At 36.3% G+C, this 72089-nt stretch overlaps 2 protein-coding genes across 2 annotated transcripts; both read left to right on the forward strand.

The window, feature by feature from the left end:
• Positions 1–3014: 3014 nt before the first annotated feature.
• Positions 3015–35528, forward strand: LOC129279299 (elongation factor G, mitochondrial-like). The gene is made up of 20 exons (XM_064111076.1): positions 3015–3392; positions 5183–5233; positions 6114–6224; positions 6885–7017; positions 8227–8392; positions 9502–9657; positions 11142–11215; positions 13771–13847; positions 15033–15181; positions 20904–20979; positions 22053–22190; positions 23294–23395; positions 24168–24224; positions 24920–25009; positions 25913–26043; positions 26797–26866; positions 29246–29338; positions 30395–30539; positions 31327–31487; positions 33232–35528. The coding sequence occupies exons 1-20, from the start codon at positions 3300–3302 to the stop codon at positions 33409–33411; spliced, it is 2253 nt and encodes a 750-aa protein (XP_063967146.1). The 5' UTR covers positions 3015–3299; the 3' UTR covers positions 33412–35528.
• Positions 35529–36092: 564 nt separating this feature from the next.
• Positions 36093–52014, forward strand: LOC129279056 (thialysine N-epsilon-acetyltransferase-like). The gene is made up of 5 exons (XM_064111311.1): positions 36093–36237; positions 40905–41030; positions 44314–44481; positions 46174–46214; positions 49120–52014. The coding sequence occupies exons 2-5, from the start codon at positions 40913–40915 to the stop codon at positions 49333–49335; spliced, it is 543 nt and encodes a 180-aa protein (XP_063967381.1). The 5' UTR covers positions 36093–36237; positions 40905–40912; the 3' UTR covers positions 49336–52014.
• The last annotated feature ends 20075 nt before the right edge of the window (positions 52015–72089 follow it).

The raw sequence follows: 72089 nt of genomic DNA on the forward strand, positions 1-72089 counted from the left end.
ACACTAAATAACGTAATAATCATAAAACCAATAACAATAGGGGGCCTATATACAGTGACAATAGAACAAAATGTAGAACATTCTCGATAAACAATTTGCAATAACAATAACAAATGCACAATCAGATGCCCATCCTGTTCATGATTACCAAAAGTGATTTAGAAAGTCAAAATTTAAGGTCAGAATATCACAAATTTTCATCTCGCTCTTCGCGTTCGCATCAGTTGTTTAGTAAGGTGACGATCGATCCTGTTCATGGATAGATATAAGTGCTTAGAATTTCCAACTTTGGGTCAAAATATCAAAAAATTTCAGCATGCACTTTTGCGCTCGCATAAAATGTTTTGTTAGCTATATATACTCATTCTGTTCATGATTACCAAAAATGTTTACTCGAATGTCCAAATATTATGTCAGAATATCAATTTTTCAGCTCGCGCTCGCGCTTTGCGCTCGCACAATAATAGACACCCATCCTGTTCATGGTTTACAAAATGTGCTTAGAATATCCAGTTTTGGGTCAGAAACTCAGAATATCAAATATTTATATAGATACCCAACCTCTTCGTTGTTACAAAAAGTGCTTAGAATGTCCAGTTTGGGTCGGAAATACAAAAATTGTCAGCTCGCGCATTGCGCTTGCATAAAATTTTGAGATATATACCCAAATGTTCTTGATCACCAAAAGTGCTTACAGACTTTCCAAATTTGAGGTCAGAATTAAAAAAAAAATTTTCATCTCCCGTTTCGCACCAGCATCAATTTATTGTTTATACCCATCACGTTCACGGTTACAAAAAGTGCTTAATATCCGATCGGGGGTCCGTTGAAGAAAGAGTTGCGTTTCAACGCAAGTCAAAAAATCAACCGCAAGTCCAAAATGCGCGCTGTTGATTGGTCGAAAATCAAGTTGCGCATGATTTTTAGAGTTGCGATTGATTGCAACTCTTTCTGCAACGGGCCCCAGGGGAAAACATACAGATGAAAACATTTTTCCACCTACCCCCTCAAGTTAGCGAAAGTTGGATCCGCCCCTTATAAAGAAATGTTAGCTCCCGCTCACATAATTTTAGTAGGGCCTACATTCTGATGAGAAGTTAAAATCCCCAAATGCTTAAAATTCTATGCTTTCAGGGGGCAGTTTCACAAAGCTGATAGTAAGTTAAGAGCGGCTTTAAGAACGACTGGGGATCCTTTCTTTTTAGAGCGTAAGAAGGGTTTACCAGTCACTCTAGACTTACGAATAGCTTTATGAATCCCCACCTGGTCACATTTATTCTTTTAAAAAAGTGATGACTTTTTTTCATGAACACATTAAAAAAGGTGGTCTTCGATTGCCTTTTTTTACACGTGATTGTTACATAAGATAATTTAACATACATTTAAGGCATATGTATATATATACATAAATATACATATATATATATATATATATATATATATATATATATATATATATATATATATATATATATAAATGTGTAAATGTGTATATATATATATATATATATATATATATATATATATATAAATGTGATCAATCTTGGCGATGTACGTGTACGGGTCTCCTTCATAATTATATTTGAGATCAATTGTATGGAGAGGGCCGTAGCAAGGTCAATACCCGTCTTCAATACCCGTCAACAACCCCCCCCCGTATATATACATACATATATATATATATATATATATATATATATATATATATATATATATATATATGTATGTATATATACGGGGGGGGGGGGGTTGTTATAATTTGGCAGCCTGTAAATTTGACTATTTTCGCCATTTGTATACGGAACATCACAATAGGCCAGGAGATGTAGGCTTATCTAATTAATTCTTCTCATTGTAATCACTTTCCCCCTCCTATCCTGTATCTATTTTTTTTTTCTCTCCTTCGTGTAGCTCTCTATCTCTTTTTTCTTTCCTTGTTCGTTCCTTCTTAATTTACCCCTAAAATTTTTTGCCGGATTTTTGTGCCGCCAAATAAAAGGGCCACAGCGGCGCCCAAAGTTTGGATCCGTGCCTCCCTACTTCTTTCTTTCCTCTATATACCTGCGCCCGTACGTATGGATGCGCTCTTTACTTTGTTTGCGAGCGCGGCGCGGCGAGCACGTTATGAAATAGAGATCGGGGCCCGTTTCTCAACACATGGACAAGTTAGTCATATCTTTATCCACCTACCACGGAGTTAGTTCCAATCTTACTAAACCTGTTTCTCGAAAGGCTTCCTAACTAGAATACCTTGATATCGATACTATCGGTAAAAAGTGCAGACGAGACGTAGCCTTAGTCACAAAATAGCATAATTTTCAAAATGTAAAATTATGACAAAATTGCAAATATTGTGATAAATTGGGAAATAAATATTTTCAAAATAATAGCACAGGTGAATTATGCATCATACATACTTAGACCATGAAGACTGGAGCATTCAATTGCAGAGAAAATCAAATTATGAATAATTCATTTCATGACTAAAAAATCACTTGTGGACGTTGAGATGGTTACCCCCGGGATATCCAATTTTAATAGTTTACGAAAGTAAACCATAATGGTTTTCTTTGTAAAATGAGGATAGATATACGGTCTTTTACGATTTCAAACGTCATAAAAATATAGTTTAACAACTTTTTTTTCTTTTTGATACCAAAACATACGATATTTTACAAATTATATGCATAAATTAGAGATAGAATTTATCCAACTGTTAATAGGGGTCTGAAAACAACAAATACGAGTTCAGTTATGGATGGCCTGACGTGGTAGAATCTTTATCGATTAAATCATTTTACTATTTCAAAATTAATGGTTTTATGGCCTTTTACCAACAGTTTTTATAGTTTATTTGTTTTACAATTAACATTGAGTGCATTCTCCCACTTGTTTTGTGATGTAATTTCAACCTCTATGATTGATTACGTAAGATTATAATGTTAAAATTTCTAGGCACTTTTGCATGTCATAGTCTACCCACGTGATGTCACTACGTCATTTAGAAAGAAGTTATGACAGGTTCGGAGGTGTCATAAATATTTAGTGAGGTTGTTGTACCCGATCTTGGTAAAGAGGGCTTCGTGAAACGGTTAGCAGACAAGTAGCTCACTATCTCCTATTTAGTCAAGAAGTTAGACTTACGACGGTGTTGAGAAACGGGCCCCGGAGCTGCGCGAATCTGCGATTGCGTAATTAAAAGTTACCAGAGAACAGAACGTGGATCTGCGGGGTGGGCCACTAACGATAACGTTAAATAAGAAGTGTAATTTACACGTACCAAGGAATCAAAATAAAAGATGGGCTTGATGAGGCTTTTGTTACCAAGACATTCACATTTCGTGAGAAATTTCGCTCAAACTCGTCGGTGCAACGGTTATTATGACGGTTCGGTGAGCTAGATATCTAGTTAATTCTATCTTAAAATTTCATCCCGGTCCCACTTATAGAAAATAGTGTGTTTATGAATTGCATTAATCCACTTCCATTGCATTGCTTGCATTGATTGACGACTGGATGTGCGTCCACGTACATGCCATGGGCATGGGGTTTCGAAGAGCACCCTAAACAAGTTCAAGTATTTGCCATGTTCTGCAAATGCACCCCTTGCTTAAGTATTGGTGTGTGAACAATTATAGGTGTGTGAAACCCTACTGAGTACTCTTTAAGTTTAAGTAGGGGCCTAGGGTGTCTGGAGAGAAAAATTATTTTTCTTATTTCAAGAAAATATCACATTTTCTTTGTGAATTTGAAGAGAAATGACCTTCAGACTGACAGAAATGTAACATTTTTGAAAAAAATCCAACTATTGGCTGCAAAAAAGAAGAATGAAATTAGGTCAATTTTCAGCATTTCTCTGCCATGGCCCATGCCCATAGTCTAGACTGTCACTGTGTAGTTAAGAAATGGACACACACAAATCCAAATTTTTAGCTTCCGAGAGCTGTTATAAATTTATTATTAATGCCAAAAACTTGTCCATAAAGAGTCCAATAGGATTTTTTATGCTCTATCTGATGGTATGATTTTTATAAAGATTTGGAAACCAGATCACAATGAAAAATTGCGACAAAGTGAAAAAAATTGTGCAAAAGAGAAATTTCATTTTCCCATAGAAAATGCATGGAGAAATGGCAATCTCAACACACACAAGACTAAGGGTTTGCAATTTATCTCTAAATCCTTATTTAAAATGATCATATAAACTTGTCCTTACTGTCAAAAGAAGCCCCTGAATTTTCTCTTTCCATACATGCCAAACACAAGTTAATAATCAATTCAGATCACATTTTTCTAGTATCCTGAACTTCCCCGAAAAAATGTGCCATATTTCCCCCTAAATCAGCCTGTTTTATGCTGACACTTTTCAGTGTGGCTTCAGACACCCTACTTTAAGTTTAACTATTGCCTGGTTTATTGCTTATTGGAAACAAAACTGTATATTTATACTTTTTTTAGTGGACTTACATTTGTTACAAACTAAAATTACACAGACACTTGTCATTATTTTCAATCATATCAAACACATTATTTTCATAAAATTCACCAAACTTTCACCATTAATACACAAATACCTATAAACATGATAAAATATGAATATACAAAAACTTTGAAGAAATCATTTTTCTTTACGATTTCAGTTTCCAATCGGACCTCTCTTCGCATGGGAAATATTTTGGTCACTTGAAAAAGGTATCATATTACTGAACATGTGTTTTCTATGGGAAAAATTGAGAAAACAAAAAATTCACTGATGAGCTGTTTTTACCATATTTTATTACTTAAGAATATTAAGACTGAAAATGTGTTTTTGACCATTTTTCGTCATTATTCTATTCAAGTTCCCTCGCCCTTTGGAAGGATGTTGCAAAGTTTTGAGTGTATTAAATTATTTTCTGATACGTATGATGCGAGCGTTTGGTAATACAAGGCTGATTGGTAATACAATCGCTATACCTTTAGTTTGCAGTTAACTATTTGCTTTGATTCCATGAATGAAGATGGGATGAAATATAATTACTTTCAGAGATTTCTTCATGACTAACTTTCATGAATACTTTCAGGTAAAAAATCAAATTGTTTGATAATACATCCTAGTAGTCGACTAGTCATTTCATGATATGCCCCGCTGGTTTCATAGTAGGCCTACTCATCTGTTCTTATAACATATCCTTATCTACAGATCTGTTCACGGAGTGCAAGATATTCTACAGCATCGCTGGTATCTAAAGATGTAAGTCTGTGTCAGTATTCATGATTTCAAAATTTTCCTGACAAAAACATCATTGATGGAGCCATGATTTTATATGTTCATTTTACATTTTAGTCTTGCCAACTAGTTTTATATTATTTGAGTTGTTTGGCCTTAAAAGGGGAACGAGCAATGTGCACTTTAATACACTTTGAAGAGAAGGAAATGAAGAAAGTAAAAAAGGAGAAGAAACAAGGAACAAGATGGGAGAAGAAGAAGAAAAGGGATTGAAGGAGGAGAGGAAAGAAAGAAAGAGAGAGAGAGAAGGAAAGGAAGAAGGAAGGAAGGAAGAAAGAAAGAAAGAAAGAAAGAAAGAAAGAAAGAAAGAAAGAAAGAAAGAAAGAAAGAAAGAAAGAAAGAAAGAAAGAAAGAAAGAAAGAAAGAAAGAAAGAAAGAAAGAAAGAAAGAAAGAAAGAAAGAAAGAAAGAAAGAAAGAAAGAAAGAAAGAAAGAAAGAAAGAAAGAAAGAAAGAAAGAAAGAAAGAAAGAAAGAAAGAAAGAAAGAAAGAAAGAAAGAAAGAAAGAAAGAAAGAAAGAAAGAAAGAAAGAAAGAAAGAAAGAAAGAAAGAAAGAAAGAAAGAAAGAAAGAGAGAAAGAAAGAAAGAAAGAGGAAACATAAGAAAAATACAAAGAAGAGGACAAGGGGGAAGATGAGGAATAAGAAGTGATGGAAGTAGAAGAAAGAGATGGGATGAGGGAGAAATAAAAGGCGGAGGGGAAAGAAAGAAAAAGGGCGACTGAAGGAAAATATTGTGAAACCATGTTGAAGAAACTAAAAATGTTTAAGATGTTGGTCTGTTGCTTCTTAAGGGAAGGATGCATTTTGCTTGACAAATTATTAACTCGTCTCTACTTGGTTTTAGGATGTACGGAATATCAGGAACATTGGTATCTCAGCCCACATTGACTCAGGCAAAACAACTCTCACAGAGCGATTACTCTTCTATACAGGAAGAATAAAAGAAATGCATGAGGTGAGAGAAGATCAGTTTCCATAATTTCAGGAACATAATTGTTCAACATTATAAGTGCCATGAATTCATTTAAAAAAGGTGTAGTAAAATTCTAATCCTGAGATAAATTTGTAAAGATTTAATAGGGATATTAGAACAGTGAACAGTAAATAATTGATTGTAATAATTCATTTCAATATAATTAATTTTAATCGTGAACACTATGGATTTCATGAAGGTAGACAGGATAACATTTTATGAAGACCATGAATGAATCAACATTCATCTGTCTACTTTTATTTATAAAAGAAAAAATCTGATGTGTTATTAGTAAGTTCTTGGAATAAAATCAAAGCTGTCATTACTTAATGATTTTCTTTATATCATCTGCATGCCTATTCAGGGGCCCGTTGCAGAAAGAGTTGTATTTAAACGAAGCCAAAAATCAATCGCAAGTAACAAATGTGCGCTGTTGATCGGTTGAAAATCAAGTTGCGCATGATATTTAGAGTTGCGATTGATTGCAACTCTTTCTGCAACAGGCCCCAGCTGTAACATGCCTAAAAAAAGCAGAGGAATTAAAGCTATTTGAAGTGAGTTATCTCCCATTTTAACATGTCCCACAGCTCAAATTTGATAAATTACTTGCTAGTTAACTAGTGTATATATTTTTGAGCTCAGGTGAAAGGTAAGGACAATGTCGGTGCTACCATGGATTCTATGGAGTTAGAGCGTCAACGAGGGATCACTATCCAGTCTGCTGCCACCTATATCTCATGGCAGGACAACAATATTAACATCATTGATACGCCAGGTGGGTGACTATGCCAGCCATTTTTTTTGGTGTATTTGTTCAATATAAGGCCTAATTTACTGAAAATAAAAAAAACATCATTTTGATATGATAAGATAATTTTGATTGGCGCAAATATTCTTTTTTTAATAAGATCGCCATTGAAAATAATCAACAACAAATCTTTTATGTAATTAATAATTTGTTCCTATTTTTCTCTGCATATTCCCTATGAATAAGGCAATATGTTTTTTGTATATTTTTTTTCCCTGATCATGGAATATTTGTCATATTGCACGATCTGCTTTAGACAGTCGCAACTCGTATGCTCAGTTTAGGGCCCACACGATCCTTTACTGTAACCACACGGTTAAATCGATCCAAAGCCTTTGAAGGTCATAGCCTAGTCTGCTGTGCAAACACTTCACTCGAGTAAAGGGTCTCAATGTGCAGCCTATAATGCCTTGTGTACTGAAGACCCTCTCGTTCACAGCAAGTTTTGTATGTGCTAATCTTTGCGTGGAGACCCACTTGTTGAGAAAACTTTCAATCAGGGTCTGTGCATGCAGACTAGCCATAACCTTGGATGCATTGTTAACTGCCATTGACACCCCTCACATTTACTTTGGTGATTTGTTGTGCCTTTCTTCATATTTCCAATTTGTGCCGTAACAAAGAAATGTGAGGTGTAGAAAATAGGCATTGCCATAAATAAATCAAAATTTAAGGCTGATGTAATGATCTCAGGCTATGAGGTGGTGTATAGTGTACGTGAGTGTGAGATCATCAATTTTTTTTTATTTTTGCATTTCAGTTTTTTTTATACCATATTTTGGTAGAGCATGATGAAATACCTTGACTACCCAAATTTGGTGGGAATCGGTCCATTAGGGTTCCCAAGATATGACCTCATGAATGCACGATAAGCCCCATTGAAATCAATGTCTTATCGGCCTGGTTCAAAATGTTATGAACCCCGCCAATAAATTATTGACTCCAATGGGGCTGATTATGTATTCGGGATCTCATTTCTCGGGGCCCCCATGGACCACTTCCCACCACATTCCGGTTGCGGATGTGTTTCATCATGCCCCTCTGTGACATGGTATAAAAAACTCTGAAATGCAAAACAGAATTTATCACTTGAGTACTCTATAAGAGTACTCTAGAAGTACTTTAGAAGAGGTCTCGTAGATTTTGATGCCAATATTGTTGTTCTTTTTTTTAAAGGCCATGTGGACTTCACGGTGGAAGTTGAGAGAGCCCTGAGGGTGCTAGATGGCGCTGTTCTGGTCCTGTGCAGTGTGGGCGGGGTCCAGAGTCAGACACTAACAGTCAACAGACAGATGAAGAGATACTCAGTTCCCTGCCTAGCATTTATCAACAAACTAGACAGGTAATCGGAAGAAGTGAAATTATTGCCTATATGGGGTATATTTCTGTGCCAATCATGTTGCATATTTTGAATTCTCTGGTTTTGTTGTGGTCAATTATTTACCATATTTTATCTCTGTCAGGTTTCTCCCACCAACTTATAATATAATAATAATATTGACTGACTTTGATATCTGGGAGATAGCATACATGTACATATATATCTCCTTCAGTCATGTCACTAGATCCATATTGCTATTATCAAGACTCTGGGGAATATGAGACTACTTTAGAAAACTTATTTGGGATCTCCCTCAAATCTAGAAAATATTTATTATGATTATACATTGATTTTATGCTGAGCTGAACTTAATCTAAACCATGATGAAAATCAGGGGTTAAACCATGGGTTGTTAAAAGATAAACTACTGGGGAGGGTTAATTGAAGCATCTTGTGTGTGATTTTCAATGACAGTTTCGCTCTGAGCCAATAAGATGCAAGAATATCAGTAGCTTATAACAGTTCTCTGTGAAAATCACTGACAATTTCTCTCATGAAATGCTCCCCAATTCTTGTTATATGAGTGAATTATGGAAGAAATCGATTCAGGCTACAAAAATTTAGGTTCCATTTCACAAGACTAGGCAGAAATATGTGCTAATTATGTTTCATTTTCAGTTGAGTGAGTGCATCCAGAGCGATGCAGATAGCTTGATACCTACATTTATGTCATACATATGTGGAGCATTGTGGCCCAGTGGATTAGTCTTCTGAGTTTGAAATAGAGGTTCGTGGGTTCGAATCCTGCGTAATTTCCTTCAGCAAGAAATTCATCCACATTGTGCTGCACTCAACCCAGGTGAGGTGAATGGGTACCTGGCAGGAATTTATTCCTTGAAATGCCACTGCGCTGTAAAAGGCTGCAGGGCTAAAGCCTAGGTAATGACATAATGTGATATGCGCTATACAAGAACTGCGTTATTATTATTATTACTAGATGCATCTTCATTAAAATTTCAAGTCATCCTTCACCTAGCCTCAAATGAAGTGTCTTCAAAATACAGTTTACAAATTTTAAGTTTTAAATTTTTCTGACTCTCTCAGTATATATAATCCCTGTCTTTATCTAGAATGAAGGCTAATCCACACAAAGTTCTGAGCCAGCTCCAGTCCAAGATGAACCACAATGCAGCATTCCTCCAACTTCCGATCGGTTTAGAAGCAGACACCAAGGGTGTGGTCGATCTCATACACAGGAGGGCGCTGTACAATGAAGGAAATGCTGGGTAAGATATAAACACTACATCAATGTTGCCATGTTCAAGCCGAACAATTTCACCAAAAGACATAGAACATCACCAACTTGACACAAAATCACGAAATTTTTATAAAATTACAATTTTCTTCATAAATCATTCATTTTGGGATACACTTTATTTTGTTTATGATATTTAAACAAAAAGTAATTGGATGATTGCTTGGGAAACCTTTTTTTATATAAAAAAACATAGAAAAGTAAAAAATACAATATGATATTTACTGTAGCCTGTATAAGTCAGCCTTCCGTAAGTAAGCAATTTTTACAGAATTTACAATACATACCAAGTTGGTTGTTTGACATGGATTTTAGTATGATTAAAAAATTACTCTTAATTTCCTGTTGCATGCTGTGTAAGGTGCATTATTGTATTTGGTCAAAACATTTTCAGTAGTTGCAGACTATCCCATATTAAAGAGATTATGCATTCAATATTGTGTGCACGCCTGCATTCAAGCATGACACAATAAGCCTGTTCACGGTTGTAAACTGCGCACGAGCAGAAAAGGTCATTGGAGACAACCATGAAGGTGGCTTTCAAATTCACTGACATAGGCATTTGTGATTTGATGATTATTCATGTATTCCTTTCAAAATATTTATCACATCCAAGCTGAAGAGTAATAAATAGAGCCTTCATAATCACTGGTATTTGACAGTAGCCTAAACAATAGTCAAATGTGCCAAAGGCAGACAATAAAACAGAATTCCAAACTTTATCTCTGATGTACTATTCTAGTCACCTGGTCTATACAATGCCTTTTGTTCTTAGAATTTGAATACTCTACCGGTAAAGCTTACGCAACATCTACATTTGAAAATGATAGTGCTTATCCTAATAAAAAATCACAAAGGTCATTTGAGAAAAGTTGATCATGAGCTAACCGTGAACTGGCTTATTTACTCTGTGTGTAACAACCACAGAGTATGTAAAACTTATTTACATCAAATTCTCCTAAATTAAATTGATTTCTGTGATCATAAGATATTGAATTTCGGTATTGTTCACTTATGAAGTAAAAATATGTTTTGACAATTGGACTTACTTTTCAATTGATTTTGGAGCTTATGATGATAATAATAATGATGAAAATAGCTTTCATTTTGGAGTTGTTAATGATAACAAATATTGAAATTCTTATAAAGCTGTCATTTTAGAGTTGATAATAATAATAATAATAGATAATAATGAAATTTATATACAACAGATTTCAGACCTTTTAGGACATCCAATTGGCTTTACAGTCAGAAAATTCACATATATGGCATTATACATAATAAATTTGAACAGTTTAGTTATCTTAATTCTACACTTAAACAATATTAATTATTTATGATTGTTCTACAAGAAATTATTGAATCAAAAGCTTCATTGAATAGATATGGCTAAAGTTGGGTTTTTAAATTTAACATAGAATAAATATATACTTCATCATTTTTATTATATTTCAGAGAAGAAATCCGAGAAGCGGAAGTGCCGGAGGATATGATGGCAGATGTCAAAGAATACAGACAAAAGTTAATTGGTGGGTTTTGCTACGGAACCATAGGCTTCAGGCAATGGAAAAGGGATTTAAAACTGTTGTAACTTTGCCATTATGGCAACTACCATGGCAACCTTGATTTTGATTGGCTGCTGAGCCCTGTTGCCATGGTAGTTGCCATAATGACAAAGTTACAACAGTAGTAACTCTTTATAAAATGGACCCAAGGACACAGTACACAATTTACCCACTTTCCTCTCTGTAACACTACCACAAATGCAAAATTGACCAGCACTTGCTGAAAGAGACAATTTACACAAATTTATGAATTTAATCAAAGGATCTACCCTTAACCTGGGTACCTACGCTTCATTTGGAATGGAAAGCATGTTTTTTGTAATGTCGCGTAAGTGGGCATTTGTCCAAGTGTATGTAGACCAAACGATAATTACACCAAATAGGGTTAGCCCATGTGGTAATAAGATTATATGAGAAGTAGACCAACTACTTGTGCATGTATGACTTTAAGCCACTCAGTGGGTGATTTCTAGTTCAGTGTTGACCTTTTGGTGTTGGTGTTGGGTCAATTTTTACACGTTTATAACACCAAACATAAAATGAAGATGGTCCCGAAAAGTCACTCCGTGGTTGTTGAGATGTCAATAATGTGATCTGGATCAGTTTTACAAAATCAGAATAAGTTTTGGAGCTAGGGGAAGCAATCCAAATGTCAACACCAATGCCAACACTAACACCGGACTTGAAATCACCCAATGTGACTAGCCTCTTAGTCTTCCCATCAAATTTTGTGTCATAGCAGAATGATTCGATCACTGACTTGGCCCTAATCATATCAAAGATAAATACAAGTTGTGGTAACAATCTCAAAATGAGGTCGGACAAAATCCAATAAAATTACCACCCAAGTGTTAGTATGTAGAAATTTAAAATATCTGCTCAGTGGCTCTGGAAGAAAATGAGTAATTGCTGAGAAATAAGAAAAATAAGCATGTAATTCCATCAAATGTCAGGTATTTTTCCAAACAATATTGATACACTGTCCCACATATGCTTTTCTGTGTTAGTGATCATCAGAATTATCGGTTTTGAGCCAAGATTTCTTGATTTCACAAAGATAAGTTTACATTAATGTACCAGATCTAGATATATGATAATATGGTGACAATTAACCTTGATTTAAAAGACTTTTTCATGAAATAATTGTTTTCTGCAACTTCTTTCTTTTATCTTTAAACCACACCAAAATAATGTGTGATTATCTTCAGTCAATTGTAGCCCAGTGGATAAGTCTTTGGACTTTGAAACAGAGGGTCGTGGGTTCAAATTCAGTCATGGTGTAATTTCCTTCAGCTTGAAATTGATCTATATTGTGCTACGCTCACCCCAAGTGGAGTATTTTGGTACCCAGCAAGAATCGTACATGCTTGTGAACTGTGAAACACTTGCTGAGCTTAAACCTATCCCTTTTGAAGCGCAATGAGATATTGAATGCTAAGGGATATGGCCATACAAGAACTGAATACTATTATTACGGTACCCAGCTTGAGCGATTCAAAGTACAATTTTGTTTTGATATTCTTTGATATTTAATGCGTGTGTGTTTGCGGGTGTTTGATAACGAATGGTGTATGTGTGTTGATGTATGGGTGTATGATTTAAATGTACTATTTTCAATTGATTTTACTTTGCTATTTTTAATCAACAATTCAAAATTTAAATCTTCTGATCTGTATGGAGATTGGCTTTTAATATAAGGCTCTGCCTTTCTGCCTCTCCTAATACTTTCATTTGTACATTTGTATTACTTGTTTTTTTATATGTTTTCTTTATCTATACTCCTTTATATGTGTGTATATATTTACATTGTTATATGTTTTTTAATGAAAGTATTGAATTGAAATGAAATTATAAATCTAGAATTCTAACCACATTTCCCACTTTCCTCACGCATAGAGACCTGTTGGTGTTACGCGGCTAGTAAGAACTGTACCATTATTATTTATTTTGGACAACGCCTACTTAGCTTGTTTTACGCGAGCAAATGGGAGACTGATTGTCAAATATTCGTACCGTTGCACGGCTTGAAGAGGTGACGTCACAATACGATTTAATTCACTGCGCTCAGGAAAAATGAAGGTGCACTTTGGCATAAGCCTGCTGGATACATGCGCAATGCTGCCCAAGATCATATGCGCTTGTGGGATTTTGCTTTTCGCTTTCAATATTTTTGCTCCCTATTCATAGATTACTGCGGGGGAAAACTCTTGTTTTTTCATGTTTTCGCTTGATTCTGAGGCGTTGTACAACACAAATAGCGAATATTCTTATTCGTGCAAAGTTGCGAGGTTTCGCATTCGGTTCTGTTCTGTTTATGGTAACTCCCGTAGGAACTCGGCAGGACAGCATTTTGCCGGTAAACGCCAAGCTGGTATGTCAATCAACGCCAAACTTGGATAACGCCTCGTTGAATAGAGCATCTTTCTGTCACCTCATGCGAAATCTCACACCATTGCAATCATGCCTATTTGCTATTTTGTATACTATTAATATTGACTGATCTCTTTTGTTTTTAATAGAATCACTATCCAATGTTGATGATGAGCTTGGAGAGATGTTTCTTGAAGAGAAGGAACCTAGTGAACAGGAAATCAAGGTATTGGCTCAATTTTCTGTCAAATATTTTTAAGTTTTCGGGAGCAATTGCGAATATTCTGTTTCAATTTCACAATTGTTTGATCAATTTTAGCAGTAGCAATGCCCCATTACAGTATTATCACACATATAATTTCTCTGAGTTAGAATTATGTTGTTGTTTCATTTAAATATTCATTCTTAAAGGAGAATGAAACCCTTGAAACCAGCTGAATCCATATCAAAGAGAAAAATCAAAGAAACATATTGTTGAAAGTTTGAGGAAGATTGAATTAATAATAAGAAAGTTATGAGCATTTGAATATTGAGATCACTAGTGCCATGTAGATCCTCCCATCGGCAATGCGACCAAGATCTGTGATATCACACACGTACAACTCCCTCATTACTTTAGTACTTATTCCACGTATATTCTCACTTTTATAGAGTCTATCACAAGGTGAGGTGTTCTCTTTATGAGATGACAAGTACAGAGGTTTCACAACATTATATCATTGATGAATCGTTTGTCATATGATTAGAATGAACAAAAAGAGATGTTTTGGGGTATATTTTCAGTGTCCAAATGGGAGAGTTGTACGTGTGTGACATCATAGATCTTGGTCGCATTGCCAATGGGAGGATCTCCATAGCATTAGTGATCTCGACATTCAAATGCTCATAACTCTTTTATTGCTAGTCCTATTTAACTCAAAGTTTTGTTGATCTTATTCTTTGATTTTTCTGCTTTCACAAAAGCTAACTTGCTCCAAGAGTTTCATTCTCCTTTAAGTTTCCAACTTGTGTTTTTTCTTGTACTCTTTCTTCTTTCCTTTTTTCTTTCTTTTCTACCTTTTAATTTCTTTCTTCCTTTCCTTTTTTGTCTTTTCGTTTCTGTTCTCATGTTCCTTTCCATATGACTCTCTCTCTCTCTCCTTTATTTGGTCCCCACGGAAGACCAGCTGCACATATACTTGGTGCAGCTGAATAAGGGTTATCCAACCGTCTTTTGTCTTAAATTTGGTCTTTTGTCTTATCTTTCAACTTTCTTAGCATGTTTAAAGCATTATTTTTTATTTTTATTTTTTTTATCAATGTTCAGAATTTATTTCATTATGTATGTATATGTTACTCTTTGTGTCTCTTTACATGTATATATTGTTATGTATTTTTTAATGACGGAAATAAAAACATGCAATTAACTCAGGATGCTGTTAGGAGGTGCGTGCTGAAGAGGACTTTCACTCCGGTCATGATGGGAACTGCTCTCAAGAACAAAGGAATACAACCTCTTCTAGATGCGATCATAGACTACCTACCTAATCCAACAGAAGTTAACAACTATGCTTTCAATGAGTAAGTTTCATATAAATAGACTACATACCTAATCCCACAGAAGTAAACAACTATGCTTTCAATGAGTACGTTTCATATTTACCTAATATTAAGGCCAATACAAACAGGCAGCCCTATATATGCCGGGGGGGGGGGGGGGTTAGATTTGGTTTGGACAATTTGTCAAGCAAAAAAAATTGAATTGAATTGAATTGAATTGAATTTATTCAAACCAGTCAAAGGAGAACAAAATACAAACAAAATAAATGGTTACATTATAAAGAACTAAAACAAATGACAGGTTTGGGACCCCAAAGAAGCACAGCTTGTAATCAGGGGCCCCTGCATAAGATATTTTACTCAAACATGGAAAAACTATGAAAAGAAGAAGAAAAAAAAATACAAGGTATTTAAAGGTCACAACAGGAACACTACCCACACGCAAGCATACACACACTCACGCAGACAAACACACACATTCACACTCCAAACATGTCACCCCCTGGTGCAACTAACAACTGGTCTTAAATTTATCAAGTAGGTATTTATGACATAATTTCTTAAACCGAGACAGGGTACTGCTACTTCTTATATCAGCAGGACACATATTCCATTCTTTAACGCAAATTGTTCTGAAGGATTTCAATGTAGCATTAATTCTAGCATAGGGTTGGTGAATAAGATGTCTCTGACGTGTGTTATAATTATGAATCTTAGAATTAACCACAAAAGTTTCTTGTAAAAAAGAACAATGCAGGGATTGGTATTTATACATGAAAATAACACAATTCAGTGAGACCATTTCATTAAATGGTAACATATTCAACTGCAAAAAGAGCGGGGAACTTGGAGCCAGATAATTTGAATTTGTTACATATCTTATAGCTTTCTTTTGAAGAACTTGTAGTTTACGTACATGAGTCCTATATGTATTCCCCCAAGCAATATTGCAATACATTAAATGTGGCACAATTAGAGCATTATATAAAGAAACCAATGTTCGTTGAGGTAAGAAATATCTTACTTTTGATATCACACCAACATTACGAGATACTTTAGAACACACATTATTAAGGTGATAATTCCATGACAAGTATTCATCAACTGTGACACCAAGAAATTGCACACTTGAGCTGAATTCAATTTGTCGACCACCAACTATTATTGGATCTATATTATCAAAGACCCTCTTTCCCTTTGTTCTAAATAAAACACATTTTGTTTTACTTGTATTCAGTAACAGCTTATTACAACAAAACCAGGCAAAAACATGACAAATTTCAGTATTTACCTCCCGAATAAGACTTTGCAAGTTCTTATGAGAATGTAATAAACAGGTGTCATCAGCATATAAAGAATATGTAAGCAATTTGGAAGAATTAACAATATCATTAATATAAATTAGGAAAAGCAGCGGACCAAGAACCGATCCTTGCGGTACTCCAAATTTAATATTTCTATATTCTGAGCTGACACCATTGATAACTACAAATTGTGACCGGTTTTCTAGATAGCTTTTAAACCAGTTTAAAGCCATCCCACGAATGCCATAATATTCAAGTTTAATTAAGAGTATACTGTGATCAATGGTGTCAAAGGCTTTACTTAAATCAAGGAATGCACCAAGGCAAAATTTTCCATCATTCATAGCAGTGATAATCGTGTTAATCAAGTTTAATACACCCATGCTAGTAGAGCAATTTTTCCTGAAGCCAAATTGATGTGGTGTCATGATATCATAATGCAGCAAATAATCATTTAATCTTTTGTACATTATTTTCTCTAAGATCTTTGAGAAGATAGGCAACAAAGCAATTGGTCTATAATTTTCAATGCATTTACGATCACTCTTTTTGTAGACAGGAACGATTTTAGCGATTTTTAACTTAATGGGAACAATACCTTGAGATATTGACTTATTGAAAACATGACACAGTGGGTCAGCAATGACATGAATGCAACCTTTGATAACTTTAGGGGAAATGTCATCTGAACCACTTGATTTAGAAGCCTTCAATGATGACACTAACCTTGTGATTTCATAAACTGATGTTGGTCTCAGAAATAGAGATGATGCATAATTTTGCCTTGGCATGTAATCTTTGAAAGATGTTTGGGCTTCTGGAATTTCTTTACTGATATTTTCAGGCAAATTAATAAAATATTTATTAAAATACTCAACTTTCTGCAGATCTGTAGTGAGTAAATTTTCACCATGATACATTTCATCTGGTATAAGATCCCTTTTCCCTCTTCCAAGCAGCTCATTTATGTGAGTCCAAGTCTTCCTAATATCCTTCTGTGTATTTTTAAAAACATTGTCGTAATAATCTTTTTTGCTTTTTCGAACTAGAATTGTCAACGCATTCTTATAAGCAAGATACTTCTTTTTATTTCTCTCATTTTTACATTTAATGTACGTACAGTATAATTTATATTTATGATTAATAGATTTTAAGAGACTCTTAGTAATCCATGGTTTTCTACATTTGCGTTTCTTATTCAGTTTAACGATGGGGAAATGAATATCATACACCCGAGAAAAGATAGACAAAAAATAATTATAAGACTCATCTGCATTTGTCAATGTGTAAAGAAATGACCAATCAAAAATAAAGAGATCTTGTCTAAAACTTTCTATCTTTTTATCTGTAATCAAACGCTTGTAGACCTCACTACTCGTTTTGACAGAGATAACAGCCGGCTCTTTATTGATGCTGAATATTGGCATATGATCAGACAAGTCTGAGCAGAAAATACCACTTTCAAAAGCATCTCGCACACAATTTGTGAATATATTATCTATGAGTGTTGAAGAAGAAGAAGTAATGCGTGTAGGTTTTGTAATAAGACTAAAAAAGCCAAATGATGTAAAGAGATCAACAAAATCTTTTACTCGATCATCAGAGTCATAATGCAACAAATTAGTATTAAAATCGCCCATAATATAAGTATTATTATTTTCGCGACTAAGAACTTGTAAGTCCTGTTCAAAGTCAAAAACAAATGACCTCACATCATTGTCAGGTGCTCGATATACACATCCAACAACAGTCTTAACATTATTTAAAACAAATTCTATGTATATACATTCGTAGCCCAAAGTTACTTTTGACAGATCATCGCGAATTGTATATTCAAAACCCTCTCTAATATAAAGAGCAACACCACCCCCTCTTTTATTTTGTCGACAAACTTGAACAAGAGAATATTCGGGGATATGAAATAAATTCACATCTGTAGATGGTTTGAACCAGGTCTCTGAAATCCCAATAATAGAAAAATTGTGTTTCACACTGGATAAGAAAACGACAAGATCTTCAAAGTTTCTAAATAGACTTCGTGAATTTACATGAAGGATAGAAAGTTTGCTATTACCTTTAAAAAGAAAATCATTACAATTAATATAATTACACTCATTTTCTACAATCATAGCTTGGTCCTCTATATCATCATCCATGATAAAGAGAAGTACATACTAAGTAGAATTTCAGTAGCATTAAAAATCTTGGAATATCAATTTGAAAAATATACATCAAATACCTAAACATGCTTAAGTACAGCTTGGGGTAGCCAATCAAAGAGACACGCACGTACACACCCAGACACAAACACACACAAAAAGAAACATACAGGAGCACCAACATATGTAGATGAGTAAATATATACAATGAAAGGTAAATATAGCACACAAAAGTAACAAACATTGAGTTTGTCTTACAAAACACCAAGAAAAAGTGATGAATGATTATTCAAGGTAAAAGAAAAAAAAAAAAGTAATACAAGGAGAAAACAATGAGTTTACCCTCTGGGAGACTTTATGAAAGATTATTAGCAGTTTATAGCTACATACATGTAGTGAAGTAAATATGATCTCAAGAAACAGTTTACAAGGCAGTAACTTGTTGCAGAGATGTAAAGACCTTCTTAACTTGGACACCATCTTGGGAGGTTTTTAGGGCAGCAATAACCCTTCCATCAGCTGACCAGGCAGCAGCCACTTTGGGGTGTTTCACCAGTTTCATTAAAATCTCATGATTTGCCCTAGTCAAATCCTCTTGGATGGAGAAGCCAGAGTCCTTCATCTTTCGTCGATTCTTCAGCAGCGCAAACTTACTTCTGTGTGAACATAATTTCACTAATATCGGGCGGGGCTTGCTGTTTGGAGAGCGGGGCTTTCCGGAACGATGGGATCTATCAATCTCGGCCTTGGTCAAGTTGTAGCCAAGGTGGTTTGACACGATCTTGATCACCTGATCGTCAGTGTCTTCATCTGGTGCTTCTGGGACTCCAAAAACACGCATATTATTTCGTCTGCTGTATTGTTCCAGATCGTCAGCCCTAGTCTGAGAAGCCGCCATCCTTGATTCCAGTTTTTCCACAGATGACTTGAGGGTCTTTATCTCCTTCTCCTTCATAGCTAGGTCTACCCTCAAGTCATGGATCTCACCCTCCTGCTTATCTATTCTTTCCTCATTCTTTTCAATCCTCGCTTTGAGGATTTTGGCAACACATTTCTCAAGAGCCTCGACCAAAATGTGAGGTCATTTTTTTGCACCTAAGACATTGGAGGAGAATATGGACCCATGTTTCAGGCCAGTATCTAAAAATTGGGGCCATGTTTAGGGATTTTCCAGCATAAAACCGTACCCCATGTTTAGGGATATCTTCCAAAAAGTGACCCATTCCAGCGGCACATCCCCGTATGCCTTATTTCGTGATATAAGTAGCACTACCTAAAATCCTCAACAAACTCAAATCTGGCCAAGTTTCTAACCCACAATGCAACATTCTGATCAAAGTTTTTTTTTATTTTTTAATACAGGCCTATTTGAATAATAACACACTAATTAATTTCTTGATACTATCATACAAAAAATATATATATCAAGTAGTACCAAGAATCAAAACAAGTATTTTTCCTATCAGGATATTTTAGTTTCTCTTTACAAATACAATTATAGGCTAACTTATTCTCTGTAATATTAAAGGACAAGTCCACCCCAACAAAAAGTTGATTTGAATCAAAATCGGATGTAAAATAAGAAAGTTATGACATTTTAAAGTTTCGCTTAATTTCACAAAACAGTTATATGCACATCCTGGTCGGTATGCAAATGAGAAGACTGATGATGTCATCCACTCACTATTTCTTTTGTATTTTATTATGTGAAATATGAAATATTCTAATTTTCTCCTCATTGCCAAGTAAAACAACGATTAATTCCTCCCTGAACACGTGGAATTAGCATTGTTTAATATTATATGGTTCAGTCAAGATGGTCCATATTTTCAAATTTGTAAAAAATGAAATATTGTATAATTCAAACAATAAAAAACAAAAGAAATAGTGAGTGTTGGACATCATCGACTGACTCATTTGCATGTCACTGAGTTGTGCATATCACTGTTTTGTGAAAAATAAGCGAAACTTTAAAATGCCATTACTTTCTTATATTACATGTACATCCGATTTTGATGAAATTTTCAGCGTTATGCTAGTCTGATTTTTCTCTATTTATTCAAGTCAACATTTTTCTGGGGTGGACTTGACCTTTAAAAGCTGTATCAGCAGGTATATTTTCTGACTAGTTGTTTTTAACACACAGTCAATGAGAAACCAGACAGTGTTTGTCCGTTCACTTTCCCCTTAAAACTATTAAGCAATATTGCATTGTTTGTCTGTTTATGAATATTGCATGATTATTATTCAAATTATTTCTTTTCTCTCTCCCATGTTCAGCCAAGATGAGAAAGTAAAGATGAGTCCAATCAGAGATAACTCCGATAAGTTTGTTTCCTTGGCTTTCAAACTGGAGGTGAGTATATAAACAAATATTGCCCATTGCAGAGGGCGTTAGTAAGAATTACATGCCCTAAGGTACCTTTGGAAAAGTTCGAAGCTGCGTTTTTACTGTCTCAAAGGTGATAAGTGTGGGGAATTATTCTAATACCCAAGCAAAATGGTGTGTACAGTCCTACCTCTCTTATCCAGACACGTTGGGACCAGCACCAATCTGGATATGGGATTTATCCGGATCTGGGAGACCCAATATTAAATACACGCAACTGCCTCCCCAACGGCGGTAGCTACATGTAATCTATTGTAGTGGGCATACAGACAGTATTCACTGCAGTGTCAGTGCAAATTTATAGGCGGTATTTTTATGGAAATGAAATCGATCGATGTCCAAAACTCTTGGATAATTTACCTGCTAAAATGATTGAGGATTGCATCGAGCATACCTCGAAAGAAAGAGAATGACTCCATGAAATTAAGTTTTACAATTGGATAATCGTGGCGGGTATCGCAGCTTCGCAATGTCAGCCATTGTTATACTGATTGTAGGCTCAAACTTGTCATTTTCTTTAATTGTGCAAGACTGTTCTGTCAATACGTTTTAGTAACCTGAAGACCCTACCATTTAATGCTTCCTATTCTTAATTATTTTCACGAGCCTAGAGTCTTTATTTATGGCTGTATACAGATATGTACTTCTTCTTCTCATTATGCCTTGAGCACTCTACATAGTGAATTTGTTGCATTAAAGATCATGTAGTATCATACTTATAATAATATGTCCATTTATAGTTACTATGTGCATATACTTAACTGCGCGTTGATACTTGGTATCATATTATTACCCCGGCTGTAGCTGAGCCGCCATATTAATAGGTGCTAAAGCGTTCAAGGAATAAATCCTATCGGGTACCCATTCACCTCACCTGGGTCGAGTGCAGCACAATGTGGATAAATTTCTTGCCAAAGGAGATTACGCCATGGCTGGGATTCGAACCCACTACCCTCTGTTTCAAAGTCCGGAGACTAATCCACTGGGCCACAAGGCTCCACACATACTTATACTCCGTACTTATCTTCTTGTTCTTGTAGGCAGGAAGATTTGGCCAGTTGACTTACATGAGGGTATACCAAGGTTGTTTACAGAAAGGACAGTACATCTACAACACGAGAACAACTAAGAAAGTGAAGGTCTCTCGTCTCGTACGAATGCATGCTGATACAATGGAGGTAGGTTGTCACATACACTGCGGCAGTCCACCTTTCATAAGTCAAATTTTCACCTGATTTGATGTGTCATTTTAGACCAGAATATATGCAAGAAATCTTCATAGCCAAATTTTTGCATAGTGGGGTGTTGCATGACAGTCGTGATCAATTGCAAGTCTATTTTCGTTCCCTAAATCAATCATATGTCTTGCAATTATTTGCAGATATGCAATTGATTGCTAATCCGATCCTTGAAACAAGAAGTGTAAACTGATTTGCTATAGCCAACATTGATGTATCAATTGTAAAATTGCAGCAATTGATTGCAAATATTTTCTTGCAACATGTCGAGGAGATTAATGGGGTCTCTAGAGAGTGGACTTAGAATTCCTATATTCCCTAAACCAAATTAATGTCATTTCTATCACACACTGATATGGCAATCTGTGCTGTTTATGACTTGAAAGTTGTGCCCTAACTTTTTTTTTTAATACAAATTTCATATATGTGTAGGACCTAAGTGAGGTGTATGCTAGAGACATCTGTGCCTTATTTGGTATCGAGTGTTCAAGCAAAATCATTTATCTTTAGTATTGATCTTTGACCTTTGATATGTATATTGTTGACCTTTGGTATGTATTTGACTTTACTGACCTTATGTTGACCTTCTTTATAGGACGTTAGCGAGGTGTATACCAGAGACATCTGTGCCTTATTTGGTATTGAGTGTTCAAGCAAAGTCATTTATCTTTATTATTGACCTTTGATATGTATATTGTTTACCTTTGGTATGTATTTGACTTTATTGACCTTATGTTGACCTTCTTTATAGAACGTTAGCGAGATGTATACCAGAGACATCTGTGCCTTATTTGGTATTGAGTTTGCAAGCAAAATCATTATTATTGACTTTTGACCTTTGATATGTATATTGTTTACCTTTGGTATGTATTTTACTTAATTGACCTTATGTTGACCTTCTTTATAGAACGTTAGCGAGTTGTATGCTAGAGACATTTGTGCCTTATTTGGTATCAAGTGTTCAATCAAAATCATTTATTTTTATTATTGACCTTTGATATGTATTTGACTTTTCATTGACCTTATATTGACCTTCCTTGTAGGACGTTAGCGAGGTGTATGCTGGAGACATCTGTGCTTTATTTGGTATCGAGTGTGCAAGCGGAGACACTTTCACTACTGAACCAAAGACGAAGATATCTATGGTGAGTTTAAAACATTTGTAACTCGAGACCGGAGAAGCATTTCATGAAAAGTTTTACCAAGTTGCACACAGCCAGTGAAGATTTTCCTAGCCTTGTAGTTTTCAGTGGCATTCACAGATCAATATCTTCATGAAGTGCCCCCTCTATGTTGGATCACAGGTGAAAGTAGGGGTTAGTTGAAGAGATTTTTAATAGACATAGTAACAGTAAATATGTCACTTTTATTTTGTTAAATAATTTGTTATTCCTTGCTTTATTTAGCTTTTCCTTGAATGTTCCTCAAATTGTGTATATACTTTGTATGTTTTGTATTACATTGTATATTGCTTTGAAAAGAATATTGGCAGACACGAATGATGTTCCAATAAATGCAATTTAATTCACTTTTATAATGTGGCTTATACTTGTTTCTAGAGGTAGTGTGCTGTTGAATTTTGCTTCCGCTCTAAATTCAACACTAATGGAATGGCCAACTTCAACCCTGGGTTTAACACTATACCCTACCCTAAACCTAACCTTAAACCTAACTTAAAACCCTATTGCAGTCCTAACCCTAACCCCAAATCTTAGAAGAAATTAAGCTTGGATCAATTATCGCAGGAGCAAATGTTGTGTCACCTTCAAATGAATATGTTCTAGACAATTTATGAAATGAAATAAGAATTGAGAAAATTGGGGGTTGGAGTAACCAAATTTTTTTGGAATCGCCCAAATGGTTAAATTTGTTTTGAATTTGATCTTGAAATGTTTTTTTGTGTTTTATTCATTCCAGGAACCCATGCATGTCCCAGATCCAGTCATCTCACTTGCTATCAAGCCAGAAAAGAAGGTAACCTTCTCAATTTAGATTATTTTAATGGTTTATTGAGAGAAACATATCATTATGAGTAAGGCTGCGCAAACTAGGCAAAACTCAGTTTTGTAGCCGTTTTCCAAAAGGAAGAGAAAACGGCTACAAACGGCAGGTTTCTCTCATGTGTGTGTTGGCTCAGTTGGACGAGCATCCGTCTCACAACCGGGAGGTCGGGGGTTCAAACCCCGGCCACGTCAGACCAAAAGACGTTAAAAGATGGGAGTTGCTGCTACCCTGTTTGGCGTTCAACGATTAAAGGGATAGAGCCTTGTCGATCTGGTGCTGCACAGCGGCTGCCGGGCCCAAGATCAATTGGGCAAAGCAAATTTTCAGAGTATTTAATTTCATGTCTATTTCGAACATATGGATTTTCGTCATTTTTTTTTCATCACATGTGGCCGCCAAAAGCTGAATAAAACATGCATTCAATTTAAGTGGATATAAACAGTTGATGAGAGTTCCACAATTGGAAATAATTACTACCATTATTAACACAAAGAAATACTTCAGGGTACACTAGTGCAAAATAATTACTACCAGTAATACAATTGACAGAAGTTCGAAAAACAATTACTACTGGTAATGCAAAGAAATAAGCAACATTTATTTACATTTGTAAATCTTTTTACTTGTAACCATAATATGTCATATTCTCTATGTCACTTGCACAGACCGACCTGGATAACTTCTCTAAAGCCATCAACAGATTTACAAGAGAAGACCCTACTTTCACCGTATACTTTGACGATGAAAGCAAAGAGGTGAATATCATTTTTATTAGTGGACTTTTTCACTTTGCAAAAATTTTATTTTCCTTATTCATATATTAGCTGCTATAATATTTTCATTATCTAAGTTAAGTATGTGTTGTACTGGGAACTGCTTATAGCAGTGACGTGTCGTACTCCATTTTAAGGTTGCCTTGTGTCAGTGCATGCCATTCTTTGGAAAGTGTGAGAGTGACCAAACTATCAGATTGTATCTAGTATTTCTAGGGGAGTGAGGGGAGTTATACCATTGCCAAACCTTAAGGGGGGATGGAGCAAGTTGGCTTAGTCAGTAAAGCATTTGCCAGTCCTCCCTAAGATCTTGGGCTCGATACCACCCTGGGTGGACGACTGAAGCCTGTTTTGTGTGTTATCATGCCCCTGCCCTGTTTCATGGACGTGTGCTGCATGATGTTGTGTTGGATATAACTCCGCCTTTGGAGAGGCTATCATAAAGGAAACCCCATCTGTAGGAGAATCATCACCTTTGCTCATTAAGAATCCTTGTTGCATGAAAAGAACAAGTAAATTCTTGCCTACGAGCACATGTTTAAAATAATGAATTATCAAGTAGATTCATTTCACATGTTTTTTTCACCGATCTCACTACAACAAGCTGGCGATTGTTACGTGGAGACGAATTTTAAAAAATACTATTTTTTTGTAAAAAAAAACCTTTGGGTCACAGTGATTCGGTTCGATTTTCGCCTCCCAGACACGGGCGTCATCAAAGAAATAATAACGATGATAATGATAGTAATAAACTATATTTTTTGCATATTTCAGCTACAAGTGCGAATTCCACCTCCCCCTCCAACCAAAAACAAACAAACAATGATTAGAAACTAGTGTGAATTGTAATTGTAGGATTTAAAAATTTGTCTTTTATCTTTGTAGACCATAGTATCTGGTATGGGTGAGCTCCATTTAGAGATCTATGCACAGAGAATGAGGAATGAATATAATTGTCCGGTCATCACTGGTAAACCTAAGGTAGCCTTCAGAGAAACGATCACCGGTGAGGTCGAGTAAGTAACAATTTATTTATATTCATTATCTTTCCTCATTTTGTGAACAAAAAATATTCATCTGTAAGTTGTGATGAAAGTAAGCTTTGCTGCTATATTGAATTGTGCAATGCAGGTGAGACTGCAGATAATAATAATGATAATAGCTAGATTTATAAAGCGCTTTTTGCCCGAGGATACAAAGCGCTGCTGTTATTACCCCGGCTTTAGCTCGAGCTACCATCACTGGCGCTCAGTGCATTTGAAGGAAATAATTCTGCCAGGTACCATTCACCTCATCTGGGTCAAGTGCAGCACAGTGTGGATAAATTTCTTGCTGAAGGAAAACATGCCATGGCTAGGATGCAAACCCACAACTCTCTGTTTGAAAGGCGAGAGTCAGAACCACTCTCAGATGTTGAAGACTACGGGCACTTGTTTTTCAAATCCCTGAATGGTCTTACATCACCCTCAAACCTATGTGATCTCATTCATGTAAAGCAGACTAGTTATAATCTTATTTCTAGTGTCAATAAAACTATCCTTTTCCCAAGATGTCAAACCAATGCTGGCAAGTGCGCGTTCCTAGCCACTGCTCCAAGAACATAAAACAATCTCCCAGAATCATAAAGAACATGGTTAATATGTTTATGCTTTATTTCATTGTCACTATTTTTTCCCTCTTTATGTCATGCACTTTGTATCTTTTTGAGAAAAGGTGCTTTAGAAATGTTATTAATGTTATCTGTTGTTTTAACTTTATTCTATTTTCAGCTTTGAATATCTTCATAAGAAGCAGTCTGGAGGAGCTGGCCAGTTTGGGAAAGTTATTGGAACGATAGAAGTAAGTCATATCATAGTTTTATCCAGATGTAGTCAATATTCTGTCGCAAGCAAAATACAGTCATCATGGTTCATTAATTAAATGTTTTCTGTGTCAAATTTATAACATATATAAGTCACCATGAATATTATACAGATATTGCCTACCTAGAGTTTGAATATAACATTTCTTCTCCCTGACGGAGTTAATATCTGTTACATTATATAGTCTATGTGGATTCGCCATCAGAGATTGCCTTCGCCATCAGAGATTGCCTTCATCATCTGGCTCCAACCCAAAATTCTTGCTACAGCTCTGATCCGTCTACGTCATAATAGAAAAAAATTGGAAAATACATCAAGCGCGTTCTTCATGCAATCGACGTGTTAACACTAGCGCGTACATCAAATTGTAATCAACTTGTAAGCAGCGAGTGACGTCACCTTAGTGAATATAACGCCGCAATTGACAATGCAACGCAGTTATATTCACTGAGGTGAGGTCAAAACCTAGAATATAACAAATGCGATCCTCGCAGCTTTGATCACGTGTTGGCGTATTGACCTATCACTGATTCGAATCTACATAAGCTATGTAATATAAGGTACTGTTTGCTAATCAAACAAGAAATTTTACAATTTCTGATATGTTCACTTAAAGCAAGGTCCTGATGAAATAAATTCCGTTTAAATAAATGCTTGTTATCACAACAATTGAACGATTTCTATTACAAATTTACTATCAGTCATACAAACTGAGTGATTTCATTACCTATAAACCGATATTGCAAAGTTTCATGAAACCACCCCTACCTTTGGGGCCTGTTTCATGAAAGACGTGATTGTAATAACTTTTCTAGAATAGTAACTACCATGGTAACATGGCTCAGAAGCCAATCAAAATGAAGCTTTCTATTGTAGTTTAATACCATAATCATAAGTCTTTAAAAAGCAGTCACCTGGTTATTCTGGGAAAAAAAATGTGTCTGTAATGTAGCTTTTTAATCAGTTATTAAAAAAAAAGACACTAAGTTTAGTTTGTAGCATTTTAGAGATGTCTTCCTCGAATATGATAGATTTGGTTAATAATAATAATAATAGCCAGTTCTTGTATAGCGCATAAGGTCGCATTTCATAAGTTGGGTATGCAAAAAGGGTGGCGTATGAACAAGTATCCACACGGTGCCATAGATAAATTTATTGATTAAGATCTCATTTTGAAGCTAGAACTACATGTATAGGCTAAATACATTACTATGAATTAGATCAATACAATATCAGGAACAAAAACTATAGCACATAAAGTTTGAAGTAACAGGGGTGGCGGAGCCGGTGGATGCGGTGAATGATAGAATATTAATTAAACTTAATTAACAACTTACTATAATATGTAATATGACTGTTATTCTCATATTTCTGGGCGTTTTCAAGCAGGGAACAACTTGATGTCATAAAAATTTGACAATTTTGAAAATATGCAGCAATGAAATACATGTGTATATCAGCTCTGATCTGCAACCTAGTCGATTAGTAAACTGGAGAAATTTGGTTAATTATCTAATTTGTAATCTTAATTTTTAGTACAAATGTTGTGTATCATTGCAACAAACCCTTCTACCCATGATGTAGTCATTTTGCCAAGCATATAGATACAGTGACAGGCATTTTGGTGGCAAAAATGTGAAATTAAATATTGTTGATTAATTAGTGTAATTAATATGCATACAATAACAGATAATTATTCGATTTTTGTAACAGATTTAATTATTGATTTTACAAGATTATAACTGCAAAATACTAGTCTGATCCAATGTTGCATTAACTTTTGACACCATTGTATGTGCAGCAGGTCCAATTTGAGAAAAACACATTTCAAAATTCATATTTACATTGACGTCTATGTAATAATTAGCTGTTAATTAGTCATTTTAAGGAAAAATAAAGGTATTTGAAACTTCAAACTTTTTTCATTATTTAGAGAATGGTAAAAACTATAACATATCAAAAAATAAAATTTTTGACCATTTTTACCCTGTTCGCGAAATTAGACCACCTTATGACATGCGACCATAACACATTATAAATAACGTCTCTATGCGCTTCCAAAAGACTTGGATATTATTACCCCGGCTGTAGCTCAAGCAGCTAGCTTTCAGCACTCGGCATTTCAAGGAATAAATTCCTGCCGGGTACCCATTCACCTCACCTGGGTAGAGTGCAGCACAATGCGGATAAATTTCTTGCTGAAGGCAACTATGCCATGGCTGGGATTTGAACCAGAATGGTTAAGAATGTTACAAATATTTAGGTTATTTCCAATGTTTTTTCTTCATCGCTTGCTACATTTCATGATTTTCTTTGTGAATGTAATAGATATTTTATGATTTTATTTCTATTACAGCCCCTGTCACCTGAGCAGAACACCAAATTTGAGTTCATTGACGAGACTGTCGGGACTAACATCCCTAAACAGTTTGTACCGGCTATTGAAAAGGTGAGGAAATATTATTATGGGAAATTTCATCAAATTTCAACTTCAACTTTTGTGGAGTATGGATATTGAAGTTGAATGTGATCTGATTAGTTTTGGGGGTGCCAAGGTCAAAGTTCACAGAGATCATCCTATACATTGAAATATCTTGTTCTTAAGATAATGGAAGAAGCTTTTGAGAAGCGTCTGAGGACTTCTCGGTAGACCAGCAGCCCCATGATTGATGCTGCTGAGTAGGACCATTCTCCCATTTTCATATGTATTATTTGTTTCAACATAAATTCAATTCAATTCATTTCTATTCAACTTCTAAGTTGGCTCATGTACGCATATTTACATGAAGTTGATCTGATTAAATTTTGGGTACTTTACCTGAAAGGTCCTAGGTCATAAAGGTAACTATGGACCTGAAAATATTTCTTTCTCTTAAGAACTGGCTTTCTCCCTCCACTTGTAGATGAATGAATTGACCTGTGCATTATTATTATTTTTTTTGTGGTAATATCCATCATTAAGACATAGTTGTGCCTTGCTATTAGGCCCTTACATCCCACCATATACATTTTATAATCCAGGAGACGTCTATTCTGCAGTTTTTGTTCTGAAACTCAATGGCCCGGATTCACATATAGGTAATTTTGAAAACCATCAGTTGAACCCGTGGTTTATGCAAATTTCCTGATTAATTTACGTTTGATTTAAAGCTTATCTATAAAAAAATGACCAATGCAGATGTGTGCTTGTGTAACAGTGTGCCAAATTGACGCCTGTTGCCGTGGTTACCCACATTTTTTTTATTCATGAGTCCACTGTTTTTAATTAATGAGTCCAATCGTCAAAACAGTGGACTAATGAATTAAATAGCGTACTCAACCATGGCAACATGGGTCAATTTAGCACACTGTGGCAGAAGCGTACATCAGCATTGGACATCTATTTTTATTACACGTGGTATTTAAGCGTAATTTATTCAGGAAATCTGCATAAACCATGGTTCAACCGGTGGTATTCAAAACCACCCTTGTGAATTTGAGCTAATATATCTTTGCTCCTTTGTAGGGATTTCTTGAAGCAACAGAGAAGGGCCCCCTCATTGGTCAGAAGATAACTGGTCTCCGTGTAAGGTTGTTTGATGGACAGCATCATATGGTAGATTCTAGTGAGCTAGCTTTTAGGCTTGCTGCCATTGGAGCCCTCAAACAAGGTATTCAAACATGTATTGTGTAGTTGAATTTAGAGTATCTATAATAATGAACATTGCAAAAAGTTCTTGAGAAAAATCATGGCACAAGCTTTTTGTCCTTTTTTTAACTTCTGTATGACAATTTTTTTAGTTTTGGAATACTAATTGTTATTTTTATTTGTCATAGTTTGCCCTGACAAAATGTATAATGTAAAAATAGCATAAAAATGATTAAAAAAGTTATTAGAATTTCAATTATTTGATTTGTGATGTGACGTGCGAGCAGCCTTCCTACATATCTTATGGTAAAAAATCCATGAATTTTTTTTTTCTTTCATAAAAAGATTTTATTCAAAATCAAACATGAAAGCAATTCAATTTACAGAAAAATCATGAAGCGAACATGTTTACAACAACTGTACATCAATGTAATGTCATTTTCTCAGAAAATTAGATTTGGTTTTTATTGTACCTTCAGTACATCAATATACAAATTATTTCAAACCTAACAAGAGATGAGAAATAGGTCATGAACCATTAAGTTTACGTCAGGGTGAACTTCTCCTTTAATAACACTTCAAACTTCAGTTCTGATATTGATACTCCAGAATATGTTATTTGGTTAGTGTATTTCAACTTCTTAGATGCAGTTGGGTATGGATTTGATATAATTTGATAATGACATTTGTGGGATTTGTTATTTAAACACATCTGCAAATTATTACTTTTCAACATATGTTCTAATGAATACTTGTAGATATATTGAAACTGTTTATATTATAATGAAGTACTTTGCCCTTCCCTACAGCAATGGGAAAATCGCACAACCAGATACTTGAACCGATCATGGATGTGGAAGTGAACGCACCCAATGAGTTTCAAGGGGCTGTCATCGCTGGTATCAACAAGAGGACGGGGGTCATCCTCGGCAGTGACGGTGGGGAAGGGTACTTTACTCTCTATTGTGAGGTAAGTCATAGGTCATAGGTCAATAAGGGGGTCATCCTCGGCAGTGACGGTGGGGAAGGGTACTTTACTCTCTATTGTGAGGTAAGTCATAGGTCAATAAGGGGGGTCATCCTCAACAGTGATGGTGGGGAAGGGTACTTTACTCTCTATTGTGAGGTAAGTCAAAGGTCATAGGTCAATAAGGGGGGTCATCCTCGGCAGTGATGGTGGGGAGGGGTACTTTACTCTCTATTGTGAGGTAAGTCAAAGGTCATAGGTCAATAAGGGGGCCATCCTCAACAGTGATGGTGGGGAAGGGTACTTTAATCTCTATTGTGAGGTACGTCAAAGGTCATAGGTCAATAAGGGGGGTCATCCTCAACAGTGATGGTGGGGAAGGGTACTTTACTCTCTATTGTGAGGTAAGTCATAGGTCATAGGTCAATAAGGGGGTCATCCTCGGCAGTGACGGTGGGGAAGGGTACTTTACTCTCTATTGTGAGGTAAGTCATAGGTCATAGGTCAATAAGGGGGTCATCCTCAACAGTGATGGTGGGGAAGGGTACTTTACTCTCTATTGTGAGGTAAGTCAAAGGTCATAGGTCAATAAGGGGGGTCATCCTCGGCAGTGATGGTGGGGAGGGGTACTTTACTCTCTATTGTGAGGTAAGTCAAAGGTCATAGGTCAATAAGGGGGCCATCCTCAACAGTGATGGTGGGGAAGGGTACTTTAATCTCTATTGTGAGGTACGTCAAAGGTCATAGGTCAATAAGGGGGGTCATCCTCAACAGTGATGGTGGGGAAGGGTACTTTACTCTCTATTGTGAGGTAAGTCAAAGGTCATAGGTCAATAAGGGGGGTCATCCTCGGCAGTGATGGTGGGGAGGGGTACCTAACTCTCTATTGTGAGGTAAGTCATAGGTCATTAAGGGGGGTCATCCTTCGCAGTGCCGGTTGGGAAAGGTACTTTACTCTCTATTTTGAGGTAAGTCATAGGTCAATAAGGGGGCCATCCTCAACAGTGATGGTGGGGAAAGGTTCTTCACTCGCTATTGTGAGGTAAGTCATAGGTCATAGGTCAATAAGGATGTCATCCTCGGTAGTGATTGTGGGGAAGGGTACTTCACTCTCTATTGTGAGGTAAGTCAAAGGTCATATATGTAGGTCAATATAAGGGGGGGGGGGTCATCCTCGGCAGTGATGGTGGGGAGTGGTACTTTAATCTCTATTTTATGGTAAGTCAAAGGTCATAGGTCAATGAGGTCATGCTTGGCAGTGTTGGTGGGGTAGTGTCTTACACTCTCTATTGTGAGGTTAGTCAAAAGTCAATAAGACAACCATTTTTGCAGAGGATAGCAGTGATTTCAGTTTTATATGTATCAAGTGCTGTTATGTTCAATTTTGTTTTTAAGTGCTGATGATATTCTAAAGTTGAAGGGGTTGATGGACCACAAAGTAATAATTGAGGTTCTTGATATCCTACGTTTCTGTGTAAAATTGTGTGGATACCTACAAAGTGTATGGGCTTTCTTAAGGTTTGTGGATTTTTCCCCCATATTTATTACTGTTATATGGAAGCTATTGTATTCTAACTACATGGAAAACAGATGGGGTTTTCATCAAATTTGATTGGATCATCATTTAAAGGCTGAATTGGAAATGAGGAAGGTGAAGTAGTTTCAGTTGTATGATATATGAATCAATTTGAGGCAATCTTTTCCTCTATATGATAACAAGAAATTTGTATATGCTTCGTCGTGGCAGGTACCGTTGAACGACATGTTTGGCTATGCCACGGAGCTGCGTTCATGCACGCAGGGGAAGGGTGAATACTCCATGGATTACAGCCGGTACCAGCCAACCAGGCCTGCAGTCCAGGAGGTACTGGTCCAGGCCTATCAGACAGAACATGGACTGGTCAGGACCGCAAAGAGATCCAGATGATGATAGTTTATTTGTTCCTTACGGGAATGGGAGTGTGCATTTTGTGGTTAAAGACTGAGGGAGCTTATGGAAGAAACAACAGCTATTTGTGCTGGATTTTTAGTAAACAGGAAAGAAGGTCCAAAGATTGGGACAAAGAACTGAAGACTTGGATACGATAGGCAAGCATAGGCAGCATTCATCAATCAGGTGGATGTTCATAAAGTTCTGCACAAGACTGGAACAGATTCTTAGGTGCTAGGTCAGCTACATAGTCATATATGGTATAGCGTGAGAAAGGGTCACCAGTCGCGTGTAAAGTCATTCTTTATTAACTTATGAACAGCTTTATGAAACACCCATGATGAGTCCCTTGAGTCAACTCTGTCACTTATATCAAGGATACTTCAAGGGGAAGATCGGACACTGCGGCGATTTTTTGAAACGCTTGATTAATGCTCATGGGGAAGGGAGCCCACTAGCGTTGAGTCGGTAAACCATCGCACATCGGCACGCTGCTGTGTTTAAAACATATGGGGAAAGTGAGAGAGTGGATTTGGGAGAGGGCACAAGGGCAACGCAGGTGGATAATTCCAGCTTTTTCTTTCCCAGAAACCTCTTAAATATATTCATTCATATTCATATATATACTCTAATGTACAAATTGTCTATTCCTTCTCCCCTTCACCATTTCTCTAATATGTTTTGTACACAACCATATCGCGATACGCAAAGGTAAAAAAAAGGTTGTTACTTACTCAACGCTGTAGGGCGCTCTTCCCGAGCATTTCATTGCACGCTCTATGTACTGTCCGATCTTCCCCTTGTAGTATCTTTTCTTATATGTAATTCAAGGCCCTGGTGCACAGATCTTACCACCAATTTTATCATTGTTATCTATGATAATTTTGATGAAAAGCTTTAATTTTGGTTGGCCATTGAGACCTGGTTATGCAGTAGTATTACCAGATACCATCACTGTTGAATTTTATTGTAATCATGTCCTGGGAGTGTTTCATGAATCATCTTATCAGTGATTTTCATTGACAATTTTGTGCCTAGCCAATCAGATGCAAGGATTTCAGTAGCTTATAACATATAGTCATTGAAAATCACTGATTTGTTTCATGAAATGCCACCCTGATGTTCAGAGGACTGTAAAACAACAAACATTGGATCTGTTTGAAATGCCTTGTGCTCTTGAAGAGTGGTCTTTATTCACTTATGCTAGCATGTTCTGTTATTCCATACAGGTACATAGCTTCTATCAGGTCAAAATTAATCTTTGCTCCCCAAATTTGCAACAATCTTCAATTTTTACTATTTTTTTATACTTTGAAAAAAAACAATAAAATATGGATATTACATGAGTCAATAGTAATGATTAAAAAGTAAATTTACTTGTAAATTTCCATATCACAGAAAACTGACCCTTGACAAATCAAATGGCACAATTTACTTGCCATTACTTGCCATTAAATAGAAGATTCTGGTTAAAAAGCACTGGCTGTCTGAAATCAATACCTCATTCGGATGTGATGCATACAAACTGTTTTTTTGTTCATTATGAACTTTAAAAATTGTGGAAATGTCTGTTTTTGGAAGACTTGACGAAATGAGTAGACTAGACACTGGAAATTACAGTTTGGTTTGTTACACTTCAAGAAGCAAGTGGTTTCAACGATATTCAATTTGATTGCAATATAGTAATAAAGTATGTATAATCCAATCTACACACATCACTGCTAGTATTTGGTATGCTGTGCAAGCCTCAGGGAAAGTTTATTTACTCAGCTAAAACTTGGGGAAAAAATACACCAGCCCAGCCTTCTTTAAGTCAATTATTATCCTGAAGTTGAAGCATTTTTTCAGACCAAATTATGCAAATGTGCTATATTGATCTTCTTTGTCAATTTTCTTGGTTAGGTTAAACACATTCTTGTGGTCCAAATATAATCTGGTAAATTTACCTGGATTTGCAATTTTTTAATGCAAAATATGATACTTTGTCTGTTGGCCATAGCTATTTCATGTCTGTCTATTTATGTACATGTGAATATCCTTACAATATAAGCAGATAGATGTACATGTATTTGCAGGAGTATATGAATGGTATATTAAAGAATTTTGATAAATAAGTTACTATGTCTTACCATAGATATTTTGTTTTTTGTATAATGAAAGAAGTATGAATTGATTGTCACAGTGAAGTAGAAAATGAGAGGAGGAGGGGGGGGGGGTAGTAAACAGAGGAGGACAGAAGTATAGAGTTAGAGGGAGGGGAGAAAAAAGGAGATAGGTAGAGAGAGGCACAGAGAAGTAGAGAGGGAGGGATGGACAAGAAATAAGAGAGAAATATGGAGAGACATATTGGCATAGTGAAGTAGAAAACAGGAGGAGGGGGGGGGGGTAAAGAGAGGGGGACAGAGATGTATGGAGTTAAAAGGAGGGGGGATAATGAGAGAAGCACAGAGAGTTAGAGGGATGGACAAGAAAAAGAGCGAAATATGGAAAGAGAGGGGCACAGATAATTAAATATAGGCCTATTGAACGAGATGTTCAGAGAAGCCCGGCACATAAGCAGAGGGGGAGGGGTGAAAATGAGAGATGATAGGCAAAGACAAAGATACAGAAATTACGCTCAGAAAATTAGAGAGGGAGGAACTAGGACTAGGAGGACCCGGGAAAAGAATAACGAGACCAAAAAGGGGCGGGGCGTGTCGGCAGATCGTACACGAGGTAATAGGCTTTGGGAGCCGGGAGAGTGTTATTGCTACGAAGATTTTCCGGATTATCCGCGGCTGGTTGATTCTAATTTCACAGAAGAAAAGTTCCAGAAGTTCAAAGGTATAAACTACATTCATGTTAGTGATGTTAATCAATGGAAACAGTTAAAGTTTAAGATTGATTCATTGTTTGCGTAACGTAACCATCCTCCGGCCATCGGTGCGGCGTTGGAATCACCCAGCACGTTGGCCGGGGATGTGTCGGGGTGCGTTGGCTGCCGACTGCCCGTACTAGTCCGGGGCCTCAGCTCGGCTAACCCAAGGAGCTTTGCGGGCCGGAGTCCAGTTCAATGAGCCTAATTACAACGGGATGGCTATACTATAGATATTCATTCGACCCAATCCATTCGATTTTTTTTTTCAATTTGATATTGCTGATTGACAAAAGTGTATGAATCGAATATAATTGGGCTTGAAAATCTAACACTGATTCTAGAAATGGTAACTACTGAACTCAGGGTGACCAGATTTCACAAAATGAAAAAGGGCCTAGGCCTACAGTAAACAAAAAAATTAACAAAGAAGGCAAATGTTACTTGTTAGACTTGTAAAAAATATATATTAAGAAAAGAAAGGGAAGGTGAACGAACGAATGAAGGAGAGAAAGAAAAGAGATGAATTGAGACCGAGAGGAAAGAAAGAAAAAAAATGAAGGAAAAAATGTAAAAAAGTTAGAACAAAAGAAGGATGAAAGAAAGGAAAAAGGTGTCCGTCATTCTTTGAAATGAATAAAGACAGAAAAAGAAAGGAAGGGGAGATGAATAAAAGTGTGAAAGAAAAATAAAGGGCGGAAAGGAAAAAAGAAAGTAAGAAAAAAAGTAGGAAGAAAGAAAGAATGTAGGAAAGAAAAATGTTTCCTTCATTCTTTCAAAGAAAGGAAGGAAGGGAAAGAATATAAGGAAAAAAATTAGAAGGAAAAAAGAAAAAGAATGAAAAAAGAAATTTAAGAGGGAGGAAAGTATGAAGGGTGAAGAGAATGATAAAAGAGATCGAAAATAATAGAAGGAGAGAGAAAAAAAGGGGAGGAAGGAAAGAATGAAGGAAATAAAAACAGAAATTTAAAAAGAAGGAAAGAAAGAAAAATATGAACAGAGAGCAAGGAAAGAAAGATAGATGGAACAAAAAAGGCAAGCAAGAAGGATAGAAAAGAAAAAAAAAAGTTCAAACTTCAAGCAAACCCCCCAAAATCCAATCATCTAAGAATATTAAAAATATATAAAAAAAAAAAAAAAAACTTAACATATTGGCATCACACACATTGAAAATAAAGATAAATTGAACAAAAACAAGGCAAGCAGGCAGGATAGAAGCATGAAAAAAGAAAGAAAGAGGAACAAATTTCAAACTTCAAGCAAACCAAAAAAATCCATTAATCTAACAAAAATCTTAATGATATATATTTTTTTTTTAATATATAAATTTTAAAGATTAAAAAAAAAAACTAAAATGAATAAAACTTAAAAGTGAAATATTGCCAAACTTTAAAATTTTATGAAACATCGCGGCATCACACACAAGCATCTCTCATCCCCGGGCATTACAAGTACCTTCGAACTGATCACAACAAGACTCAAAACGAAAGCTGAAACAACTAGATCTCAGGGGCCGCGGAACGGTTTTCAAAGTGGGGGGGCTGACCATGCTAAAAATCACAATCATATGGTCATTTTTACATTTTTGTACACGGTTTTAGAAAAAAGTGGGGGGGCTGAAGCCCCCCCGGTTCCGCGGCCCCTGGATCTAGTTATGAAAACTTAACAACTCGCTCCTCGGATTACACCACTAAATCAGTAATCCGAGAATGCATGATATAATTATAAAAATTTCAAGTCGATTTTGTGATTATTTTAGTGGAAAACTGTTTATCATGTGAGATTGTAATGTTTGCACCATTGAGAATCTACATGTACTCCGATCCTATACATGCCTAGCTAGTACTAACCTGCCACACACACACACCGCAGAAGGCGCAGAAATTGCAAAAGTTTATTTTATTGTTGTCTCTGCTTCGTCATCTGTTGGTTATACATGTATGATGAAAATTCTTCACTTTTCTATGTATTAATTATATTTTGTTCAAAATTCTGAAATACGGGACAAATAGGCGTCCCAGGAAGGGTTCGTCGGGACGCCGGGACAAAGGAGCAAAATACGGGACGATCCCGGGAAACACGGGACGTCTGGTCACCCTGACTGAACTTCCTTTGCCCAAATTGAGAAGATATAAAATGACTTTGGAACTATTTTTTGACTGGCGGAAGAGTTTGGGCTATATTACTGTTTGAGTTGATAAATTTGATCCCATCATAGTTATCTTCATAAATGGTGATTTATTTTTAAAGTGAGCTAGCTACGATACCCTCTTCTGGTCAGATATAGAATGTCAGATATTTATCCTATCCATTGGTAGTAAACGTTCGACCCTCTAATTTCACATATATTTTTTGGGGATTTTTTAAAAAGTGCCATTTTCAAATATATTGCTGTACACACGCGTGACCAAAAAAACGTGTTTAAAGGGGTGTTTTTTCAGTTTTGGATGTGGTCCGCGCGTGGACTCGTTAAGGGTATCAAAAACACAGATTTTCAAGAAAAAGGGTGGTTTTGAAAGACTGGTCAATGGTCAATTGCGGGGTCAAACGTATTTAGGGTATGCTAAAAATCACAATCATATGGTCATTTTTACATTTTTGTACACGGTTTTAGAAAAAAGTGGGGGGGCTGAAGCCCCCCCGGTTCCGCGGCCCCTGGATCTAGTTATGAAAACTTAACAACTCGCTCCTCGGATTACACCACTAAATCAGTAATCCGAGAATGCATGATATAATTATAAAAATTTCAAGTCGATTTTGTGATTATTTTAGTGGAAAACTGTTTATCATGTGAGATTGTATGTTTGCACCATTGAGAATCTACATGTACTCCGATCCTATACATGCCTAGCTAGTACTAACCTGCCACACACACACACTGCAGAAGGCGCAGAACTTGCAAAAGTTTATTTTATTGTTGTCTCTGCTTCGTCATCTGTTGGTTATACATGTATGATGAAAATTTTTCACTTTTCTATGTATTAATTATATTTTGTTCAAAATTCTGAAATACGGGACAATTAGGCGTCCCGGGAAGGGTTCGTCGGGACAAAGGAGCAAAATACGGGACGATCCAGGGAAATATGGGACGTCTGGTCACCCTGACTGAACTTCCTTTGCCCAAATTGAGAAGGTATAAAATGACTTTGGAACTATTTTTTGACTGGCGGAAGAGTTTGGGCTATATTACTGTTTGAGTTAATAAATTTGATCCCATCATAGTTATCTTCATAAATGGCGATTTATTTTTAAAATGAGCTGGCTACGATACCCTCTTCTGGTCAGATATAGAATGTCAGATATATATCCTATCCATTGGTAGTATTCATTCGACCCTCTAATTTCACGTTTATTTTTTAAGTGCCATTTTCAAATATGTTGCTGTACACACGCGTGACCAAAAAAACGCGTTTGAAGGGGTGTTTTTTCAGTTTTGGATGTGGTCCTCGCGTGGACTTGTTTAGGGTATCAAAAACACAGATTTTCAAGAAAAAGGGTGGTTTTGAAAGACTGGTCAATGGTCAATTGCGGGGTCAAACGTATTTAGGGTATGTTTTTTTCCCCCAAAGCTTTTTTTTAAGACTAGCCAAATGTGTTTAGGGTATATTTTTTTTCCCAAGCTTTTTCCCCGAGGTCATATTTTGGCAACAACTTGTTTAGAGGCCAAAATGTTTATATAAAGCCTGCGAAAAACTTGTTTAGGGGGTTATTTTGCACACAGATTAAAACTTGTTTAGGGGGGTGTTTGGAAATTCCTTGGTCACGCGTGTGTACAGCAATATATTTGACTGGCCCCCCCCCCCCCCCCCCTGGGACTCTTGACTCTCATAGACTAACTTAGATCTATTGTCGTGCCTACTCTCATATCAGGTGATGTTCGTGAAAGTACTCTCCCAAAAAGTGCAGTGGATATAGTTCAGCATACATGGAAATGCGTTTGTTTCGTCACTGAGACAGATCTAGTCCACAGGCTCATTTCAATTATTATTGTGGCTGCATGGTGTTTGTGTTTTCATAACAGATTAAAAACCATGTTTGAAATTAGCCATTATTATTGCTTGGAGTCCATTCTTGTTGAGGACCATTAAGATGTTGAAAGTGTGGTCATGTAACCATCTAGACAGCTGACAGCCGTCTGTTTCGAGCAGTTTTTTAACATTTTTTAATTTCTCGTACACAGGGTCAACGGAATTCAGCGGAACAACCAATACAACAGAGATCGAAGTTTTTGGTCTAGTAACCATCCAGCTCAAAAATTAATCCACAATGGGATGGCCTAAACAAATCTTTGAGCTGATGTGAAATTAAAAAAATTGTGATAGGCCTGTTGATTTTATGGGATTTATTTTAGAACAAGAACAATGAGAAAACATTGTATGAAGCTCAAGAGTCAAGCATGAGAACTGCAAATACCCAGCATGATTAGACTAAGGCCTGTATCTAAAATGCCTTGTGTAGCCTACAACTGATTGACTTGTAAAAAGAGACTGAAGTCCGAAGAAAGGGTGTTTGTACCAGACATGGCAGGTTCAGGAGCCTCTCTGGTTTCTCATGTTAACCATTTTTCTGAATTTTTTACTGAATATTGAAAATATTGACAACATTTTGATTTTTCTATTTCTGATTTTACATTCAGGAGTTACCATGGGAACATACACTATCAGGAAGGCCGAACCAGATGATTGTGATGATATTGTAAGACTCATCAATGAACTTGCTGAGTATGAGAACATGCCAGACCAAGTGGATGTGACACCAGAAAGTAAGATAATCTACTTAAAAAGGTCAAGTCCACTTCAGCAAAATGTTGATTTGAATCAATAGAAAAAAATCAGACAAACATAACGCTGAAAATTTCATCAAAATCGGATGTGAAATAAGAAAGTTATGACATTTTAAAGTTTTGCTTACTTTTCACAAAATAGTTATATGCACAATTTAGTCACATATATGCAAAATGAGAATCGATGATGTCCCTCACTCACTATTTCTTTTGTTTTTTATTGTTTGAATTATACATTATTTAATTTTTTACAGATTTGACAATAAGGACCGATGACTGAACCATAAACTGTTAAACAATGGTAATTTCACATGTTCAGGGAGAAATGAAACTTTGTTTCTCAGGACAATGAGAAAATTTGAATTTTTCATATTTCATATAATAAAATACAAAAGAAATAGTGAGTAAGTGATGTCATCAGTTCCCTCATTTGCATACCGGCCGGGACTTGCATATAACTGTTTTGTGAAATTTAGCAAAAATTAAAAATGTCATATTAAACTTTATTTTACACCAGATTTTGATGAAATTTTCAGTGTTATGCCTGTTCGATTTTTCTTTTTTATTCAAATCAACTTTTTGTCGGGGTGGACTTGTCCTTTAAAAAATTACTCTATCTAGCCTTTGAATCAGAGGGTCACGTGTTCGAATACCACATAGCCTAGCGTCCTTTGGCAAGGCGTTAATTAACACTCCTCCAAATGTTTATTAAACCAATCAGATTCAGATTTATTTCCAACAGAAATGACATAAATATTGATACAAATCATTTTCATACATTATAACAAATATTTACGATACAAATCAGTGTCATTACAATTATATTAAAAAACATCAATGATAATTAACATATAAAGATATATACAAAATATGGTGCATTTTGTAGACAAATTATAATATATAATTTAGATAGAAAAAAGGTATCTGTGGAAATGGGAGATTCACTCAAAAGCATAGCTTGTATAATGTGAACCTCCCTCAAGGAAGAAAAAAGAGGAGGGAGAGAGAGAGAAAGAGAGAGTGATGCAATGGTTGCTATTTTCCTACAGAGACTTACTGAATAGATTAAAAAGAACAAGATAACCCACAGAACAAGACAAAACGAAAAAAAGAGTAAAACAAAACGAAAAAAAGAAAAACAGGACGACAAAAGGAGAAATAAACATAAATAGAAACAGGACGAATTGCGACCGAAAATAGAGAATAAAACAAAATGATAAAGACTAATGATCAGAACTGTATTGGTCTGTCAAAAGTACACGGCAGAATTCACACAAGTGGGGGCAGTGCAAGTTATCTCTAAAGAAACTAACAAGACAAAATTGCTGTAATGAATCGTTTATTATAAGAGGTATTGCAGCAACTTCAATAAAACTAAATCTTAGTCTTGCATATTTGTAGTACATAATGAGTTTGACAAAACCATACAGTGAAATTCATAGGGAACTTGATGTACCTTGGAATTGATCATGAAACAGAATGAAAATCAAGTAGGCCTATCATCATTGTCTACTCATTTTTCACACAAATGTAACAATGTAATAACAATCGAGATGAGGAAAACCTGGGTTGGGTGCAATGATTTTACGCACTTACGGATACTTATGGATGCTTCTAAACGCAAGCTTAAGCCTCTGTATTCTAGGGTTCCCAGCCCATCAGGGAAAGCAGGGAAAATTGTTTTACTTTTTTCCAGTCAGGGAAATCAGGGAAAATTGTTTTACTTCTTTCCAGTCAGGGAAAAATCAGGAATTTGATAAAAAATACCTCAAATCAGGGGAAAATGCCTCAAATGAGGGGAAAATCAGGGAATTTTGATCAGCCCAAAAGTGGAAAGCACGGTAGTCAGTCAGACTCTGTTATGTTTTGTTGCATATCAAAACAACATCCATTGAATGACTGGTTATGGTGGTACTAATTCTCGCTACCCCAAATAGCGATTTCGCCGAGATCCGGGAAAATCCCTGTAAAGCGCATTATGGGATAGCTTTTCGGTATTACAACTTCCTGTTCGGAAGTCCAATGCACTGTTTTGCCATTTAGAACAACAGTGCCGTCATGCACAACAACACAACGTCGCTTTCGCTCGGAAAGTTCGTGATCACAACCCTCTCTTTCACGATACAGTTTAACAGACTTTTCTGCTAAAGTCACTAATTCTGCCCGACGCTTTCCATTGCACGGTATGCCTCTGTCAGTTAAGATTTTTTAAAGTTCCGAAACTGATTTTTTATTCATTTTGTGGTCGACGAAAAATTGAACGGAATGAATGCAGTATATATTTAGCGTCTAGTCGAATACGATCGTGATGTCAGGCCGGTCGCTAAATGCAAAATTTTAAGATATTCATTTTTTGTTTACTTTTTTTATAACCAAATAAAAACATAAATAAAAATTATTTTCACGTGAAATATATTTTTTATTTTTATTCATAATTCAAATGGAATCAAAACTGACCAAATTAAATAAAAAGTATTATAATCTGTACATATCACGCTGATTGGCATCGATTTCAGCTTGGTGGAAAACTCAGTATCGCGAACCTCGCGCGAGCATGACTCTGAACCAGAAGTGGTGATGACGACCCGACGGAGTGAAAATTATCTCGTGTCGCGCATTATGAGATTTTTGTTCTTATTTGGGGTAGCGAGAATTGGTTTTACATTATTGTTTTCATACTGAAAATACATGTAATTCACTGCAACAACTTTTAAAACACGCGAAACTGGAAATGGGTTTAAATAATTATCAGGAAATTTTTAAACCCTCACCAGGGAATTTTGTTCTCTTGAACAGCTGGGAACCCTGGTATTCAGATCCAAATACTGTCTCCTCTTTAGGTTGACTGGATCATGTCCTGGCGGGTCAGCATCAAACTTGTATTTCAATGATTTTGCTTTAATTCTGAACTTTCAAACAGTCAAACACCAATATTGGAAGATATCTGGGCCCCGTCTTACAAAGAGTTACGATTGATCCAATCAATCGTAACTCTATGGAAATCTATCAGTGCCATAATTTTTTCTACCGGAAATTTGCAAAATGTTCTTTGTAAACAAAGGAGAACACACCAAATTGTCAAGAAATCAGTGCATTTATGGATATACATTAATATCTAAAAATTAATTTGAACAATCGTGCATTTATATGTTGAATTTGCTGGCTTTCCATAGTTGCGATTGATCGGATCAATTGCAACTCTTTGTAAGACGGGCCCCTGAACTGAAGTAATGACTCATTCTTTTCATTCAATGCCCTCTAGAACTCAGAGCTGATGCCTTCTGTGATCAACCCTTTGTCAACTTGCTGGTTGCTGTGTGCACCAAATCCAATACAACGGTTGCTTACAGCTCCTTTTCCTACACATACAGTTCATGGAAAGGGCGAACAGTTTACTTGGATGATCTATATGTCACACCAGTTCATAGAGGTATAGATAACCGGGGAAGGTTCATAAATCTGTTTGTAAGTTACTTATGCATAACTTTATGAACGACTGGCAATACTTGGTATTTCAGATACATGTACTAAAATAGCATACAATTTTTCTGATTCATTATGAATTATATTGCTCAAAATATTTTTGAGTGTCACTTTCTTGCCCCGATAGATACCCAGGACTTTCCTGTTTCAACATAGTTGCAGTGAATGTGTCATAATTTTCAAAAATACTTGACAAATAAAACAAATTTTACATTCAAATGCTGGTAAATCTTAATTTGATGAGAATAGGATTTGCAGAGAATCAGATTGAGCCTGAGAAAGGGGCGCCAGTCGTTTGTAAAGACATTGTAACATAAAACGGCTTTATGAAACATCATCAATGGGTCTGTTTTATACCGGGGGGGGGGGGGGGGGGCACTCTGTATATTTTGGTCAATGGGTATGTTCCGTAGAGAGGGGACCCCCGGTTAAATTACACTAATTTTCCGTTCCAGGGCATACCATTTTTTCCTCCATGGCCAGTTGCCAAAGTAAACCTGTTCCGAGGCATTGGAGTTACTGTTTTCTTTCTGCTTGGGGCACATATATGTAGAAGGAACCCTGTATTGCAGTGTACAGAATCCCTTTCCGCTGATAGGCTGATTGCGCAACCTTCTTACCCTTCCTTGTGTGCCCAGCGCCGTGTGTGAGAATCTTTACCGGCGATCATGAGAGCTCCGTGGAGCTCTGCACTCTGTCGGTAAAGCTGCCAGTCAGTGTAGAGTTTGTGTGCGTGTTCGTGATGTCCATCAACATTTACTCAAAATCTAGTTCCAGGGACCTATAGTTTTCATGTTTATTAGCTCCAGCGCATCGTATTTGCATACAGTGTGAAAATTCAGTCACAGAGACCCTCTTTTGCAACATTTTTACAAGTTCCAGGGACCCTTACTTTCATGACAAGCCATTTCGAGAGCCCCTAATTTGACTCGCCAGTAGCACATACCTACCACATATTGGGTCGACTAACCCCCCCCCCCCCCCGATTTAAAGATTTAAAAAGTGATTCAAATGAAGGTCACTTTGCCATTGTGTCAACTATCACTTTAACAAGTCTCGATAGCCTATCAAAATCAGTTTTTCTATGAACAGTTGCCTTAAAAGTGAGCACCATTGTAAGTCTTTGTGAAATAGGCCTTAGTAAAATTGAAGATTTATTATCAGCTTTCCTCAATAGTAATAAATAATAATAATGGCACTGATAAAGTGATGGCATTCACTGTCTCAAGGTGCAAATTTTTGTTATTACCTTAAAATTTCTGCGCTACGGAAAACGGGAAGAAAATTACGAATCCCAGGAAGAGCATGGAATTCATAGAATTTAACAGAAAACAGGATTTTCTGACCCCCCTAACATTCATTTCTTGAAAAAATCAATTGAAAATTGTTATTAAGTCCAATAAAATCCAAATAAAGTCCATAAAACAAAATCATGCATCAGTGAGAGAATCTGCCAATCAAATAAGTTGGCACTCTTTAGAATGGAAACTTGATTTATCTTACATTTTCGGTATTTACAGTTGCACTGTACCTTCGAAGAAGACGTGGAGTCAACTTTAGGTTGGGAAATTGGGGTGGACTTCCCCTCTTAATATAAAAATTCATGGAATATGATATTTTTTCTGTTTATTCTGTATAGGGCATGGGATAGGAACAACATTAATGCAGTCAGTGGCTAGGGTAAGTAAAGATTTAATTTGTGGTAGAAATTTTTTCAGGGCCACGTGGCACAAAAATATGCAATCAGTATTTATCACTGAAATTATTTGTAATCCCCCCCTCGTCAAGTTACCGTACATGAGTTGTCTAATTCTGAAATATTAATATTCTTAGCTGTATAACTCATTCCCAGTTTGTATATTTTTGTCTCGCCCACCGGAGGTGAAGGCGAGACTTAGGGATTCAAATGTCGTCCGTCCGTCACAAACCTTATGACACAAAACTCCGCAACCGTAAGTCACTTTTCAACCAAACTTGGATGGTAGATGGACTAGGGGGACCTGCATGTTATGCTGCAGTCGGAGGTCACATGGTAAGGTCAAAGGTCATTTTCAGGTCAACGTTAAAGTTTACATGCAAGCCCAGGACCAAAATCCAATTGAAACCAGTTGGATTTCCAACTGGTTTCAATTGGTTTTAACTGGTTTCAATTGGTTTTAACTGGAATTTAACAATTTCCAGTTGAAACCAGTTGGGCAACTGGAAATCCTAACTGGAACCAGTTGGGTAACTGGAAATGTCTTCCAATTGGAAATGATTTCTAACTGGAACCAGTTGAGAAACTGGAAATCCCAACTGGAACCAGTTGGGCAACTGGAAATCCTAACTGGAACCAGTTGGGCAACTGGAAATCCTAACTGGAACCAGTTGGGTAACTGGAAATGACTTCCAACTGGAAATGATTTCTAACTGGAACCAGTTGGGTAACTGGAAATCCTAACTGGAACCAGTTGGGTAACTGGAAATGACTTCCAATTGGAAATGATTTCTAACTGGAACCAGTTGAGTAACTGGAAATCCCAACTGGAACCAGTTGGGCAACTGGAAATCCTAACTGGAACCAGTTGGGTAACTGGAAATGACTTCCAACTGGAAATGATTTCTAACTCGAACCAGTTGGGTAACTGGAAATCCTAACTTGAACCATGCAGTTGTGTAACTGGAAATTCTAACTGGTACCAATTGGGTAACTGGAGATGACTTCTAACTGGAAAGATGGGTAACTGGAAATGAATTCTAATTGGAACCAGTTGGGTAACTGGAAATAAAACTGGAACCAGTTGGGTAACTGGAAATGATTTCCAATTGGTTTCCAATTGGAAATTTTCCAGTTACCCAACTGGATCCAATTGAAACCAGTTAATTTGCATATTATCTGCCAGTGTGCACAGATTAATGTTTTATGAGATTCATCATCATAATCATTAACAATGTATCTATTTAATTCTTTTCAATTTCAAGTGCCACACTTTTTAAAGATAAGTATTTAGAATACTTAGCAGTGAAAACCATGTTCATAAATGTTATAGATTATAATTAAAACAGATTATAGGATAATTAGTACACCACTAACTGTTACCAAATTACATCAAATAAAAATACATATATTTGAAGATCTTCCATACAATATATACATATGAAAGTCTGTATTTTATCAATGTCCTTTACATTGGTATTAATAGACATATAATACTGCTTCTGTGTTGGCATATGAGCAATAGTTAGTGCAAATGCTAATTAATTTGTAACTAATTAAGTTCATTCCAATTAGTTCCAATTGGATCCAGTTGGAAACCAATTGGTTTCAACTGGTTCCAGTTGAAACCAGTTGCCTCCAATTGGTTTCAACTGGAACCAATTGAAACCAGTTGCCTCCAATTGGATTCAATTGGTTTTAATAGGGAAATTGGAACAACTGGAACAAATTGACACCAATTGCCAACTGGTTCCAGTTGCCCAATTGGTTTTAACTGGAACCAATTGGCAACTGGTTTTCAATTGGAACCAGTTGTTCCAATTTCCCTATTGAAACCAGTTGGCCAACTGGTTTTAATTGGTTTTGCCCTAATTGGTTTTAACTGGATTTTGGTCCTGGGAGACTCTCTTATAACACCTAACTCCGCAACCGTAAGTCTCTTTTCAACCAAACTTGGATGGTAGATGGACTAGGGGGACCTGCTTGTTATGCTGCAGCCGGAGGTCACATAGTAAGGTCAAAGGTTATTTTCAGGTCAACGTTAAAGTTTACATGCAAGACTCTCTTATAACACCTAACTCCGCAACCGTAAGTCACTTTTGAACCAAACTTAGATGGTAGATGGACTCGGGGGACCTGCATGTTATGCTGCAGTCGGAGGTCACATGGTAAGGTCAAAGGTCATTTTCAGGTCAACGTCAAAGTTTACATGCAAGACTCTCTTATGACACCTTATTCCGCAACCATAAGTCACTTTTCAACCAATCTTGGATGGTAGATGGACTTGGGGACCTGCATGTTATGCTGCATTTAGAGGTCAAATGGTAAGGTCAAAGGTCATTTTCAGGTCAACGTTAAAGTTTACATCCAAGACTCTTATGACACATAACTCCACAACCGTAAGTCACTTTTCAACCAAACTTGGGTTGTAGGTGTCCTTTGGAGACCTGCATGTTATTGTGTTTGGAGGTCACATGGTATATGGTCAAAGTTCATTTTGAGGTCAACATTAAAGTTTATGGGCAAGACTGTTATGACAAGTGTTATTCCTTCCCAGTCATTTCACAATGAAGTTTTGATACAATTCTGTTGCGTGCCCTCGCAAATCACAATATTTCTGGCTATTTTCGTAAGTGGGCGAGACACAAAATTGCTTATGCCTTGTTATAGATCTTATTTATATTCATTCATGATACTACTTTCAATTTTGTATATATGTATTATCTTAGTATCTTTGCAAAACGTTAACAATATCTTTAATTTTTTCTTGTTTATTAATTGTAGCCATGCAGTTCAGTCTGCGGACTGCGACAACAGATATTTAAGTTAAATTATGTTGATCAATCAATCTGTTAATCATTCCAATTTTGTTCTCTCCATTCTCTTCAGTGTGCCTACGAACAAAAGCAATGTAATCGTATGAACTGGATCGTTCTCGCTTGGAACGAACGTCCGAAGGAGATGTATGCCCGGCTCGGAGGAGAGAATCTAACTGTGAAAGAAAGCTGGGAAAACATTACGTTATTCAAAGAACAATTGAAAAACTTGGCAACGACTTATCAGGTCAAGCTAAGCGCTGATACAACAATAGATGTGCAGCTATGATTGTGATTTAGCTTCTAGATGTACATGTAAGTAGTATGCTGCTTCAGTGTATATATGACCCATTTAAAGAATTTTTTTTCTCTCTAATTTGAAAATTGTGCCTTATTCCATTAAACTTGTCCAAAGAGAGGATTTGGTTTATATTCAGTTAGTCTACAAGCAGTTGGTCTGATACCACATTGGCTACCCTCTGGTCTAATTATTGTTTGGTCTATACTAGGCCTAGGAATAAAACTCGAACCATTATATTAAAGCATTTGATCAGTTCACCAACAATCGGCAACCGAATACTGCTGCGCCAGATGTTGATTACTGATTCGAGACATTGGATTATCAAAAGTACATGGCTATATACGTGAAAACGAAGTGCGAGATAACAAATGAACTTCATGGTGAAATGTAATGAATGGGCGATTCCATGCAAGAAAAATCAGCCATTTTCACAAAACTTCTCAACCTGCTGTCCGAATTCCGAACATCGTAACTCTCTCAAGACACGACAATGACGGCTGCTCCTGCATCACTCGGCGGTGTTGACTTGCACTCTACTGGGACACTCCACCGAGTCAGCTTGCTCATTATGTGTATAACCACCAGTAGCTCGTGTGGAGCGTTGTGGCCCTGTGGATAAGTCTTCTGACTCTGAAACAGAGGGTCGTGGGTTCGAATCCCAGCCATGGCGTAATTTCCTTCAGCAAGAAATTTATCCACATTGTGCTGCACTCAACCCAGGTGAGGTGAATGGGTACCCGGCAGGATTAATTCCTTGAATGCATGAGCGCTGAAAGGCAGCTTGAACTAAAGCTGAGGTAATAATAATAATAATCAGCATTTTTTCCTGTCTTATCTTTTTGCTTAAAGCGTTAGGGAGCAAATTGATTATCAATCAAAATATCTTAATGGAGAGGTTTTCATCTATCTTTACATTTTAAAAAAATCTGAAAAAAATCGATCAAAATGGTGTAGTACAAAAGCCTTTTAATGGCGATGTATGATCAGTGAATAGTTATCAGTACTCTGTTTTCAGGTATTTGAATCTGTTTCGAGGATGTATAATCATGAAATTATGTTATTTGTACAATTGTGTTTCATCCAATTGGCGGTGCAATAATCAAGATGAGGATGAATAGTTATTTTGTATAGCAGTCTTATTCTTCTTATTTTTGTGTAATAGGGTCTTAAAAATAATTTTCGAGTGCCTTTAATAGAGCGGACATTCCCAATGTGCTGTTCGAAAGGTAGGCCTATATATAATAAAATAATGTTGAATTTAGACATTTAGCATGTTCAGGGATAAAGGAGGATAATGAATTTCATGTTAAGAGTTGTACTACTAAACCCGCCATTTTCATCAGCATTGTCAACTTCAAAATCGCCATAGAACGTAAATTCAGATATTTCAAACTGTTGTATTAGCTGATGGAAATTTATAAGACTTTATTCCATCTATTCTGTATTAAATTTGAAATTTCGCAGGATTCCATTTAACTCCAACTTTCCAAGCATTATTCTCAATTTATCTGGAGAAAATCTCGACATTTAAGGCCTGGTGTTTACAATTATAATGTGATTTTATTTTCAGTTTATTCCAGTTTCTTTATACAATATAAACACTGTTTGATTTTTTTTTATATACAACATTGTGTAATATATCGGTACAACACTGTTAAATATATTTAGTGCAGTTTAAAGAAGCGTTTAAAATATTAAATAACGAAGTTGTAACACATTCAATCTTCAAGAAATCAAGCTTGGTTGTTTAACATGTAAAATACTGTGGAGCATTGTGGCCCAGTGGATTAGTCTTCTGACTTTGAAACAAAGGGTCGTGGGTTCGAATCCAAGCCATGGCGTGTTTTCCTTCAGCAATAAATTTACTCACATTGTGCTGCACTCAACCCGGGTGAGGTGAATGGGTACCCGGCAGGATTAATTCCTTGAATGCACTGAGTGCTGAAAGGCAGCTTGAGCTAAAGCCGGGGTAATAATAATAATAAACAATGCGCCTTGGAATAGAATATTTTTAGATAGATGGCACTTTATAAATGCCTATTATTAGGAGGGTATTGTCAGTTGAGCAAATATCGGCAGAGCATTTGTCGGCGGAGCAGTTGTCTACGGGTCAAATATAGGTGCAGCAATTGTTAATGGAGCAAATGTTAGCGGAGCAAATGTCGTCGGAGCAATTGACGGTGGAGCAATTGTCGGTGGAGCAAATATCGGCGGAGCAATTGTCGACGGAACAATATCGGCAGAGCAGTTGTCGCATTTTGCGTAGCAATTGTCCGGTCACTTGTTCAAAGTGCTCCAATTCTAAATTCTGTCTTTTTATCATGTTGACATTTCATGTGCGTTGATAAATGATTTTGTATGTGTTTGTGAATAGTGTCACATTAAGGGGAAGAGCACCTTAACAATAAGTCACTTCAAAAAAAGGGTGAAAAATTTTGATGATGGTTTTATGAAAATCCATTAAAAGAATGAAAGAGTTTAAGTTATTGAATTGTCTGTGCCTGCAGCTTGCAATATATCACTTAATTCCATGAATTCTACTTTCCAAATGGATTATGATTAATAAAAATATATATTTTACAGAAGGAAATATGAAATGATGTGTCTGATGATGTATCCAAATAAAGCAGCTGCTCCTCTGTTAATTCAGTCACTACATAAAAACTTTGGAATGTCAAAACTACGTTATTTTTTTTACGGATTTCCATCCAACCTTCACCGATATATTCATCTAATTTTCTACTTTCGTTAGACCCAGGTTATTATCAGGGCAAACTTCCTCTTAGCATGCTAAGCAGGCTATAATTTTCAGAGCATGCATGGTTCTGATGATGTCCTAAATGCATGGCTTCGAGCGCCACTTTGTGCATATTGACTAGTAGAAATGTCATATTATTGTTGCTGCTTTTTACATAACATGCACTGGTATTTTTCTGTCATCTGTGCATGATTGATTGTATTTAATAAATATCTAAAAGCATTCTGTGACTGTCGTCATTGTTCTTTCGTAGTAGCACTGTGATAGGTACATATAATGATGTTTTATATTGACAATATACTTCTCTATGGATGCGATTTCTTCAAATTCTAAAAAGCCGAGAGTGAACTTTAAAAAAAAAAAATGTATCTGTATAATTCAAAAATCAAATTCTGTAAAATAATATTTAGAAAATAATGATATTCAGGAAATAATGTACAACATTTTGCCCAGTTTCCTTTACTTTTGTTTCTTATTCTTTTCCTTTTTTGGGGGTTGTGAAACTTTTGATTGATCCAAGTTTATGCACTGATCCATGGGGGAGTCAAAGGGGCCTTGCCCCCCAAAAAAAAAAGTGGGAGAGAAAGGGGGAAAGGAAGGGGAAAATATAGAAAGAGAAGGGAAAGGGAAGGGTGGAAGAAAAAGGAGGAAAAAAGGGAGAATGGGAATGAAACTAGAAATGAAAGGGACAGGGGAAAGAAGAGGAAGGTGAAAAATAGAGCAAGAGGAAGGAAAATAAGGGGGAATGGATAGGTACGAATAGGAAGGGGAAAGAGAGAACAAAAGAAAGAAAAGCAAAAAAAAACTAGAAAATTGACGTGTCCAAACGGCACATGCCCCCGCTTAACGCGATCAGAAATTCTTTCAATATGATTGAACTTAATATCGTGCAGAAACCAATACGCATATCTTTGAACCAACTCGCATATTTAATGAGCTGTGACCTTTGACCTGCGGACTCCGAATTCGAACTTAGCCTGTATTTTGGTGTCATCTATACCTACACCCAATTTTTTTTTAATCCGTTGAATATTTCATTAGTTTTCATGTGGAAACCAACTCGCATATTTAATGAGCTGTTACCTTTGACCTGCGGACTCAGAATTCAAACTTGGCCTGTATTTTGGTGTCATCTACCTACACACCAACAAATTTTTAAAATCTGTTGAATATTTCATAAGTTATCATGCGGAAACCAACTCGCATATTTAATGAGCTGTGACCTTTGACCTGCAGACTAAGAATTCAAACTTAGCCTGTATTTTGGTGTCATCTACCTACACACCAACAAATTTTTAAATCCGTTGAATATTTCATAAGTTGTCATGCAGAAACCAACTTGCATATTTAATGAGCTTTGACCTGCGGACTCCAAATTCAAACTTAAACTGTATATTGATGTCATCTACCTACACACCAAATTTTTTAAAAATCTGTTGAGTATTTCATAAGTTATGCGGAAACCAACTCGCATATTTAATGAGCTGTGACCTGCGGACTCCGAATTCAAACTTAGCCTGTATTTTGGTGTCATCTACCTACACACCAACAAATTTTTAAATCCGTTTCATAAGTTGTCATGCAGAAACCAACTTGCATATTTAATGAGCTTTGACCTGCGGACTCCAAATTCAAACTTAAACTGTATATTGATGTCATCTACCTACGCACCCAAAATTTGTAAATCTGTTGAATATTTCATAAGTTATCATGCGGAAACCAACTCGCATATTTAATGAGCTGTGACACTCGCATATAAAATGAGCTGTGACACTTGCATATTTAAAGAGCTGTGACCTTTAACCTGCCGACTCGGAACCAAATTTTTTTTAAATCTATTAAATATTGCGCGGAAACCAACTCGCATATTTAATGAGCTCTGACCTGCAGACTCTGAATTCGAACTTAGCCTGTATTTTTGGTGTCATCTATACCTACACACCAAACATTTGTAAGATCCATTAAATATTTTTCGAGCTATTGCGCGAAAACAAAGTAGGGGGAACAGACGGACGGACGGACAGGGGCAACGCTTAATGCCCCCTCCGGACTTCATCTGCGGGGGGGGGGGGGGGGCATTAAAAGGAAGGAAAGGATGGAAAGAAAACGAAAGAGCAAGGAGAGGGGAGAGCGGGGGAGAGTGAGAGAGGATAGAATGGAACAGGAAAGATGAATAAGGAGAGGCAAAAGGAGGGTGAGAAATAAGGGGAATAAACTATTTGAAAGAGAGAGATAAAGAGAAGACAGAAAATAAGGCGAAAATGGGAAGGAAAGTGGGTAGGGGGGGGTTCCAATAAGGATATACCTCTGTCCATTAGCTTATAAAGGACAGGGATCGCTGAGTATGGCGAGGGGGTCTTACCCCCGCCCCCCCCCCCTCTGAAAAAAAAGGGAGAAAAAGAAGTTGAAATAGAAAGGGAAAGGGGAATAGTAAATAGCCTAGGAGATTTTTTTTAGGAGGTTTTTAATAAGATTTTTTCGGTTGTGAAGAATTGACAAGCTTACCTGGGGTAAAACTTTCCTCTGATTCCCAAAATGTGAGTCTTATTCACCGTTTTCACGACGTCGACTGCAATTTTCGCTGAAAAGAAATCCAAGAATCCAAAAATGACCAGTTTGACCACTCTTTGTAAAAAGGTAATATAACAGATTGTTTTGTAACCACAGACCCATATTGGTCTGACTCCGAACCTTAGATTAGGGGGGGGGGGGGCACTTTCATTGATGAGTGTATACCATGCGCGACTATGGGGTCCCGAAAAGCACCCTTAACAAGTTTTTTCCATATTCTGAAAATGCATGCACCCCTAAACAAGTATCGGCGTGTGAAACCCTACCCTTAACAAGTATTGGAAACAAAACGATACCCTTGGCAAATATTCCCTGAATTGAACCCCTAAACAAGTACAGCGATATTATATGTCACGGACGTCGGTTTTACCTTCATCATTGACAATCTATTATCTTAGTTAAATTAGAAAGTTTTTTTCTTCCGCAGAGTCTATCATGTTTTACATGTATCTCGTAGTTGGCCACCCTATTAGTCATGTGTGTTTGCGTGTGTGTGTGTCTGAGTGTGTTTGTGTTTATGCTGACACTTGTTTAATGTACATTTTGTACATATTTGTAGTCGATATATCTGTTTATTATGTATTCTCCTTTGTCATTTTATACATTTAGATCTACATCTTATTTAGAGGTATAGGGCCCCACTCACAAGCTGTGCTTCTTCGGGGTCCTAGAAAACCGTTCATATTGCATCATGTATTCTTTTGTACCATCTGATCATTGATTTGTACTCATAATATGTCTGGTTTTTGAATAAATTGAACTTGAACTTGATTGGGTTTAGTACGGCCCCAACTCCTACACCTCGCGCAAATCGGACTTTAAACACGTAGTGTTGACTGTTGGGGCAAAAAGTACATCCTTTTTATAACATTTTAGTCTGTTTGACCCTAAACACGTAGCTTTCCTATAGCGAAATAGATACTATTTTTTCACTATTTTAGTATTTTTTACACCCTTATTACGTTACGTACGTAACGTGCCCTATCTTGAAACATCCTTTTTACGTGTTTTTGGGGGGTCGCGCATGGTATCCACTCGTCAATGTTAGTGACCCCCGGGCCTCGAATTTAACTCAAATTAAAAAAGAAAAAAACGAATAGATCTCGCTTTGATCGGTTGGTTAGGGTAGTGTGACCAATTAGGCATGAAGGTGAATGGGAGATTGGTTTGACTTTTTAATGGTCTCTTGAACCCCCCCCCCAAAAAAAAAAAATATATATATGTATATAAATAAATAAAATAAATAAATAAAAATGAAATAAAATGAATAAATAAAGAAATAAATAATAAAATAATAATAAAATTAAAAAATTAAAAGTAATAATTGTCGATCGGAAGTCGAAATTAGAGGCTGTCAGGAAAGAAATATAAGACAATCATAGGCATGTTCCAGTTAAAGTATAAACATGTGTTATAATACCTACTAGATATAGACATGGTCATATGTTTGGAATATTCCCAATTAGTATGCAAGCGTTGGAAACGTTTAATCCCCCCTCGAGTATGTACAAGTGTATCAGGTTGATATCATATTTTGTACAATAAGTAGTTATTAGGATATGTGAATTCAGTTATGCAGATGGACAGGAAGTTTCTTCCAAGATAGGAATGTACATTGCTTTATGCACTAATCTGGTATTTGAATTCTTTCCTTTACTTCATATAAGGTCAAAGGTCATTTTCATTTGTCAACTTTAAGTTTACATGCAAGACTCTGTTATGACACATAACTCTGCAACCGTTAGTCACTTTTCAACCAAACTTAGATGGTAGATGTACTTTGGGGACCTGCATGTTATGCTTCAGTTGGAGGTCACATGGTAAGGTCAAAGGTCATTTTCAGGTCAACTTTAAGTTTACATGCAAGACTCTCTTATGACACATAACTGCATCCGTAAGTCACTTTTCAATAAAACGTGGATGGAAGCTGTAATTAGGGGACCTGCATGCTAATATGCTGCAGTCGGAGGTCACATGCTAAGGTCAAAGGTCAAGTTAAGGTCAACATTAAAGTTTAGATGCAAGACTCTTATGACAAATAACTCCGCATCCGTAAGTCAATTTCAAATCAAACTTGGGTTGTAGCTGTACTTAGGAGACCTGCACTGTGTTCGGAGGTCAAATGTCATTTTGAGGTCAACATTAAAGTTTACATGCAAGACTCTTACGACAAGTGTTATTCCATCCCAGTTATTTCACAATGAACTTTAAATACGATTCTGTTGCGTGCCCTTGCAAATCGCGATATTTCTGACCATTTTCACAAGTGGGCGAGACACAACATCGCTATGCCTTTTTTTTTACTGTGTGAAAGGGGGTTCTTCTTCTCTTTTTTCAATCTAAAAGTACATTTAGGGGTGTACAAATCCCGGGGGCAATCAGATTTAAAAGGGTAAGGATGTGCAGCCCCCAGATGTGAAACCATACCCTTAAGAACTGAAGTTGGAATTGGGTCTTCAAGTAGAAATGACGCCTGAAATGAGGAGCTTAGGAACGGAACAGAACAGTTTGGTCAATATTAAGGTGAAAATGATATGGTTGGGAGCTGCTGGCAAGGCTTAGATAAGATTTCTTTCAAAATAATGAATCAGCAGAATCTTATAAAGAATGACATTTGTGTAAAATAAAATTGAGGATCTAAAGCGATAATAAAAAAATAAATTTTGGATTAACCTCGGAAAATGTCAAATAACATATACATATATATATATATATGTATATAAACACAAGTTCACAAGGTTGACTGGAGGTGAAGGACATCGAGCACTCCATACAAGGATAGAATTCCCGAAGTATATATGTATATATATATATTATTTTTGTAAACATAAAGTTGCCTGGACTTCAAAAACGTTAGGTTAAAATGAAATTAATTCTGAATTCTGTAGGGCATGAAGGCTTCCACTCATTGGTATAATTGCTGAAAGTTGATTTCCCTCATGTATAATTAGCATAAGGGACAATGAACCTATTCTCAAGCTGCAAACCCTTTTACAGGTATCAATTATTTATAATTGCAATATCATTTATCTAGTGTAAAGATGACTTTTAGGTGCTTGGGTGTGAAAGATTATGCCTATTGAAAAAAGTTGCGAATGAAAAAGGACAGCAAGCAGCGGCGTAATGGTCTAAAGATGAGGGGCACAGCATGGTGTGTGTGTGACAAAATTTTTATATTTAAGATCCCGATCGAGAGAGCAAAGCGAGCGAGTACAAATTTTGACCTTTAAAAATGAATAACGAATTTATGTTAGACTCTCACATGATTTTCAGAAAATGACATGATAATTCACCGTTTCTATTTCTTTTCGTTCCTTCTCTCCTTTTATTGGGGATGCCCATCCTTACAAAAAGTTGACATATATAAAAAGATTCAATCAAACAAGCTTTACATTAGAAAAAAAAATCATTAATGGAAGTAAATAACAAAGTTGTTACAGTTTGATATCACTCAAAAAATCATTTAATTCTCTTTAAAATGATACCATGATTGTTATGATCATGCCATCACGAAAAGAGCAGGATTCAAAAGTGTTGGATGAGGTCTGAATTGAAAAGCTGCAAAACGAGCAGAAATAGTCATGAAGGGTCAATACAGAACATGATTCTTCTGTCTGTGTCAATAGAGATGAAAATCCATTCAAATCAAACCCCTGCTTTTTCATTTTTTATATTTTGTGGTTTATGTAGTGATGGTTCTGTGAGATAACATGGTTTGAAATACCCATGCATGTTTGTTTCTTTGTTATATGTTTGCTTGTGCAGAGGTGTGTTTGATTCCATGTTAATGTTGATGTTAAGGTGCATGAAAACAAAATAAACCGCTGAGAAACTCACTCATCACCAAGAAAAAAAGAACAGTGACTTTCAATATTGTGTCATTTTGCAACTTTTGAATTTTGACCTTGCCCCACATTTCAAGGCACTGCACCTCCATGTGAACGATAATCATGTCATGTAGGGTATCATTTTAAAGAAAATTAAATGATATATTCATTAATATTAATAACACATTGATTCTTACTAAAAACTGAGGAGGGATTATCGATCAAAGTCAGAATTCCAAACTTTTTTTGAGGAGTTTATATATAATTTTTGTAAACATAAAGTTGCCTTGACTTAAAAAACGTTAGGTTAAAATAAAATTAATTCTGAATTCTGTAGGGCATGAAGGCTTCAACTCATTGGTATAATTGCTGAAAGTTGATTTCCCTCATGAATAATTAGGATAAAGGACAATGAACCTATTCCCAAAGCTGCAAACCCTTTTACAGGTATCAATTATTTATGATTGCAATATCATTTATCTAGTGTAAAGATGACTTTTAGGTGCTTGGGTGTGAAAGATTATGCCTATTGAAAAAGTTGCGAATGAAAAAGGACAACAAGCAGCGGCGTAATGGTCTAAAGATAAGGGGCACAGCATGGTGTGTGTGTGACAGAATGTTTATCCCGATCGAGAGAGCAAAGCGAGCGAGTAAAAATTTTGACCTTTAAAATGAATAACGAGTTTGTGTTAGACTCTCACATGATTTTCAGAAAATGACATAATAATTCACTGTTTCTATTTCTTTTCGTTCCTTCTCTCCTTCTTTTATTGGGGAAGCCCATCCTTACAAAAAGTTGACATAAATAAAAAGATAAAATCGAACAAGCTTTACATTAGAAAAAAACACTATTGGAAGTGAATAACGAAGTTATTACAGTTTAACTTTCACTTAATTTCACAACAGCTACCCTGGACGTAATACTTGCCACCTTTCGCAATCCCCACGGACGCTAATATTAGGGTCCCCTAACACAAAAGTTGACGCTTAATCATACACTTGATTTTTAAGATTGATTGTACATTATAGTCAATAGAATCAAACGTAGAAAACTGCTCTACAATCAATGCTAAGATTTGTGTTACAGGGGGGTTACAGGCCCTACAGATCTGCTTTTCGTGTGCAAAATTCTTTCCCGCGACACCCGCACCATACATGCATGTATTACGACTGATGGCTGGAGATATTCGAAATGCAGGACCTAAAATAGAATATGACATGGATAAGAAAGTGGTTTTTCAAACAAATCGAGTACATATTGAGTGAGGAAAAACTTACTGAATTGTATTGTATTGTATTGTATTGTATTTATTTAATCACGGTAAAACTTACATTCAGTCATAACAGACTGCTTTTCAGCAAGTCCGTGAACATTAAAAACATGTAAAAGTGAGACAATACGAAAATATTCAAAAATATTACAGTAACACATAAAATAAAACATACATAATTAAAATGAAAAACAATGATAATTAAAACTACATAAAACCGCATGTACGAAAAGAAATTATAGAAATTCTCTAGCCCCCCCCCCCCGGCAGATGAGTTAGAAGTCGATGGAATTAACTGATTTCATAAATAAAGAGAACTGATCCAATTGGCGGGTATTACTTGGTAAGGAATTAAATAATTGAATACCTATATAGAGACCGCCGTCCCTTATGAAATTTGTTTTTGGTTTTTCGAGATTAATCCTACACTGGTAATTTCGAAGAGAATAATTACTTTTCTTGATACTTATTTTGGAGCACAAGAAAGATGGAAGTTGTCCATGAAGTAATTTAAATATAAAGGAAACTGCCTGTTTTTTCCATCGCAATTCTAACTTGTCAATGTTCAGAGTAGAATACAACAGGTTGGTACTATATCTATAATCAACTCTTAAGACCATACGCAGTGCTCGATTTTGAAGAACACTCAATTCTTTAAGTAAAACTTTCCCTGCATTGAACCATACTATAGAGCAGTAATCAAAGTGTGGTTGAAAGAGTGATTTGTAAAGCATTAGAGCAGTATTCAGACTGATGTACGGCCTGAGCCGTTTCAAACAATACAGGGTTTTTGTCGCTTTCGTCTTAACAAATTTAACATGTGCATTCCAGTTGAGCGGTGCACTGAGCATAACGCCAAGGTACTTGCACTCTTCCACTCTTTTGATTTTTTCACCGTCAATTTGAACTTGTGCATTTGCAAATGGTAATAATTTACGCCTTGATCCGAATATGATAAATTCACATTTCTTAGGGTTCAGTAATAATTCATTACATTTCAACCAGTCTGAAATCCGTGACAAATCTTCATTTAGACAGGAACATAAATCAGAAACATTATCTGAGGAATAGTATATACATGTATCATCAGCGTACATTGAAATACTGCTAAACTTTACAACAGTAGAAATATCATTTATGAAAATGATAAACATCAAGGGACCAATTTTACTCCCTTGTGGAATTCCACATGTAACTGTATTATAAGAAGAAAATGTATTATTGATAACTGTTACATGTTTTCTTAAAGTTAAATAGTTTTGGAACCATCGTAAGCTTGACTCATCGAACCCCAGAAGATCAAGTTTTCTTAACAGAATATCGTGGGAAACCATATCAAATGCTTTCCGAAGGTCAAGCGATACTAATCCAACAGCTTGCCCAATATCTAATTCTTTACGAATATTTTCTGTAATTGTAAAGAGGGCTGTATTTGTTGAATAATTGGGGCGAAATCCAAACTGATTATTTGAAAGTATATCATTATCAGAAACATATTTATATACTTGTTTAAAAACAACCTTTTCCATTATTTTCGATAGTACAGGCAATACGGAAATCGGCCTATAATTAGTAGGATCCTTTAAGTTACCACCTTTAAATAATGGCGTGAGCTTAGCCATTTTCCAGTCTAATGGAACTATTCCCTGCTTAAGAGAAATATTTATTATGTGTAACAATGGTACAATAATATGTGAAACTGAATCTTTTAAGATACAGGTAGGTATACCATCTAATCCTGAAGACTTGTTTTTTGGAATCTCATTAAAACACTTTACTATATCGTTCTGTGTAACTTCATTAAAAGAAAACACAGTTGAGTGTTTGATTGTTGGTTCAAACGTTTTCTTAGCAAACTGAGCACCATCTTTAAGTTCTTTAGTTATATTTGCAAAATAATCATTCATATAATTTGCGATGTCTTTAGAATCAGACAATATACTTCCTCCAATATCAAGTGATTTCAAAGTTTGACTTTTGCGTTTGTTTGGAAGGATTTTACCCAGCAGTTTCCATATTCCAGCACTATTGCCAGAGTTCTCAAGAATGTTCTTTGTTATATATTCCCTTTTGGATTTACGTCGCTTTGCCGTGACTTGATTGCGTAACAGTCTGTATTCACGCCAGACATCTGGGTCACCAGATAAGCGAGTCCTTTCTTTACACTGATCACGAACCTTCATCATCGTTAAAATCTGTTCATTGATCCATGGAACACTTTTCTTACGAATTCGTTTACGTTTCACAGGTGCAAACCTATTTAGGATATCATTATACATATTTCGAAAATTATCATAGGCTGTGTTTACATCAACTTCAGAAAGGATCTGAGACCATGAACATTTATCCAGTTCCTTACAGAATGAGGAAAAATTCATTTTTTTCAAATCACGATAGGTGACGTATTTGTGCTTAGAAAATGTCATTTTAGTTTTTCCCAAACGTGCAACAATCATGTAATGATCACTTAAAGAAACTGTTACAACATCACAGAATTGAACTATGTCATCATTACAAGAAAATAGTAAATCTATAGTTGAGGAAGACGTGTCAGTTACCCTGGTAGCTTTCGAAATATATTGTTTCATATTGTAATCATTGGCAAGCGATAATAATTTTTTAGTATGAAAGTTATGAGGTTTCTTTGATACATCACAATTCATATCACCAAGTATGATAAAATCAAGACACTGAGAATCCAGATATTGTAGTAACAAATTAAAATCATCTAAAACATCTTTCTTTGAATCTGGCGGTCTATACCACGTCACAAGGTGAAAAGGTTTTTGTTTCTCAATAACGATCTTAATACACATTAATTCCAAGTGACCAAAATCATGTTCTTGCATTTCAAATACAATGTTATCTCTTAAATATATAACGACACCACCACCATGTCTATTTCGGTCCAGTCTGATAATATTATAGTCACATATGGAAACTTCAGAGTCAAATATATTGCTATCCAATTTTGTTTCACTGAGAGTTAAGATATCCAAATTGCTTTGTTCTAAAATATGATTAATTTCATCTACATTTTTAAACAAAGTACATACATTTAGATGTCCAATTTTCAATCCCTTGTTACAATTCAGTTTTTCAAAGACAAGTGGGATAGAGTCATAATGATTGTCATTTGAAGTTTTTTCAATTACACTCGGTCCTTCCGTCTCTCCATACTGATCAATAAGATGAAAAGGCAATTCTCTATACAGGCATACATCGCAAATCCAGTCAGTATCCGAATGAAAAAACTCAGAACTCAGGGATGAGCATTTAAGATGAATCCATCGAAGGCATTTTACACATAACACAGCATTTTGATTATTAGTAACTGATTTTTTACATCTAATACATGGAAAGAGTTTGACCATAAGACAATTCAAGCTTTTTTAGTTATCGAGATAAAGGATAAACTAACTGTCAAGATTTTCAAGATCGCGTTCACAAGCAATACGTACTTTCCTTCCATCGTTGGTGAAAGCAGTTATCTTGCCGTCTGATGTCCAAGTCTTCTTCACGTTGACATTGGTTCTTGCCTTGAAAAGTAGAGATGATCTGTAGCTTGTAAGGTCCTCATGAATGTAGACCTTGGAGCCCCGAAGTTTCATGCGATTGCGGTAGATTATGTCCCTTACATTATATCTGCTGAATTTAGCGATGATAATCACTGGCTTACTGCTGGACTCTATCAATTCCGATCCTTCGTCAACACTTGACGCTGCTTGCCTAGAAGATAGTCTATGCGAGCGGTCGATGTCGGTCGGTGCTAGAGTGATACCCATCTTTTCCTTCGCTAGATTGATGATTGCCTGATCCGTTGTTTCATTGGGTTTTTCTTTCACTCCATGAAACCTCAAACAGCTCCTTCTACTATACTGTTCTTGCTCTTCAACACTTGACTCTATCTTTGACAGACTTTTCGACACTTTATTCAGTTTTACTTCAAGTGACTGTAGTTCTCGCATTTTGTTTTGAAGTTCTAATTGGAGACCATCATGCAAATCACTAGCAATTTTCTCATATATCTCGGAGTAAATTGCGTCAACAATGGCCCGAATCACCGGCGGCGATTGCAGCGCGAGCATTATCTGTCCCTTAATCGTGGCGGGAGAATTTGAATTCGGATCCGCTTGGGTATGTGTACGCTTAGATATAGATCATTACAGTCCATCGGATCGATATTGCATTTAATGTGGATTATTGGTGGATGACTGGCAATTGATTCCATGCCGGGTCAGATCACCTCTCCGTGAGCCGAAACCATTTCGCATTCGTTGATATGTACACATGCAGCGTATACAATACGTTTGAACATGCGGGTTTCTTTTGTTTACACCTTCTACACAAACGATACGCCTCTAGCACACGATGTAATGGGCATTATGTTTTACTTTCCCCAGAAATGGGGGATTAGATTCAAATTCCGGGGGGACCACTTCCATTGATGAGTGGATACCAGGCACGACCATGGGGTTTCGAAAAGTACCCTAAACAAGGGAAGCAAGTCTTTTCCAGATTATGAAAAGGCATCTTTTAACAAGTATTTGGCTTGTGAAACCCTACAAGTATTGGAAATATATCCCTTTTTTCAGTATTTTAATCATCGTTTTTGACACCTTTATAACGTTACATAGGCCTATAAGTAACGTACTTACCCACTCTTTCCCTTTTACGCGTGGTTGCGCCTGGTATCCACTCTTCAATGGCAGTGCCCCCCCCCGGGCGGCCTCTCGAGCTCTGGGAGGAACCAAATGTGGATTTGGAAAGTCGTCCTAAATCGGATATATCGCTGTTACCATAGTAGCAACCAGAATTTTGCACACGAAACGCAAATTGAATGTTTCCGTTCCAGATGCGAAACGAAAAAAAATCTCATGTCACACAATTTGCATTGCAGGACAGAGTTTTACGACCATGACGACGGGCCCAAAAGTCACTTCCAAAATCAACTAACGTCGTAAATAAGCGTTCGCGTTCTTCCAACGAAAGGTCGGGATTAATGAGAGAACGGATGATGTCATCCACTCACTACTCCCAGGGATTGGGATTTGATTTCTTATGCATTTTTTTAAAAGATAGGCCGTTGTGAAATATTACACTGGTTGATATGCAGTACGCTGATTTATGAATAGACTTGGGTTCGAATCCCAGCCATGGCGTAATTTCCTTCGGCAAGAAATTTATCCACATTGTGCTGCACTCAACCCAGGTGAGATGAATGGGTACCTGGCAGGAATTTATTCCTTGATATGCGTGTGCGCTGTAATCTTGGTAATTATGGCTGCCAAACTCCAGCTGGGGTAATAATATCCAAGTCCTTTGGAAGCGCATAGAGACATTATCCATAATTGTGATATGCGCTATACAAGAACTGTTTATTATTATTACACTTTAATGAGCGAAATCTGTATAAAATGAATTATTATGTTGATATCAAGAGTGGATCATAGCGTAAATGTGTGGGGTGAAAATATATTAATACTTTGGAGCAATGTTGGGAAAAACAGCAATAGCCACTTCAAAAGAAGTGCAAATATGTATGAATTTGTACTCCTGTTCCCTTTAGCTTTACTGAACAGTTTCACTTTATTTATTGATTTTCTGTTGTGAACATACTAGGTTGCCGTGACTACAAAATAATTTAGGGAATGCTGTGCATGGGGCATGAAGGCTTCTATGCATTAGTATAATTGCTGAAAATTAGTTTCCCTCACATTACATGCATGAATAATTACGAAAGTGATCATTGTTATGGCATGCACCATTGACAATAAAAACCCCACTTCCCTGCCATGTTCTATAAGCCATGCAGTTAGGCTCTGCGCATGATCACAAAATTCTGCGCATGTTTAGATGAAGGTCATTAGTACTAAAGTGATATGGCGGTTTAATATTTATTTAATTATTTATTGCTCTAATTCCTGGAAAGGAGTATATTTTCACTATCGGTGGTCATGGAGATGATGATGATAATAATCAATGATAATAATGAAATTACTCTGACGCTGTATATGTTGTTCCAAAGGCCAAAACGCAAATGCATTATGAACCTGTTTTGATAAACAGTTGACGTGTATAATGATGGATCAATTATTTCTCATTTCAATTCGATTTATCCGGGGCATCGATTTAATTGTGTCTTCTAGAGTTTGAAAAATTAGGCTTAACAAAATAGGTAGCTATTGCAAAGCTATTATTCAAAATAATAGCCTACATTATAAACTTACTCAGAAGCCCATGATCGCAAGTGTCGACAGTAAAAAAAAGAAAAGAAAATGTAATTGATATGAATAAACCTTGAACCTTGTATTCAGTCCAAAATAAGGGAGTTTGGTCTCCAGAATATTAAGAAATTGAGCCAAAAAGAAGGAACAAGGACAACCACTCCCAAAAATGAAGGCATTTGGGGTTCTTCTTTCTTCTCTCTTTGGTTTGTTGCAATTTTACGGGATGCACCAACACCCCCCCCCCCTGTATCCGCGCCTGCTAGTTTGCTTTATTTTTATTTTCACGTTTTGTTACAAAGTTAAAATCCAAAGATGACTGTACCATGTATATTCGGATCCAAGAATCTTAACTTTTCGGTGTTTATATATAGGATCAGAGCATAATAATAATAATAATAATAACAGCATGCAATGTTTAACAGTATTTGGATCATTTAAATCACTTTGGAGAAAATAAAAAGTTGCGAAAAAGTGTCTAATTTGCATAATTAAAAGTGTTTGTGACAATGATTCACCCTTGCTCTTACAGTATTTCCAGATCTAAGATTCATAGAATTATTTTCTGTGTTTTCAGGTTAGATGAATACAATAACTGTCAATATTGAACAATGTGATAACAAATAATAGAGTCTAAAAAAACATTGTAGACTACAAGCGGGCAGCGGCGTAACAGGGGTCGGTGGCCAGGGGGGGGGGGCAAGAGCCCAAAATTTCCCGGTCATATCATGGTATGAACAGGCGTAATGGTGTAATGAGGCGACTATTTTGAGAAGGCCAGATATTGCGTATCAGGGAGAATTTATCTTTAAAAAAAGTTGCGAGCGAAGCGAGCGAGCAAAAATTTTGACATTTTTAATACAAAAATCCAATTTTGTGATAGATTTTGACATGGTATCCAGAGAATAATATATTTCACTCTTCTCTCTTTAGATTCCTTTTTTGTGGTCTGTACGCCACTGTGAACATGATTCTTTGCGGCAGTAGCGTGAAGAGTACAAAAAAAAAACGAAGGGCGCAGTATAGCACATGTGCTAAAAAGCTGCTTCATATAAGTCCCGAGCGAGCGAAGCGAGCGAGAAAAAATCACCTTTTCCTGAGAATCTAACTTTGAGCTATTTTTTATTCAGTAAATAAAATCATATCCTACACTCTTCCTTTGCTTTTCTTTCCTCCTTTTTTTTTGTTGTTCTTGTTTGTAGAACTTTTTGAAGCCATGGCCCAACCCTTCCATACGCTGTGCTGTGCGGTTGGGGTCCGGGGCGGAGCCCCCGGAACTTGTCAAAGCCATTTAAACCTCGCAGATTGCCGCTATTTTAATCAAATCGCGGGCATATACAGAATATAGCTTAATTTTACACAACACATTTATTCAACCCAGTTGCGTAATGAACCAAATATTTTGAGGGAGCAAAACATTGCAATGCTCACCGGAACATTCATAGTCTTCTCGGCAAATACGATCACCTAAAGGAAAAACTCAGGACGAAACCTTTTGATATCCTGACATTTTCAGAAACGTTGTTAGATCACACAGTAACTGACGAAGAAATTCAACTGGATGGCTACTCACTTGAAAGGATGGATCGTAATCGTAGAGGTGGGGGAGTTGCTGTGTATATATCTCATTCTCTGGCTTATACACGTAAACATGACTTAGAACTGCATGGGCTTGAAGCCCTATGGACTGAGATTAGACTACAAAACTCTACCACAATACTGATAGGTACTTTTTATAGGCGTCCTAGTGCAGATTTAGGATATCAGAGATTGATAGAGGATTCCATTAACAGGGTGATAAGTTTAAATAGAGAACTATATATATTAGGAGACTTCAATTGTGACATGCTCTGTAAAAAAAAGTCACAGTTAATTCTGTCACTCTGTAGAACCCATAAGTTGAAACAAGTTATTCAAAATGCAACCAGAATTACTGAAACAAGTGTAAGTTTGATTGATATTGTTCTAACAAATACCTCTCATAACATTGTAGAAAGTTGTGTTCTGTCTGAAGGATTGAGTGATCATAGTCTTGTGTATTTTGTAAGGAAATTACATAGACCAAAGATTAAACCAAAAACTGTAATCTTTCGTAATTTCAAGAGATTCGACACACAATGTTTCTTGGAAGATCTTTCCAAGACTGACTTAGGGAGGCAACTCCAAACTCAAGATGTTAACTTAATGTGGAATGCATGGAAACAAGAGTTTGTAGAATCTTGTGATAGAAATGCTCCAGTAGTAACTATGAGAGTAAGAGGGCAAAAAACACCTTGGGTAAACGATGAGTATATCTAAAAAGAAGGGTAGAAGTTAGTGGACTGAGTATCCATTGGCAACAGTATCGCTTTTGTAGGAATCATATCAATAATTATAGACATGTCTTAAAGAAGGATTACTATGTAACTAATATAATTGAGCATAGCAAACGTACTAAACCATATATTTGCAAATTTTGGTGTTATATCTGAGGGTGCCCCACAACATTATGATGACTTTTAGATTTAGATTCATTTATTTCACACCTCTTTAAAATACAAAAATACATAAATACAAATAAAAATCTTATACGACAGAACAGATATTGACAAGTATAAAGTATAAGTAGTCATAAACAGATAGTAAAACACAGTAAATATAAACAATGATTTCCGCTGTACGGCGGATGTGGGGGAAAGACAGAAAGCCATTGGCCTATCGAGGTCTATCCCCCTGATTACCGTACAACAGGAAAAACAAAACAAACACAATGCAAGAAAGGGGATAACAGAGGAATTAAAATCCTAACTAACGGGGGAGAGGGGGGGGGGGGTGGCAGGCAAAGGAGGGGACACAAGTGTTAATTATTTAATATTGTATAATATTGTATTGTAATAAGTCATTATGGCGTATATACACATAAATATACTGATACAGATGTATATATAACATTTAGAATTTCACTTAATTATTCTATATTTTATGATAAATATTAATTAAAAGAAGAAAAAAAAATAATAATAATATTTGCACCAACATGCTGTATGACATAAGAGGCAGATTAAGCTATAGTACAGTATGTAAGAGAGCATGTTTGTATTTTCTCTTGAATATGTTTAATGATTGACTATCTTTTAAATGATTTGGAAGGCTGTTCCAAATCTGGGGCCCTTGATAGCATATACTTGCTCTGGAAACATCATATTTAAGAAGTGGAATATATAGGTCTGTAGAATTTCTGCAGTTATATTTATTTACGTTATAGTTATAGAGGAAATATTCATTAATTGAGAGAGGAAGTAGATTATGTATAATAGAATACATAAAGACTGCAACGTGAAACTTATAAAGGTCATTCAAAGGGATGATTTGTAGTTTTTTGAATAATGGTTCGGAGTGAGCATAATAATTTGAGTTTGTTATAATACGGATAGACTGTTTTTGAAGTTGAAATAATCTTTGGAAAAGGTATCTATGACATTGTCCCCATACAGTTATACCATAAGTAAGATGCGAGAAAATCATCGAATAATGGTCTATTTGCTTCAGACGGTAACTTGCATCGAGTTGTTTGTAACCATAATTTTGCATTCACGGACATCAACTCTCAGCGTGTACTAGAGATTCTGAAAGCACTGGACATTAAAAAAGGCAACAGGAATAGATGGTTTGGACCCTAAATTGCTCAAAGAAGCTGCCCCAATTATATCTGAACAATTGACTCAGATTTTCAATGTCTCTCTCCAGACCGGTCTAATACCAAATGAATGGAAGACTGCTAAAGTCACACCTATATACACAAATGGTGATAAACAGGATCCAAATAATGATCGTCCGATATCTATTATTCCCATCATAATGAAGGTTCTTGAAAGAGTGGTTCATGATCGACTCCATGCCCATTTTAGTGATAATGATCTGTTTGTAAAACAGCAATCTGGTTTTAGGAAAAACCATTCAACGAATACTGTACTTACCTATTTCTCTGATTATCTTCTGAAGCAAATAGACCATGGCCGTCTAACAGGTGTCGTATATCTTGACCTAAAAAAGGCCTTTGATTCTGTCAGTCATGAATTGTTGCTAAAGAAACTTCCCTTCTATTGTGTTAAAGGCAGAGAGCTTACCTGGATTCAATCATACTTATCTGGAAGAACCCAACGTACATTTGTCAAAGGAACCTTGTCTGACATTACTAATGTCAAGACAGGCGTTCCGCAAGGTTCGATTATCGGACCTCTGTTGTTTCCGTTTATGGTGAATGATTTACCCAGCATTCTAGATAAGTGTCACATTATGATGTATGCTGATGACACTGTACTGTATCATAGTGCTGAAAATATCAATGATATTGAATTAGTATTAAACAAAGAGCTTGAACCTGTGAATAAATGGCTGACACAAAACCATCTGAGGCTAAATTTATCTAAAACGCAATACATGATTTTTGGATCCCCCAGGAAACTACCAACCTGTGATGATATTAACCTAGTTGTTAATAACCATGTGCTTGAAAGAGTCAGTAATTATAAATATCTAGGTGTATGGATGGATGATACCATGACATGGCAAAAGAATGTAGAAGAATCAATGAAGAAGATTGGCTCACGGATAGCTCTTCTCAGTAGGCTTAGAAAATACCTCACGATTGACAGTTCAAAATTCTTAGCTAATTCACTTATATTACCGTACTTTGATTACTGTAGTAATTCTTGGAGCATGTGTGCACAGTATCTTAAGGATGGCTTAATCAGACAGCATAAGAAAATAGCCCGTCTAATCCTAAAAGTTAATTTTTCTACACCTATTGAACAGGTGCTCCATAGACTCAAATGGGTGTCGATTGAAGAAAGGTGGAAATACCATAGATGTAAAACAATGCACATTATCCTTAACGAGGAAGCGCCAATATATCTCTCTGAATTCGTAGTAAGATCTATAGTAATGTCCACTCGTACAGAACTAGAAACTCAGTCCAGAATGGTGTAGTGGTACCGCTTGTACGCACACAGGCTGGAAAAAAGGCCTTTTCTCATGGTGCTGCCATTCTCTGGAATCAGCTGGATAGTGGTACCCGTAGTGCAGTCTCGAGGCAATCCTTCGCTACATCTTATTGGAGAGCGAGAAAGTACTGAATTGAAATAACTACCCCTATCTGGCTGGTTCCAGGGACAAGCAAACAAATATTTAAACACAAAATTAATCAATAATCATATGATCATAGGGAATATATACTTATTTGGATTTGCTCATGCACAATATATATGTTGACTTTTGTTCTACATACACACATGTATTTCAGAATGACTGTGTGTATGTCCTGCAGGTTGCTTGTCTCTTTGAACATATTTTCTTCCTTGTTTAATACCTTTTCATTGTTTGTACTTGTTAATATATGTATTTGTTACTTGTAAGCAGGGCCCCCAAGAAAAACAGTGCTTAGTCCACTGATGGTGTTACCCTGGGTAAACAAAACGAAATAAATAAATAAATAAATAAAATGTGGGAAAAATTTGTAAAAAGTTGCCAGCGAGCTGGAAAAAAAAAGCCTATTGAAATTAAATTCTAATTATGTGATAGATTTTTCCATTATATTCAGCAAATAACACCTTTTATTGTTTCCATTCATTTCATTATACGTTGTCTCCTATAATTTATTTTATTTCCTCTTGGGTGTGGAACCAAGACCCCTCCGCCTGTCTGCCAGTGATTGAACGGGGGGCGTTATAGAGCCATTCGAAGGTTATTAATGAAGAGCCCCTACTGCGTGGGGTCTGGGGCAAAGCCCCGGTAGCTTATTTGCATAAAATTTAGCCCCGCATTTAGCAAGCTTAAATCACAATGTTGTATGCAGTCCATTAGCTTTTGATTAATTACATTCTACCTTCGTTTCCCGCAATTGTTTGCATTTTGTCATCTTGATTTATTTCCCACTGTGCTATTGCATTACATAGGCCTATTTCGGAATGATTTGCTCTTTCTCAGATGTTCTTTCGTACATTTTCCCGCTTTCCTTCCTTTTCCATTTAAAAAAAAGTTTTTTCTTCGTTTTCTTTTCACTTTTCCCTTTCCTTTTCCTCCTTTCCTTTTCCCCTTTCCTTCCCCTTTC

This window comes from Lytechinus pictus, chromosome 16 (genome assembly GCF_037042905.1).
Source record: "Lytechinus pictus isolate F3 Inbred chromosome 16, Lp3.0, whole genome shotgun sequence".
NCBI lineage: Eukaryota > Metazoa > Echinodermata > Echinoidea > Temnopleuroida > Toxopneustidae > Lytechinus > Lytechinus pictus.

What these genes read in the sequence shown, in the direction of transcription:
- LOC129279299 (XM_064111076.1), top strand. Translation starts at nt 3,300, where the DNA reads ATGGGCTTGATGAGGCTTTTGTTACCAAGACATTCACATTTCGTGAGA. An exon ending in AACAACTATGCTTTCAATGA is followed by an intron (nt 15,182 to 20,903) that starts GTAAGTTTCATA and finishes TCCCATGTTCAG; the next exon opens with CCAAGATGAGAAAGTAAAGA. An exon ending in TTGACGATGAAAGCAAAGAG is followed by an intron (nt 25,010 to 25,912) that starts GTGAATATCATT and finishes TTATCTTTGTAG; the next exon opens with ACCATAGTATCTGGTATGGG.
- LOC129279056 (XM_064111311.1), top strand. Translation starts at nt 40,913, where the DNA reads ATGGGAACATACACTATCAGGAAGGCCGAACCAGATGATTGTGATGAT. An exon ending in AGTGGATGTGACACCAGAAA is followed by an intron (nt 41,031 to 44,313) that starts GTAAGATAATCT and finishes AATGCCCTCTAG; the next exon opens with AACTCAGAGCTGATGCCTTC. An exon ending in TGTCACACCAGTTCATAGAG is followed by an intron (nt 44,482 to 46,173) that starts GTATAGATAACC and finishes TATTCTGTATAG; the next exon opens with GGCATGGGATAGGAACAACA.